This window comes from Rhinolophus sinicus, linkage group LG06 (assembly GCF_036562045.2).
Source record: "Rhinolophus sinicus isolate RSC01 linkage group LG06, ASM3656204v1, whole genome shotgun sequence".
Taxonomy (NCBI): Eukaryota; Metazoa; Chordata; class Mammalia; order Chiroptera; family Rhinolophidae; genus Rhinolophus; species Rhinolophus sinicus.
The window spans coordinates 107,944,941-108,017,029 of record NC_133756.1 but is presented as its reverse complement, the minus strand read 5'-3'; the positions used below and the strand labels follow the sequence as shown (position 1 = coordinate 108,017,029).

Below are 72,089 nucleotides of genomic sequence, written 5' to 3'. Positions count from 1 at the left end.
TAGATATATATATATATATATCTACACACACACATATATATATCTTCAGTGAAATAAATGTGTTAAAATCCTTGGTTCAATTTCCTCATTTTTTAATTGAAATTTTACTGAGATAATTATAGATTCACATAGTTGTAAGAAATAATATATGAGGTGTGACTGAAAAATACAGTGAATGTTTAAATTTAAAAAAATATTACCCACTGTTGGTGGGAATGCAGACTGGTGCAGCCGTTATGGAAGGCAGTGTGGAAGGTCCTCAAAAAATTACGAATAGAATTACCATATGACCCAGCAATCCCTCTCCTGGGTATCTACCCAAAAAATCTGAAAACATTTATCCATAAAGACACGTGTGCTCGAATGTTCATTGCAGCTTTGTTTACGGTGGCCAAGACATGGAAACAACCAAAATGTCCTTCAATAGATGACTGGATAAAGAAGTTGTGGTATATATGCACAATGGAATACTATTCAGCAGTAAGAAAAGATGATATAGGAACATTTGTGACAACATGGATGGATCTTGAGAGTATAATGCTAAGCGAAATAAGTCAGACAGAAAAAGCAGAGAACAATATGATTTCACTGATCTGTGGTATATAAACCAAAAACAACAAAAGAACAAGACAAAAAATATTACAGTAAAAGACACATTGCCATTAACACCCCTCACTTCAAACACACTTATCCCATCATTATTGACACTTTCTGAAGCAGTTCTGAAAGTCCTCTTTTGTGAATGTCTTTACTTCATCCTCCATCATGACGACACTCTGTGTCACACATGACTTCTGGTACGGGAATTTCTGTCAAATAAAAAGATTATAGTGTGTCCTCATCCACCTTATTCACCAGATATGGCACTGTGCAACTTCTGGCTCTTCCCTAAAGTCAAAATGACCATGAAAGGTAAACGTTTTGAATTGATTCAGGACATCCAGGCAGCCACGACAGTGCAACTAAAGACACGCACAAAAGAGGACTTCCAGAACTTCTTCAGAAAGTGGCAAGACCATGGTATAAGAATGTTCAAAGTGAGGGGGAATATTTTGAGGGGGATTAATTTTATTGTAATAATTTTTTAAAATTTAAACATTCATCATATTTTGTGATCACACCACATATAGTGTGATCTCATAAAATTTGCTATTTCTAGCAATGCTAATAGCTTGCAAAACTGTAGTATAATATCAGAACCAGCATACTGACATTTATATAGTTCACCAATCCTGTTCACATTTCCACAGTTTATTTGTGTGTGTGTGTGTGTGTGTGTGTGTGTGTGTTAAATTCTCTATAATTTCATCATGTGTGTAGGTTTTTGTTGGCACCACCCCAGTTAAGATACTGAGCGGTTCCAATACCACAAGGATCCGCCTGTTGTCTTTTTATAATCACTCCTACCTCCCCCACTTCTACCTCACCCGTGTCCATCCCTAACCCCTGGCAACCACTAATCTATCCTCCATTTCTAAAATTGTGTCACTTCAAAAAGTTACATAATTGACATCATACAGTATGTAAACTTCTGTGATTAGATATTTTTACTCAATTTCCTGAAGATTTATCCAAGTTGTGTGTTTCAATAGTTTATTCCTTTTTATTGCTGAATAGTTTTCCATGGTACGGCTATACCAGAGATTAATTAAACACTTGCATAAAAGACATTCAGGTTGATTCCAGTTTGGGGCTATTACAAATAAGGCTGCTACAAACATTCATGTACATAGGGACACTGATAGTGGGATTCCACTGTATTCCTTACCCACCAACCCAGAAACACCAGGTGGCCTAGTCTGGTGAAAAACCTTCCACCTCCTCAGGCAGCATCAGCAGGGTTTCTACCATTTATGCATGCACTACATGTTATAGGGTGTTTTATTTTAACTGTCTATTGTAGCAAAGACATTTTTGTCACATGTATTGCTTTGTTTCCTCTATACTTTTGCCTATACCCTTTGCAAAAATTAGCTTGCAATAGATTGTAGGTCTAAAAATAAAAGCTAAAACTCTAAGTAAACATAGAAGAACATCCTTTTAAACTTGGGTTATGTAAACATTTCTTAAGGCACAAAAAAGGAAACATAAAAGAAAAAAATAATAAATTGACCTTCAACTAAATTTAAAACTTTTGCTCTTCCAAAAACACTAAAAATAATGTGGAAAGGCAAGCCATATGTAAGAAAAAAATACTTGCAATCCACAAAAGTGATAAAAGACTTGTGTTCAGAATATTTAAAGCATTTTACAACTCCAAAGTCAGAATGCAAACAACATAATTAAAAATTAGGCCAAATCAGGACAGGCAAATGGAACAGGGAAAAGGAACCCAGTTACAACAATGGTCCTACACAGGAAGTCTCTTTTACCCCCTGGGACAAGACTATCCTCTCCTGCTTAGAGAAAACTCCATCTTGGAAGGGGTGGGTGATCACTGGGACTTGGGTTTTGCTCCAACAGCTCCACTGATGTATCCGAGTGGTATAATCCATTTTCTCCCCTATTCATCTATCTCATGGGCTAACGTTCTCTGCACCAACCCCCTAACTCAGAGGGGGGTGGGAAGTATGGAGAGGGTTCCTCCTGAACATGTTCCCTTTTCTGTACCACTTCTATTTTCTATTCTTCCAACATTTCCCTTCAGCAGCAGCATCCCCTTGTGCTATGAGAGATGAGTGACCTATGAGGGCAGGGAGGCTGGCTACACAATGGGTCCCAGCTCTGGGGGTCAGGCAGCAATGGGGGCTTGTTCTCTCAGGCAAAAATCAGGTGCTGGCACAGTGTTCAACAATTACTGCTTGCACAACTGGATATTCACATGCAAAAGAATAAAGTTGGACCTCTTTCCTCACATCATAGTTAAAAATTAACTTAAAAGGAGGTCATAGACCTAAATATTGTATTGCCTGGGTTAGGCAATGCCTTCTTAGATATAATATTAACCACACAAGAGACAAACAAAATAATCAATAAATCACATGTCATCAACATAAAAAAGTTTTTATCCTCCAAAGGATGCCATTGAGAAAGTGAACAGACAACCCATAGAATGGGAGCAAAGATTTACAGAACATGTATCTGATCTGACAAGGGGTTTCTATACAGAGTTATATAAAAAAGTCTTTCATAATTTAATAATAAAAAGACAAAGGACCCGATTTACAATGGACAAATGATCTGAATAGATATTTCTTCAAGAAAAGTACACAAATGGCCAATAAACATATGAAAAGATACTCAACTTCCTTAGAAATCAGTTAAATGAAAATCAAAACTATAATAAGTTAACACTTCACATCCACTAGGATAGCTACAAAATAAAAAAGACAGACAATAATGAGCATTGGTGAGGTTTGGAGAGATTGGAAGCTTCACACATTGCCAGTGGGAATGTAAAATGGTACCGCCATGTTGGAGAAGGATTTGTCAGGACCTCAAACAGTTAAACATAAAGTTCCTGTTGGAGCTAAAAATTCCACTCCTAGGTTCATGTCCAAGAGAATTGAAAACATATGTCCACAAAAACCTGCACATAAATGTTGACCGAAATAAGTGAGTCACAAAAGACCATTATATTGTATGATTCCATTTTATGTAAAATGTCCACAACAGGCAAATCTATAGAGGTAAAAAATAGATGAATGCTTGCCAGGGGGTGGGGGTGGGGTAGCAACTGGAGTGACTGCTAATGGTTATGGGGTTTCTTTCGGGGTAATGACAGCGTTCTAAAATGATTGTAGTCATCATGAGACAACTTTGTAAATATAGTGAAAATTTTAACTACGCTTTTTAAAAATATCTGCTGCAACTTTATACTCTCACAGCTATTCCTCGTGTTGATTAAGGCCCTTAGAAATTCTTACTTGGATCATTATATCAGCATCCTAACTTGTTGTTCCACATCAAGGGCTGTTTTTTCAATCCATCTTTCATACTACAGCCAGAAGCAGCTTTCTAAAATCTAGATCTGATGGTCACTCCTGCTTAAAACTGATGGCAACTGTAACTGCTTATAACATCACACATCCTTACCGTGGTTTCAACCCATGTTTTACTCCCAGCTTGATAGCTTCTACACTACAGTAGTTTCCTTTTCCACAGGGGATACGTTCCAAGACCCTCAATGGATGCCTGAAACTGCAGGTAATAACAAACCTTACAAATGTTATGTTTTTTCCTATACATACATACCCATGACAAAGTTTAATTTATCACTTAGGCACAGTAAGAGACCCACCACAATAACTAATAATAAAATAGAACAATTATAACAATACACTGTAATACAATTTATGTGAATGTGGTCTCTCTCAAAATATCTTGTTGTGCTGTACTCACCCTTCTTGTGATGAAGATGATACAAATACCTACATGAGGAGATGACAAGTAAAATGATGTAGACATAGTGACATAGTGTTAGGCGACAACTGACCTTCTGAAAACTTGTCAGAAAGGGGACCATCTAGGCATGCCATCACTATCATCATGTCATGTGTTCCACCAAAAAAATTAATGCCATTTCCATCTTAAATAAGCACTTACCACGCACTATGCCCATAACTTCTGCAGTTTGAGGTGTGACAGCCAATCTAGCATGGATTTCTTTTTCCTTCACAATTTCACAGGTAGAAGATTCATTCTTATTGTCGATCTTAGCATCCTCAGCATAGGATTTTTTCTTTTTTAAAGTTGAGAACCTTCACCTTTTTGCTTAAAGAAAGTACTTTATGGCTTCTCTTTGGCATATCTGAATTGCCGGCATCACTACTCTTGCACTTTGGGGCCATTATTAAGTAAAATAACGGTTACTTGAAAACAAGCAACAGTCAATCTGTTAACCAAGATGGCTACTAAATGACTAACAGGTGGGGAGCTTTTACTGTGATACTCCATGGAGACGCTTGAAAAGGAGATGATTCACGTCCCGGCCAGGCAGAGCAGGATGTCGCGAGATTTCATCACACTACTCAGAACAGTGCACAATTTAAAACTTGTTTGTTTCTGGAATTTTCCACTTAATATTTTTGGACCATGATAGTCCAGGAGTAGCTAAATCCCTGGAAAGGGAAACTGCACCAAGTGGGGACTACTGTACTTACATAGGAATCAGCTTGTCACAACTGCCAATTAACTCTTCCCTCACCTTTCACTTCATTTTCATAATTCTTTGTCTCTGTGAGATGTCCTACCCTTTTCTTCTATCTTGAAAGATATACTTATCCTTCAAAGGGCTCCTTGCCATATACTTGAGAAGGTTTCTCCAACTCCCAAATACAACAAGCCACTCTTGTATTATTGCTTCCGTAGCTAGTGGATCACATAAGACATAGCTTTAATGACCTATTTTTTGTCTCTCCCACTAGCCAAAAGCCCTGTAGAAGTAGAATCTGCATTTTATACACGTTGACATCTCCACTCTCTGATACACTGGAGACTCAATACAGACTGAATGAGTGATTGAATAATTAAAGCCAGGTTTAGTATTTTGTCCAATATACCACAATTCTCTCCTATTCCAGGATAGACACAGAACTGGAATATTACCGAGCCATAAAAACGAGGAAATCTTACCCTTTGTGACAACATGATGAACCTTGAGTGTATTATGCTAAGTGAAATAAGTCAGCTAGAGAAAGACAAATACCATATGTAATGCAGGGTTTCAGCTCCGCTCTTGGTTGGTGGACACAGAATATGGTGAGGCCAAAAATGAACACCAACGGAGCCATGGATAGGAGGTTCATACCACTACATTCTCGCTGGCAGCTGCGTTGGAGATACAGGAAGTAGGATCCACACGATCCGCCATCTGCCATTTGCTTCTCTGCCAACCAACCAACCCCCTAGAGTAGCCATGGCAGTAATACCAGTGGCTAATGGCTAACTGGTAACAGCTGATGGCCATCTAATAACCAAGCCAGCACCTTTCCACGTGAGGCCGAGAGCCTGGAAACTGCTCTCTGGGACTCTGTCCCCACACCATATGATTTCACTCATATATGGAATCTAAACAAACAAACACACAAAAAGCCCCATTAAATTCATAGAAAAAGAGATCAGATTTGTGGTTACCAGACCTGGGGTAGGGAGGGAAGGGGAAATTGAAGGAAGGTGGTCATAAGATACAAACTTCTAGTTATAAGATAAATAAGTACTAGGGATGTAACATATAACATGACGGGAGCATATGTTAAGACACACCAGATGAGCCTCCTCCAACACTTGTAGTGCTTGATTTTCTCCTAGGATGAAAGTGTTGGGTCAAATCTCTTTAAATCTAGATATATGGTTGCTACAGAACAGATCTTTTGCACACAGGGGAATTTTGCCTTGTAATAATTTGAATTTTAATTAATATCAGAATAATAACAGTTAACATTTCTTTAATTCAAGATTCCAGAGACCCTTCTAAATGCTTCAAATTGATTATCTCATTTAATGCATTTAATAATTCAATGGTTAGGAATTTAATTCTTACAGTTTCATCAGAAAGTGTTTAATCATGGGCAACTTCTGGAGGCTTCCCTTAACAATAAATATAACACACCACACACACACACACACACACATACACCACAAAGTAAAAAGTCAAAACCCCATCCCATCGTCTAACCCAATCCCCAAGAATGACTGTACAATATTGACAGATGTTAAAAACTCTGATTCAAGGTCAGTTAAGGAAAATTGAAAAGCGTTAATGAAATGTCCCTTTTATGGGAGCTTAACATTCTTCTGAAGGAACAAAACAAATGAAAGGGGTAGTGAGATGGTGTGTAACCTTAAAACAACAAGGAAATCATACAAGAAAATACTTTATAATAGCATGTTAAAATTATAATCAATAGTCCAATAGACTTTGATATTTTTTTATATTCTACCCATCGAATATATTAAACACCCTGGTCCCCTTTTTTATTGAAAAACAGAAGACAATTTTTCTGGGAGAAAAAGTCATATACGTATTTATTCTAGTTTACACAAAGTTAAGGTGTAAACTTCAGTGATATTTTGGGAAGTATTTTAGTATTTTTTTGCCATGGATTTAAAACAAAGTAAGATAATTATCTTAATAGTCAAATTTGTCATGACACTTTTGGTAAAATAGATGCACTATAACACTAACTATAAAAAACAAAGAATTGGGGGCTGGCCCGGAGGCTCAGGTGGTTCATGCTCCTAACTCCGAAGGCTGCCAGTTCGAATCCCACATGGGCCAGTGGGCTCTCAACCACAAGGGTGCCAGTTCAATTGCTGGAGTCCCACAAGGGATGGTGGGCTCTGCCCCCTGTAACTAAGATTGAACATGGCACCTTGAGCTGAGCTGCCACTGAGCTACCAGATGGCTCAGTTTGTTGGAGCGCGTCTTCTCAACCACAAGATTGCCGCAAGGGATGGTGGGCCGTGCCCTCTGCAACTAGCAACGGCAACTGGACCTGGAGCTGAGCTGCGCCCTCCACAACTAAGACTGAAAGGACAACAACTTGAAGATGAATGGCAGCCTCCAGAACTAAGATTGAAAGGACAACTTGACTTGGAAAAAAAAGTCCTGGAAATACACACTGTTCCCCAATAAAGTCCTGTACCCCTTCCCCAATAAAATCTTTAAAAACAAAAAAAACCAAAAACCAAACAAACAAACAAAAAAACCCAAAGAATTGACTTACTTGTATTAATTTTAGTAATATTATGAGCAAGCAGGTTTTGCTAAAAGCCGGCAGGTTTCATCTTTTAAGTACACAAAATAATTCTTAGGAAACCCTGTTTTCTCTTAAACTTCTTTTTTTATTTACTACCATAGCACTTCTCCCAACTATTAAAGAGCAAACTGATTTTCCCCAAGGGTATTGCAGAAAAAGAAGAGAGAAGAGACTAAAATCTGAATTTAATGTGATCGCCAATTGAAAGTGATATTGCAGTAATCTGACATCGTGTTTTTGGTGTCTTCAAAGCTTTCTCTTCTCCTCATGTATTTACCACCCACTTCCCCAAACACACGCACTGGAAATCCTCTGCAGGGGATCTGCAATTTTATGAGTATATGCAGGAGAGATGATCATAAATTGCTGTGCTCTTTGGATATTTTCAGTCATCACTGACGAGAATGGAAATTGGTACAAGCGTTCCAAAAGTAATTTTCAGATTGCTTTAACATTTTGCATAATTGTTGATTCAATAATTTCATTACTAAGAATTTATTCTAAAGAATTGATCATTGATGTGCATACAAATTTATCTTTGTGGCACTAGTTAAAAGCAAACTATTGGCAATATCTTAAATGTCCAGCATTTGTGGTTTGGTTAAAATAAACCCATAGTATATAGCCATACAACAGAATTTCTATTCCCCCTCAAAATTTATGCTATATAAAAATATTTAATGAATTAGAAAGGTGTTCATTATCAATTATTAAGAGAAAAAAATTAGGTCCCAAAACACCATGTTCAAAACAAATCCATTTAGTCAGAGAAAAATCTGGTCTTTTGGATAGTGGAATCATAATTTTTACATTCGTGTTACTTATTTTTTTATAATATATGTGTTTAATATTTATTATAAGAGGAAACATGTTATAAAGACACTGCAGCTCTTTTGTACCATAAAAATTCTTTTGACTCCCATTGATACAAGTTTGCTAATATTTCAACAGCTGGTTACCAGCTGACCAATAAAGAAATTTAATAATATACATAACTGGGTTATTTAAATTATATGGTTTACATTCATATTTATAATTATTTTATTGTATTTATATATTATTTTTATATTTGTATTGTTGCACATATAAAAATAATTTGATACTCTGAATGTTAATTATAATTCCCGTGAGATTCAGATAGAGAAGAAAAGATGAAATATAAATTGAAATGGTTCTTCTGGGGATCATGGAGAAAATAACAAACATCTGTGCTTACTATGTGCAAGGCATGTTTTTCTACAAGTAGAGCAATCAGAACTGTGCCTGGCACAGACTAAAAGCTATGTAAACATCTGATATTGCTACTCTTGCCCATTTATTTCTGGGATACTATTTAGTTATTATCAGCATAAAGCACCAAGTCTTCCATTAACAATGTCTTCACATATTTCCTTACTAGTAGACTACTTGAAGTAAAGCCTCCAGTGTCTATAAAATACTACCATTTAAGTTGGAGCTATAATATTACTGTAAGTAAACATTATGCTCAAGAACATGTACCTTGAGAACCATGTTTACAGATATACTGGATACAAGTCTAACGGCACTATTAATGGCTGTGTGAATGTATTAGTCACGAGAGTCTAAGTCACAAGTGACAGAAAATCAACTCAATATACCCTGAACAGATGAACAAAGAACCCAAAGAAGAGTTTATTGCCTCATATAACTAGGAAGTTAAAGGTTAAATCAAGATTCATACACGGCTGGACCAAGAGACTCAAATGGAGTTTTTATTTCTCCCTGCTCTCCTTTCTCTCATTTATTGATTCTTCACCTCTCTGTGTTTTGGTATGTGCTCACCTAACTGCCACATGTCACATGGAGTAAGAAAATGATGGCCATTTCCTGTGACTCTCTTTCTGAAAGCTTTTTTTGGGGGGAGGGGTACGGGGGTGGGGGTGGCAAAGGAGAGAGAGCTCTGAACGTTTCAGTTAGATCCCAAGCACAATCCTAGATCTGTTATTTTAGCCAGGAGGAATGAGGTCCTCTGATTAGCCCACTGTGGCCAGAAGAGCCGATACAGTGTTTAGAAATCCTGCCAGAATCACATGATGTATTTGGACACTATTTTCTCTTATCCTGTTTTCTTATCCATGAAATGTGAAATCACCCCCTAATAGGGTGGTAGTGATGATGAAATGCCATTATATATGGAAAAGATCTGATATAGGACCTGGTTAAAAAATAATTATTAACATGTATTATAATAACAAAATAAAAATGAAGAATGTTATATAGTACAAACAGAAAAAAAACCTCTTTTCTTGATCCATAATTATCTTTTGCCTGTCTTGTTAACCCATCCCATTCCCCACCCACCCGACCATTTTCCCCAAGGAAGTAGCAAACTTAAAGAGCAGGGATCCATGACTTTTATTTTGCGTGTTTCCATGACAACAGCTATCACAGAGAAAGGAAACAAAATAACATATGCCCTATGCATTTTGGTAGAAAACCCTGACATGTGATCTATTTAATGCACCAAACACAGCAATTTGCTCAGAGCTGTCACTTGATAGCTGTTTGATTAAGAAGTTCAGTGAATATAAATTGATTGATGCTACACATTTGGCATAAGGTAACTTCTTACATGTTCAATTCAAGACAAAACTGAAAACATTGAATTGTATTACAAGTAATGGCAACTCTTTGATATGTCACATTTGGAACCTTTCATAAGATTTCTTTAAGCTCTTTTGGAAGAAAATTTTGTTCTAATAGAAAGTATAATCTGGGTCAGCTGGAATACTAAACTTTAGAATCTTATGTCTACCATTACATTTTCAGTGAGTACGTTGTACTTAGGAATTGCCAAGGCCTCTGAATGGGTATTAATATCAATAAAATTAATATTACTTTTGAAAATCAATCAAATTGAACAAAATAATTTGATTTGTTGAAATAAAAAATTCCAGACTCATCAATGCAGTGAAATAGTGTGTACACACTTCCCAGAGGCATTTTTCCCTCATCTTTGAGAGTTACTTAGACTTAGTCCATCAGTGCTTCTGTCCTTTTATGGAATTTCTCAGGCTATTTTCTCTTCCAATATTGGGATATTATCTGGTGTGTGGAGAGCCCAGAAATCCAAGGATATTTTCATACAGTAACAGCACAGATGTGGCTGAATTTAAACACATGCACTCTGCTAGTTCCAAATCTGAGAACAAGTTGAGAATTCAGAAGTGATGACAAACTGGGAACATGACAGTAGTGGTAAAAGATACCTGCTAAGATTCCTTTCTAGGGAATCACACCAGGACTATACTACATAATGCGGCTAAAATAATGCATTGGGAGAAACAAAAAAACTAATACTGATTTTTCCCTACGGCGTTACTTTTTTCTTGTCTCATCTTTCTTAGTTATTTGCACACCATACATTTCACCCACTTAAAATATACCTACACCATTCAATGGATTTTAGTATAGTCACAGTTGAGCAAGAATCACCACAATTAATTTTAGAACATTTTCTTCACCCTCCCCCCCAAAAGAAAACTCATACCTTTTAGCTGTCACCTCCAATTCCCTCAAGCATGGGCACTAACTAATCTACTTTCTGTCTCAATGGATTTTCCTTGGTCCCATTATTGACACCTCCAAAAATATGTACCATCTTCACCTGATAGTTTTGTTTGCATTACTTTAATTTTATAATTAAACAGACAGCATAATATCATCATAACCACATTTCCTAATTACTTGCTATGTTGTAGGCGCTATGTTAAATGTTTTATGGTATTATCTCATGACAACACCACTTCTCACAGTAGTTAAGAGAAATGCTTAGCAGTGGATGGCACGTGGTAAACTCTGTCATCATTTCCTGGGCTAAGTATTGTGCTCTGCACTCAGAATATGGCCCCCTCCAGATATCTAAGAGGAGACCGGCTAGCATAATGGTTAGAAGCATGGAAATTTGAATTAGGTTGCCTGGGTTTGAATCCTTGCTTTACTGTTGTCAGTTGCATGAGCTTTGGCAAGTTGCTCAATATATCTGTACCACAATTTCCTTACTTATAAAATGAGAAGATGAGTACTCTCATGTAGGGTTGTGGGGATTAAATTCGATAATAAAAGTAAATTTCCTTATCAATGACTGTCCCATAGTAGGTGTTCTAGAAATAACAGTTGATCTATCACTAGAATGCAGAATGTGAGTGTTTGATGATGGACTCAATCAAGAGCTACGCAAGTGTGGAAAGTGATTGGAATTACCCACAGATATTGAAAGGCTACAACAAGGCTGTGCTATTATGCTGATTGCTGATCCTTGAAGAATGGGTAGAATTTCCAGCCCCTCCCCTCCCACAAAAAAAGGAAAATAATATTACAAACAGCAAGAAGAGCTAGCTGAACAAACCAGTCTAGTGTGGCTAGATCCCAGTGTTGGGATGGTAGAAGGAGAATGGTAGGAACATATATTCTATTTCCTTAAACCTGATTGGAGCTGCAGTCTCTGCATTTAGAAACAAATTATGTTTTCAGAAGCTATCTCTTGGTTTGGGCATTTGACTTCTCTCTTGAAATGTGGTGAATTGATTACATGTTTGAGTCCCCTACCTGATGATAACACTTTAAGACCTAAGACGGACTTAGTCATTTGTGTCTCCACAACAGTGCCTAGCCAAGTGTTGAGAATTATTCAACACATATTTGATGAAAGAGAAAAAGGATGAATGAATCAATAAATACTCATTTTGAAGACTGTATAAATAACAATGAAAGTAGAAGACACTCACCATACATATCTTACCATACATATCTTAGACACCACATTTCAGTGGATGTTTAGAAAGAAAAACAGCGGATTAGAGATTTTATCACAATGAAAGTTATGCTCCAGGTGCTCTGATGTTTTTAAGTACTACTAGCAGTTGAAGCTCAGTCAAAAATGAAATCTCTTAATTGGGAGATAATCCTTGGAAACACTGGTAGAGTGGTAGAGAAGTAAGACTGGGAAGGAAAGGAAACGGAAAAGATTGTGCTAATGAGCAGGTTACCACTGTGTGAAACTTTGCCTCAGTCCCACTGGGGACCTCTGAAAGAGTGCCTAGAGCAAGCCTCTGATTTATTCTGCCTGAAGGGTGAAGAAACTGGAGTATTTATCTACCAATTTTTGTCAGTCGTAAATGAGATTGCTCCTGAAGCTGTAAACTCTGTAGCACTCTGATCTTTCCAGCAGACAAGACGAATAGGCTCCATGTATCCAGAGAAAGCTTTTAGGCAGAGCTGCAGGGGGTTGCAATAGGAAGCCATGTGCTGAGAGGATACAGACATTTCCTCTGCTATTGTCTAGTCCACACCTTGGAGTAGTTCATTCTGTGCTGCTTTCACTGATATTTTTAAGGAAGTGACTGGTCATAATTCAGAAAGAGAGAGAGAACGTGGAGGTTTGGTGAGACAAGCTACAGTCTCCACTGTGGTACTTAATCTTGAGACCGTAATTGATGTTCATTTCCCTCTCTTACCATTTCTATTCCCTTAACCAACCTGCTTCTCATCTAGGTTCATTGCATGGTGCAATAATTCAGACTTTATCCTTGAGCGTATGTCTCAAGTTACTTATCCTTGTAACCCAATTACTTATCTTCATAGATGTTGCTGCAATTGCCTCTCACCAGGCATGGAAGCATCCAGAGACACCCCACTGAGTCCCATGATTTTCAGACATACTCCTTCCTCCCTGCTCCATTATTTAGCAGCAGTTCTATGTCCTCTTGGTAATCAGGATGAATTACCCTTGCCTACAGAGTAAACTGCCTTCTCTAACTCCTGGCCTGTGGGTATGAAGAGCCAAAAATAATCAGGCAGCAGCTGAGGCTATAGATTTAGTGGAACACTTACTGTGTCCCCTGGTAGAAGTACCAAAACCTCTAACTCTGTAGATTCTGAAGTTCTAAAAAGGGGAAACTCACTTTCTCCTTTGGATTATTCCAAGTGATTGTGGGAGGCTTCACTCCTACTTCCACCTTTGGAAGCTAGTTATCCAGACACAATGCTAAATATACTCATATCATTTAATGTTAGTACCCCATCTTAAACCTTAACCAGGTAGGGTGTCATTCCCAGTGAAACACAGGAATATATTTACAATCTCAAACCTGGTCTGCAGAGAACAGACACCACTGAGCTTCTCTTGGTGCTATTGTCCTTCTTTTGGGGACACTACTTATTGCTTCAGTGAAGAGAGTATATTCCGGGCTCTCCTGGGGTACACAATTAGCTGGTAGTTTCTCTGGCATCACAAAATAACACATTCTAACATGCCCACCTCTCCAAGACTTTGGAGCTCTTCTTTAATACTTTGCCAAGGCAGTTCTGGCATCACTGAATCATTTATTTTAAGCCAACATTGTTTCCTGGCTTCAAATAGCTATTCCAGTAGGACATGGGGATTAGCTCCAGGTGTACTTGCCAGAATGCTATAAATTAACTCATGAAAGAGCATTCTCATAGAAATAGATTATGTATTACTTGGTCTTACATTCTGTCCTCTCTGATCTAGCATCTCAAGGCCAATTCCTCAGAATCTTCTCAGTCCCACTAGTACTTACTAGTCAGGTTCTATAGTTAATTTGATTGGCGATCTATTTCATCTGCAACAAAGGTCATACCTTTCTGCTTTCATACTGAGACTTGATCCTAGTTATTTGTCCAGCAGCAATGAGGGGATATGGGAGCAGAACTAAGGGACAGCATCACCTTATAAACATCCTACTAAGGTAGGACTATTATGAGGCAATTGGCTATTTTCCCACTGGAAAGGGTAAGGGCATCTTTTTCTGGGCCAGAGTTTCAAAAAACTCTCTGGGTTCAAGACTCTTAAGAGCATCTACCCTAATATCTCCTCCTATATTGCAGTATGCGACTCCTTTCCTATCTGGGTCCTGATTTTAGTGGAAGAGATTTCTAGCTCTGTGAATGTGGTCCACTTTACAACTCTGCTTCTCCTAAAATCAAATCTGAGGCCTCATTTTCGGCACGGTCTATCCTGCAGCTAAAGGAGGACCATTTTCACCGTTGCTTGCAGGTCTTCAAGCTTTCACATCAAATCCTGAGTTGAATGTTGGCTGCCCCAAGTCTGTACATGTTTTTTCTCCCCTACAGAATTCCTATGGAGGTTAACTAACTCTACAATCCCGTGTCTTTCAAACATAACAGCAATAGAATTTTCCATCTATATTCTATCCCAATCCACCTGATATGAGTCTTAGTAATTATGATGTTACATCTTGCCAGGGATTAGCCCCACCACTGATGCAAGGGGGTCCCTGCTACCACCTGGGTGGTGAATGATTCATTTCAAGAAGCTGGTATTGAGGAATTGCTTCCTAGGCCACCTTTGTCCCAGCTAACTTAGGCTGGGCTTGAGTTCCCTCATAAGTCCCTGAAACAAGGATTGGAGTGAAAATAGTTATCTTGAGAAAGTGAACCCAGGAAGCACCAATGGAGGAGTGGTGAAGTGAGGAAAGAAGGAGAGGAAGCCAATAAAGGATGAGTCGCATGGAAGGTTTCCCCTGTGGGAACGAGGGGCTTCATCCCACTGGGAAGTTCTGAGACACTGCACAGCACATGCCTGAGAACTCTCCTTCCTGAGAGAGACAAAGAACCCAAGGTATTTATCCACCAATTCCTGTTATCCTTGGTTGAGGGCTGCTCCTGGAGACATTATCTCCCTGGCACTTCTGGCCTGCTTGTCTCACAGGTCAAGTGCTCCAGAAGCCAGAGAATGCCCTCTAGGAAAATGTCATGAACACTTATAACAGGAATCTGTGTGGTTGGTACTTATGGAAACAGTGAATTCCAAAATAAGATGGGGAGGACACACCAAAACATCTGTTACAAAAGATAAAGCTCCTGTGAGTGTATTATGACTATCAATGGAAAATAATGCCATTAAAAAGAAGCAGCTCCCTGCAGCACTTCAGTACTACAGCCATCATGTAAAACAAGATACCACCATGCATATTTTAGTTGTTGTTATTTTATATGTTGGTTGCTCTGGCACCTTTTTTGATCAGAATATATGAGGATATATTTCTCTGCTTAACCAAAAATATTTGTATACACTCATTACTTTCTTGGCCTAAATGCCAATATGACCAGCAGATCTAGATAGAATAGACTCATCTCAGTTTTAAAAGTGCCCAGCAGTTCCTTTAAATAAATGCATATTTCCCATCTCCTGTTTGAAATAAAATTTTAGAAATGGGTCTTGAGAATCACGGATACATAGTAAAAAAAAAGCTCACAATACTAAGAAACTTAAAGCACTTTCAGAAATAAGGAAGCAGCATCTGTTAATGTTTTATTTTTCACTTGTGAAAATACATATACATATATATATATATATATATATAATATATATTACATGTACAGACGAGTCCCATAGCTTGAGTCAGAGAAGCCTAACAAAAAGGCACATACAGGGGGCAGATCTTTTCATACAGTTTTCAGTTAAACCAACATTCAGGGGTTGGAAAGTGACAATAAAAGCAACATCAGCACAGGAAGCCTGGGTATATGACTCTGAAGAGCTAAATCAGAGATAATTCTTAGGTTTGTTGAGAATTGTGGTCATCTCTGGAGAAAATACTGTTTCTACTTAAGAGGTCTGTCAGAGCAGCAGAGAATGTATTGAAATCTAGACAAAGATACCCGGGGCAAAGCGAAAGCCAATGCTTAACTTGACAGCCAGTTTGCTCTTCTCCCCTTTCTCTGTAGGACCGAGGCCTTGGCTGATTCAAAGAAGAAAATAACAAGAACCACTCTGGCCCTGCAGAACTGTGGTCAGCTACAAGATGGAAAATTGTAACAGACTAAATATTTTAAAAGCTTGTAAACACTGTGCTGATGCTGAGAAAAAAAAAAAAAAAACATAAAAAAGAATATTTGCTATTTCTCTCTCTTACAGGAAAGATACAAGCATAAATCTTTGGCTTGCCCTATCACGTGTGTCCCTATCATGACACTTACACAACATGGTAAAAAATTGAGGCACAATTCATGAGAAGATGAAATTATTACTAAGATTTGGCGCAACTGGAGCAACTGACACCCTTGGGCGATGTGAGATGGGGCTTTACGATATCCGGCTCAATGGACTCCATCAGCTCACACTCGTTTGCAAGTATATGTTTCACCAGGCATCTGGAGGCTTCATCGATGTTTATATTTTCCTAAGGAGTAAAAAAAAAAGACAAAATAGCTTTTTAATTCAGTATTCTAAAATAATGCTGGAGCAGGGACCTCTTTGTGACAGAAGGGCGTATTTTTGCAATTCCTTTAAGTATCCTTTCCTATATCCTATCCATGAATCTTCTTTCTACTCCCCTCACTCCCATTTATTAATTCAAAGAACTTTACTTTTCGGTTCTTCATGAAGGTGAAAATATTTATTTTGTTTTGCCACATAAGAGGAATAATGTTTTATGGGCTCACATAGTAGGCTGAGTTTAAGTTAGAGGGCAAGTTTCTTATTTTCCCATACTATTACACTATAACATAATCTTGTAGAGGATACATAAGTCTTCGATTTAACTGAGGTTTGTAATTGCCCTGTGCACATACTACTTTTCTAACCTAGATATGAAACAATAATGAGATAGCTCTTAAGAGTGGTCATTAGGAGTTTCCAAGTATTTCTGGGTCTCTGCCTTCAGGCCAGATGGTAGGAGTGTGCTCTTCCGACCTCTTTGAAGTTAGGCATGAACATATTACTTTCATTGGACAATGAAATGTGAGAAAGGATGTGCCTCACTTTTGTATAGAAGTAATAAGAACCCATGCTTAATCCACCATGTTCTTTTGTCCCTGCTTTGGCAGTCATGGCAGCACAGAGAAGGAAATTCTCTTGGCCTAGGTCTATAAATGAGGTTCAAGAACAGCCAAGTATCCCATGATGGTACATGTAGCATGAGTGAGAATTATAACTTGGTTGTTTTAAGCCACTGAGATTTGGGGTTGTTCATTACTGTGATGTTACCTGGACAATCCAGATACATACACTCTTTAAAGGAAAATATGAAGTCAGAAATATGAGTCTAGCTTCAAGAATAAGATAAACTTAAATTTGGGGAAAATATGGAGCAAACACTTGAATCTAAAATACATTGTTCTGTTACTATAGATTAAATTACCTTTCATCTGATAGTCAGAAAACTGAAAAATACAAAATATTTACTACCAGTGTACTAAACAGAAAAAATTTGATCTCCAGTAAAGTCAAATACGACTGTTTTTATTACGATTTGTAGAACTTCTCTGATGTGCCTCCTCCTAGTCAATGTAAAGAGATATGGACTTCTTTATTAAATTGTTTTACTACAAAACCTTGTTGTCCAATCTGAAGTGTAACTATTTATCCCTAATTTTTGTACGTATGTCAAAGTTGTTGATATATTTTAAGATCAAAGCATGAAGTCATATTACATGGTAAACGTAAGAGATAATGATGGTTCCTAAATGGTATCTATGACTAATGCCTAATTACATTAGATGTAAATATTCATATCCTTCAAGTCCAGCCCTGAGTTCACCTGCTCTGAAAGCATATGGTTGGAACTTTTCAAGTTCTAGACAATAGCTTGGTCATTTTCTTCCATTTACAGAGCCTTAATAAAAATGCTTCTGGGGTTAACAAAGCTAAAACAAGATGAAGTTCTGGTTGCTTTTGTGCTTGTTTGTGATGTTATTGTTATTGGTTTTTATAGGAGAGCAGAATTCATGTCGCTGAGTCTCCCTTTGGTTATCTGTACAATCATCTCGATGATCATACTTATCTAATAAAAAATTGCTTCTCTTCACCAGGTATAGTCATCATTGGTGCTTTTACCATGTGAACAGTGCTGGGCACTTTCTATACATAATTTTGTTTAATCCCAGGATTCGTTTTTGTTCTTACTGATTTTGTGGTTATTGTTGGGGTACAGTAGGAATGGCCAGGCTATCTTCAGCTCAAGTATCTCCCTGATGCCGTGAAAACTAGTCCATAGAGAAGAGCTTGGCTCTGCCCTCTTCTCTGCTGTGCAGGTTACTATGCCTGCAGGTCACTGCCCATGGTTGGCATGCTCTGTCACTCCTCCTCCTCCTGGTGTCATGCCCAGGTTTCACACTTGAACTCCCTGTTTTTAGGCAGTAATCTGACCTAGGCAGGGACACACTCAGCTCAACGCTCTGCTCTTGAGTCCAGCCACTTGTTTATGTGAATAATTGGAAGCCAGGTCCAGGTCCTCTAATGTCTCATATTCAAGGAAAATGGGGATGGCTGGCCTCAGTTAGCCTCCCACGCCGTGGCCTACTGGGCCAGCACAGCTCACTAAATAAGCTCTACATTTGGGTGGTTATGAGGTGCTTGCCCAACAATTACTAAACCAATACTTTGGTTCCCATTTGGATATTGCTTGTGTGTTGGGGAAGGGAGCAACAAAATCCCACCCCAAATGCCAAACATAGGCTTTCGTCATATTTGTTTGCAAAGAAGAAAACTGATGTTTAGAGAGATTAAGAGATTTCCCCAAGATCATGCAGTAGGTGGGTTGGCGGGCCAGAAGTCATACCCAGGCGTTTTCACATCAAAGCCTCACTCTTACTAAGCTATCTTTCTTTTCAAGGTTGTTTTGAAGATCAAGTGCAATAACAAAAGTTTTTACCACAGCATTAGGCCCAGTAGATACTAAATAAATCTTAGTTCCTTTCTCCTTTATACATTCAAAGAAAAACATGTTTCTATGACAGGAAAATCTAGTTTTAAGCATCAGAGTAACTGAACAATGTAAGTTAGATTTGGCAGTAGTATTTTTTTAAATCTCCACTCACATATAAACATGCCAGCTAAACAGGGTTTTCTTTCATTAACATGCAAATTGGCAAAATCTACTAATGCGGTAAGGAAAATGCTAGTATGGACAAATCAATGAAAATTCATCATCATTATGAGAAACACAACAAAAATCTAAGCCCAATTAGTGCCAGCCTAGCCAGATCATTTTCGCAAAAGATAAGGCTGGTGAAATTGTTTGTGAGGTTGAAAACACAGAGTAAAGGTTAGCTGGTGTCAGGACTAGGATATAGGACCATGTCTAGTCCCATTGGAGCCAAGGAGGGGCAGTGCCTGCTTTTAAATTGCATGTAGGAACAAAGTGGCAGCTCACGGTGACTGAGCCACATTCATTCATTCAATCAGTATTATTTAGAGTCCCACTAAGTACTAGGCATACAAAGATAAAGACAATAAAATAAGTACTATTCTTGAATGAGCTTACATACTGGTAAGGTTTACGTAAACAGCAAGAGCATAATAAGGTTGGAAAGGGCATCTTGAGTCGGATCATTGTAGAGGCTTGAATGCTAAGTTGGCCAAGTAGCGTCACGGAGGTTGTTTTGCATGTGAAGTGTCAATAAACACAATACAACTCCATTAGTAGACAAAACTATACAGACCCTCAGTACTCTGTTTTATCAATCAATCTATCAGTAAGTATTCAGTAAATACCTATCATGTGTACCACGGTGCGGATTACCATGGCATACCTATTTCAGATTAGAATTTCAAGAGGAAGTCGGGAAGAAGAGCAAACACTGTATTATTTACCACCTACAAACTACAAAAAGGCATGGTGTGTAGTGTTTAGAGCACAGGCTTAAAGCCAAACTCTGGTCTCAGCTCCCCCGCTTTCTGCTTGTGTGACCTTGGAAGAATTACTTTAACCATTCCCTGCCTCAGTTTCCTCATCTGTAAGAAGGGAAATAAGACATTTACTTTATAGAGGATTGTAAGTTAATACATGTTAATATTTAGATCATGTGAAATACGAGACAAATACTTAGACAAGGGCATAGAGTACACATTCAATAAACGTTAGCTATATATTCCTCTCATTTAGTCATCAGGAAAACACAATAATATGTCTATTCTATTCTTTCATTTTGCAGCTGAGGACACTGAGATTGATAAGGGTAAGTGGCTGGCTCAAAGACACACAGTAGTAAGTGGTAGGGCCAACTGTGAGCCCAGTGAGAACAGTAAACACTAATATTTACCATATGCCTACTACAAAAACCAAGGAGTATTGAGAGCACAGGCTTTGAACTAGACCCTATCTCAGCTCTCTTGAGGAAATATTCTCCAAATAAAATAAAGGAACAGCATGGCTGGGTACATGTTTCCAGCATAAACAGGGTAGGAACATGCAGTCAGGGCCTCACGCAAAGTTGCTCTGTATTGCTGGTCCTTTCTATACACGACTAACGTCACAGCCAAGGATAGACTATGAGAAGGAAGAGCAATACAGAGCGAACTTCCCAATCCTCTTCTGTCCAATGTCAGTATGGATCATCAAACTGCCTGACAGACTACAGGCTCAGACCCTTTGGGCAATTATATTGCAATATAATTGACTGAGTTACTTGGCATCCAAGTAGACACAGCCAACCTCACATTTTCTAGGTGACTGTGAAGAAACAGAGCCTCTGGCGTAAATACAAAATGCTACCTGGGCATTTTTATTTGCATGTATTCTAGAGAGTGGTAACAACACATCCAGGAGTGTCTTTTGCTATCAGGGCAATTTATATATTCCATGACTTCCAAAACACGTATTCTTAGACTGAATCCGACTGTGATTTATTTACGTATTTGCAACATGACACGATGGTCTATTGTGCTGCCTGCTTTAGGTTGATATGTGCTCATCTTTGTGACTCTGCTCAGAATCTTTTCATTTATATCAATAAGTATGACTGAGACACAAGCTAATAAAGCATCTTAGTAAAAACAAATAATGGTAACTACCAGAAACATTATTGCGTATTTACGCTGGGCATATAGCAGGTTCTTAATTTATGAACTGACATTTACATTCAACCCCCACAAACAGCTGTGAAAGAGCTAATAGCCGTATTTTAAAGGTAAGGAAAGTTTAACCTTTAACAATATTAGGTAACTTACACAGAGCAGAACCAGATCTCGGTCTGTTTGTCATTCCAACCAAAACTGGCCTAACTCCACTTTCTATCCTGCTCCCATATGTTATCTTACAGTGTCTTCCAGAATTAAAACAGATATTGAAATACATTATATTTATAAATTAGTAGTTCTCAATCATGGCTACATATTTAAATCACTTAGAGAGTTAAAAAACAAATGTTACTAGGTCCTTCCTCCCAAACATTGACATAATTGGTCTGGGACAGGCCCAGCATGGGTGTTTTACAAAAGATTCTCCACTTCTTTAAAATGTGCACCCAGGGTGAGACATAGTCATATAATTAAGAATATCTTTAAAGCCACTCCTTTTTATTTCAATAGTGAACTTTCTGGAAATATCATTTAATACAGTGATTTTAAGCTGCACTGATTCTGATCTTCCTATAGAAGAAGGCATATAAATCTAACTATCTGAGGTCTTGGGTACTTGTCAGTATTTTAATTAGCTTTTCAGAACATCTGCCTGGTGGCAAATTATTTAATCTCTGACCCCCAGTGCCAGAGAGCAAAAATATTCTAGCAGAAAGCCTTCACATCTGCCTAGTTAGAAGCTGGCAAAGAATTCATCCTCCCCTAATCTTTCCAAATATATCAACCTCAAGCAAAACACCAAGTGTACCAGAAGCTCCAAGGTTAGGGCACTAAATTCCTCAGCCCTGTGAAATTTTAATTAGAGCAGATGGCCCACTGGATAAAAACACCACTGTAAGAAGTCTTACACAGAATAGGGGTTTTTAAATCCTTTCTCTGAGATTCAGCACTGGTTTATTAAGCATATAAGTGCCAAACATTTTGCTAGCTTTCATTTACTTTAGTTCTTATCTAATATGGGGTGTGCACAGTGGGCGCCTGTATTTTTGTCTGCTCAGTACTTCTTTCATCCCTCATCCTGAATATCGCTCCCTATTTCCTTTGGATAACTGCCTCCTTCCACTACAATCATGAGCTCCTATGGAGGCTCCACCAAACTGAGCCCTATATCTTAGACATTGTTCTCAGAAAGCGGCATTTCATGTAGTCTTTACAATAACACTGAGGTAGAAGGTACCGCCCTCATTTTACAGATGAGGAAAGTGAGGTGCAGAGAGGTTAAATGACATAGGCAAGGTCTCAATAAGGGGTAGAATCTGGCTTCCAGCTCCAATCCTCAAAGCTTTTTTATATTCTTTCTCTTCTCCTTGCTGACTTCTCAGAGTCTATGACCAGCAATTTGTTAGTGCCCATGGTTTGCCTAAACTCAAAGCCCACGGTTTTACGTTTGCCACACTCTCCATGAAAGAAATATGTGAGTGGAGAGTGTGATCCAGACAAACTAGGTCCTAAGGATGCCCCATTGCCTGAAAGTCCCCAGACTTCAGTCTATCTAACGGGCACTGGGAAGGACAGACTGAGCCATATTGTCACAGATTTCAACACAGGACAGAGTTCACATTGTCAATGGAGACATAGGGAAAGAAGAGGAACATTCAGATACAATCAGCCCCAAAGATTGTGTCCTTCAGACAATCCCTCTCCCACCCCCACTATCGCCCTACCTTAGCTCCTGTCCTTTATGCACTAGACGTCAAAGTCCATTTCAAACTCACTTCCTCCCCTCCCACTTCCTTTTCTATGGTCCCAGGGCCTCAGACCTTATAGCTCTCTTCCCTTGTCTCCCGCCCATCAGCAGTCTCTGCAAACCCACTTCAGCCAGGAAATGTCCTGTGCCCAGGCTGACAGAGAACCACCCAATATTAAAGAGGGAGGGACATTAGATAGCACTAATTCAACCTGCTATCTTTGACACGTTAGGAAATTAAGGCAACAGAGAAGGAAAGTGACTTGCCTGGCATCACACAGCTTACCTCTTTGCTCTTGCTGCTCACACACCTCTTTATTTTTAGAAAAAATATCTCTCCTAAGCAGCCTTCTCTCAGCACTACGAAATGTATCTTCAGTGTTCCCTGGCCCTTTCTACATACCTGGAACTTACCAATGACTCACAGCTGCCTATTGTCAGTGCCCTTAATGACATGGATTTTATCATATTATATTTGGGTTCCTGGCTTCCAGCACAATGCCTGGCATGTAAAAGATCTCTAGATACTATTACCAAAATAAGCTGATACCCGTTGATAATTTATTACATTTTCAGGACCATTTAATTACTTTACCTGTATTAACTAAGTGAAACCTCATGAAAACTCAGGTGAGGAAACTGAGGTATAGATAGGTTAAACAACTGTCCCAGGGTCACACAGCCAGTGAGTCAAACTTCCGGCACCTGGTTCTCCAGCCCACGCTCAGTCACTACTTATGTGACTCCTGAAAGTTCCAACACTGGTAAATGGCAAAGCCGGACTCTAGCCCAGAGCCCCTGCACTTACCAACTGTGACATACTCCTCTGTAAGGGTCTGCTGAAGGAATGAAGACTCAAGTGCCCTAACTGGAGGGCCAGTGCTTTGTTTTTGAATCTTGAAAATGATGAACAAGACGTTCACAATGTGTTTTGTTTGGCCCACAGCTGTTTATTTATTTATGCTTAATTTTAACTGTCTAAATGGCACATATACACTCTAGTTTTCCACCTACCGTACTCATTTTTGTTAAGTTGCTGGCTCCTGGAGCAATTCGAGTTCACCATCCCTGCCCCTTTCCCCATACCAGGCCTGACAACACTCATACTAGGCAGACACAGTTTCCAAGGTCTTTTTGCAAAGTTTACCATTCCGGTAACATTGCCAAAGCCAGTATGTAATGTACGACTGACCACTAATGACCAGAAAGAATCAAAACGTTCATAGATTTTACCTCTCTTAACATTTAGTTTTTAATATAGAGCTTTTTAAGTTCCTTCATTGAGTCTTATACTTAAACAGTACTAGAGCCCCCAATAATAGGTCTTGGTAAGAGAAGAATAAACATAAGCGTAAAAACTATCATTTAGCCCAAACTTAATAAACCCCATTAATGAAAACATAGCAGCCTTCAGTTAAGATACTTTCACTTTCATCAGTTTAAGAATATAAATGGGCCACCAGACACAAAACATTAATAGTAGTAATTGTTAATATTTATCGAACACTTACTCAGATACTATGCCATGTATGCTTCTTATATAACCTCATTCAACCCTTCATACACCCTGGGAGGTGAATATACCACTAACTGATTTTACAGACAGGTAGGATAAGCTACTTAGCCACATTGTTTGTTGGACTTACTCAATTCAATTTAAAGTCATATTTACTGTGTGCTAACTATGAGCAGAAATTGTCTGCTTTATAATTCATTTCTATCATGATTCAATGCTTTCATTCTGACACTTCCATGTGCCAAGTCTGAGAACTGAGACTGCAACATTTTTGTCTTCCGAAGTAGCAGAATGTAATGGAAAGAGGATCAGCTATGGACGCAAGTTTTCGAACTTGGTTTTGCCACTTACTTGAGGCCAATGGCAAGTCCAAATCCTGAGCCTCCCCTGAGTAACCTGTAAATTGAAGCTAATGATAACCACATTTCATAGGATTCTTGTTAGAACTTTAGAATTAGATGAAGCCCCTAGACATTACATATATGTCCTCAGATAAATACAAGCTCCCTTCTAGTGTCTGCTTCTCTTCATCTTCACCCTTCAGGTCATGCCTCAGTGATCCCCTCTTGTAAGTAGTTGACTCTGACTTCCCCAGGCTGGGACCGGCACCCTTAAATTCTGGCACCTATCAGTGGTCAATATGTAATGGCTTGTTTTGTTCTCCTGTATCTTCCACTGCACTGGGAATTCCAGGGAGCTTCACTGCTATATTTTAGCGTCTAGTTTAGAGCCGGCAGACAATAGGTACTAGGAAGATACTGGGTAAATGGACGAATGAACAAATGAATGAATAAATGAATAAACAAATGAACAAGGCCCTTAAAAGAGCAACAAGTTGAGGTTTCAGCCTGAAAATAATTTTAGATGGGAGATTACTACAGGGAATGATAAAGAAAACATATTCACAACAGAATTTACTCAAGTCAAACTGCCTGTTCTTGTTTTCTAGTTATGATTCTTTTAGGTGAAATGGAAGGAAGGCTGACTGAACCATTTAACAAAAATTGAACTGAACTACTAAAGACTTTGCAGTGGAGCAGACCTACACTGCAGTACTCATTTTTCTCTTCTCAAAATAATTTTTTAGACCCTGATGTTCCAAAAAAAACCCAAAAACTGTTTCAGGTAACTTCTGCTATTTAACAACCAGATGAATTTAGGCAAAATGCTCACCTTTCTTGGGACTCACCTAATAATATAAAGATAATAGCACCTACATGATAGAATTATGAGGATTAGAAACATTATATTTGCAGATAAATAGAATTTGGGTAACATGATATAATTTTATGACAATATACTATATACAATTATTTTAATATCATCTCCTCTTGAGAACTTTTATGAAACTGAATGGTCAATTCTAGCTTAACAATTTCTTTGCAGGACTCTAATTTATCTGGGTTTTTTTCATATACAACACTTTTGTCCATCACTTAACTAACTCTTTAGTACAGAGTTGGAAACCCTTGCTTTTCCAGATAACGTAAATGAAACTCTTTCTGCCACCATTGTTAGAATAATGTTGTTTGAATGAAAACATACAGGCACAAGAACGATGTGTAAAAGTAGAGGTGCTGATAAAACTAAAGAAATCCATATTTTAATCACCTTTTTGTATTTGGAATCTCATGATCCTACCTAACTGCCAGAACTCTGGCCCCCACCCTAGACCCTCCCGTCTCCCTCTCCCTACCAAATCCCTGATGTCCAACTCCTAACTTCTACAGTTAGATAACAAGTCATTCTTAGCCTAGCAACCTCTCTGAGGCAGCACTTACCATGTGCTATATAATTTTCTTCTTCCTGATGTGGAATAATACTATCCTTTTCTTCATTCTACAGACTTGTAATAGCTATCATGAAGTTCCTAAATGAAATAACTTATTATTCAGCAAATAACCATTGAGCACTTTCCGTGGACTAGGTACTATTCATCAAAGTCTTTATACTCTTTTCTTTAATATGCGATGGAGTCAACACTTAGGTGATGATCTTATTAGTAGTCCAGGCCTCTTCCGCCTCTGCTTCACCCTAGGTCAGGACCTGTGTGATCTTCTCTGATCATATGCTTCCATTTTCTTCCCAGGGCAATTGTCTTACATATTCCTTCCAGACTGTCTCCTGACTACTCTAATTAATGTTTAGTTATAGTCTTACCTCATTCCCAACTCCCTCTTCAAAAAAACTTTGTTGGCTCATACAGCCTACGCAGAATCAGTCCAGACCACCAAACTCAGGGCCAACCAATAAGGCCAGAACTTCACTCTCCTGTCTCATCTCCACTGGCTCCCCTTACCTGGCTGGGTTCCAACTAAACTAAACCACAGGCCACTCTGTTCATGCGCTTTGCTTGGGTTATTCTTATTCCACCCCTATCTGCAGATCCCCTGCCCATCCAGAGCAAACATATCTCATTTGGAAGTATGCAGCTGCTGACATCTAGCTGATTCACAAGGATTTCATTTTATTCTCCTTTGGATTTTTAAATGAAATTCAGGTACATTTCCCAGTTTCAGAATCTTCTGGTCATCTAGAATTTTTATTATTTGTATATTTGTTTAAGAGGAAAGTTCTGATCACTGCACTGTACACCTGAAGCTGAAGCTGAACAATAATGAATATATATATATATATATATATATATAATTATAAGAAGCGGAGTACAGCATTAGGAATAGAGACAGTGGAAACGTAATGGCTATGTGCGATGTCAGAGGTATAGTGGATGGGGGGCGGGTTCACACAGTGTGAGGGATATAAATGATAAATGTCTAACTATTACATTGTTTTGTGCACCTGAAACTAATTTTAAAAAAAAAAAAAGAAAAAAAAAAAAAGAGGAAAGGTCTAGCAGAAGGACTCAGAACTATCTTAGCTCTACCAATCACTAGCTATTTTACCTCAGGGACTTCACCATAACCTCTCTCCAAGCCTCAGTTACTTTACCTATAATCTGTGATTTAAAAAAAAAAAAATGCCCACTTCAGAAAGTTGTTGAGGATGGGTATAAAATGAGATGAGATATGTGAAATAACTCAGCAATAGTGTAGACATACAATAAGGCCTGAAAATAAAATATTGACACTTGGGAAATGATACAATATTGCATTAATATTATTAAGTTACATATAAGAATGTTTGGAGGGACAAACATAATTCTTTGTTAGAGTAAGATATCTCAAAGTGGGTTCTGAAGTTTCATAAGGTTGCACAGGGGAAAAGAGCATCTTATGGTTAAATAATTTTATGAAATGTTAAGTTAAAAATAATTCAAAAATGTTTCTTTATAACAGGAGTCCTTAGAGCCCTAGAAAGTAACAGAATGTAGCATGTGACTGAACTTCTTGCATTAAATGGAGAAAAGTTTTAGCATCGTGGGTGGGAGGACATTACGGGAACCAAAGCAACATGGCAGAACTTGGAGCAGAGGGTAAAGATCCACAACAGTATTGAGAATTGAGAAAAGGCTGATTCAGGTTGGGATGGGAGAGTTGGAGAGAAGCAAGCAATCCCCCTTTCCCTCTCTCCTCTCCAAGCACAAAATGAGTTTTATAAACTTCTCTGATCACAGAACTCTTATCTCGCTCTCTGTCTCACAGGGTCAGGGTCCCTCTTTGCACAATTTGGCAACTACTGATCAGGAGTAGTTGTGGTACATATAGGGGAGGCTGTAGATGGCAGAGGTAAGGTGGGGGATAGATACATTTATTAACTGATTTTGTATTACACTTGTGTTTTTTTTACCCTTACCTAGGTAGTGTTACCCCCAATTTTGCCTTTCTCTATTTTTCTGAGCCTAGCCCAAAATAAAGTTCATGTGTTTCTTTCAATATGACTTTAACAGAGTAGAGTGAGACAATGCTCATAACAAAGTTGGAAACAATGGGCCTGACTGGTTATGACAGAGTCCTGCCATTATCCACTCTGGTGAGTCTTCCCGGATCAATGCCCCACCTCGAACCTGAGCTAATTTGGATTGGATAACTCTCAGGTGCTTCCATAGCAGTCTCCTATAGTAGCTGTGATCATGCAAAACTGCAATAACTTTTGGAAATTTACCTTCTCACTAGACAGTAAACTTCTCGAGAGCAGAAGTGGCACTTTTATATACTTGGAGTGTCACCAGCTTCTTACACAGAGCCTGTTGGCATGTACGTGCTCAAGTAATTTATGAATGAACTGGCCTGTAAAAGGGAAAGAAACATGAACTAATTCCAATTAAAAATCATTAAAAAAAATAGTGTGAGCTGCTGTATGTTAAAATTTATCATACTGAAGTTTTATTTTCTTTTTTAAATTCAGGGCAGCTTTAGAGAATTAATAGACATGGGTCTTAGCCCAGATGTTGCTACAAACTAGCTTAGTCACTATAAACAGATCAAGTTTTCTCTCTGCATCAGTTTCATCAGCTGTGAAAGGAAAAAATTTATACTCTTTTTCCAAATAGGATTGAAGGTGACTTTTGAGACTATGTCCAGCCCTTGACTAATATAGTTAAACTTGGAGTGGGAGTCCTAAGAATAATGTTCCCTTAATGGGAGAAATTTCTCAAATTGAGTTTAAGTACAGGACGTTTATTTAGGCAATCATTTACCAGAGCAAGTGTACTCTATCAACATGGTTAGCTCCAAGCTTTTTGTTGCAAATATCAGAAACTTACTGAATACCCTAGGTCATTTGGAGGGTAGCTCCTAGGAGTGATGGAATGGCTGAAAGATTCAGGCCTTTCCAAGAACCTTAGGAAATGAAATTAGACTCTGAAACCCCATCAGGTCATCTTCATTTTCTCTGTCTGCCCAGCAGCTTTTTGAATATAAGAGGGAGATAGCTGCCATCAGCGTCTGGGCTTACATCCTTATAGCTTTTCCACCCAAGTGAAAAGGTTTCCTACCCAGAAATTCGGTTGGAGAAATCCTGGGTAAGGACTCTGATGAGTTTGGCTTCTTCAGCCACATGTTCACACTTAAGACGAGAGCAATTCTGAGTCCAGGAGAGACTAGTACCAGGAGGGGCTCCACTTAGGTCACGTGGCCACTACTGGCCAATCACTATGACTTGACGGATAGAGTACGTAGGAGATGGTAACTTCCATTTGGACAACCTGCAGGGGGAGCTGAAAGGGAATGGCTGAGGGGAGGGGCACAAAACTGGCCATGGAGGAATCAATGCAAAATCAGGAATTAGCTGTATTTAGCTGTATTTATTATATTGCTTTAAGGACATCTGCAATCGTCTACACAGATGTAGACATAAGTATTTACATTTTAGACAGACATAAGCAATGTATGATTTTAAAAACGGAAAAATAGTTTTTCATAAAGTTGTGCACTATCAAATAGATACATATCTAGTAGCCTCTGATAACTTTAACATATGCAGAATAAATGGACAATTGAGGTTTTAATATTGGACATGCAAAAAAAAGTAAAATAAAGTTGAAATACAAATGATATGAAACAAAGTATCTCTTCAGAAAGGCATAAAGTAGTTGTCTAATAAATTTTTCTGGCGGAAAACAAAGGAATAAAAGAGGCTTCTTGGAGCTTAACATTTAACCTCAGTTCTGATTTTCTGGTGTTTTTACAGAATTCCATCTGATTTAACGGATTCAAAAGGATACTAACTTTGCCAGATAAAGGACATTTCTGCTTCAAATATGAACTTTAAAAATATAAACTTTGTTCCTGAGAGCCAGTTAAGATGTATTACATGCTTTCTTGTATTATTAAATATTATTTAGAAGACAACTTAGCTTTTCTTGCTTACCCTGGGTACCTTTTCACTTTTTCTCTCTTTTTCTTTCTGTTGGTACTTTGCATATATAGCTATAGGTCTATAGCTAATAAGTCAATTCGATGGGTTGACACTTTAAGAATAGGATGGAGTTCTTCTTAATATACACATATTCCTGACTAGAAGGAAACAGACTAAAATGTTAACAGTGAAATCAATTGGTGGTTTGATTACAGATAATTTTAATCTTCTATTTTATAATTCTGATTATTTTCTAAGTTATTCATAAGTCATATGTACTATGTTAATATTCACATTCAAAGGTGTGGAACAAAGAAAATAAGAGTGATTAATTTTGAACCATGAATAGTTTAGGAAGTCCTAATATCTTTATATGATCTCTCAAGCTCATTCAACAGGAAGGAAACAACATATGTATAAATATTTAATGAACTGTAGAATAGAAATATAGTATAAGAATGAATGGAAAATTATGTAGGTTTTTCTCACAGATGGAAAACAGATGAGTAACCCAACAAAGAAGAGGAAAGAGATCTAAGAGAATACAGTTTGACTACAAGAACAGCTCAGGTAAGATCAGGTTTAAAAATAACATATACAAAGACAGAAGGAGAAGGAGAAGGGAAGTGAACTCAGAACTGATTCAAGGGTGGTCTGAGTTCATCCAAATAGGATCAGGAAGTTCAAACTAAGTACGAGGACATGCCCCCAGAAAATACTACAGGCAGAAAAAGAGAGTATTGGGGTTTATTCAGAGCAAAAGTATTATCACAGAGGGGCAGACTAATGCTTGAAAAATATGTTGCAAGGTTAGCAGATGTCACAGACAACACAGAGTTAACACAACAAACTAATTCCATTTTCTCCTGTAATAAAGATTGCAGATCGAGCAAACAGAAGACTACCTTTCATATCTTATCTTCAGTATTATGCCCCTCATGCCATCCTGTGGACAGGGTGGCTATGGGTTGGCTCCAAGTAAAATGAGTAAATTTAATTGGCTCAAATGGTGCCTAAGGGCTACTATTTAATTACATCAAAGAAGAAGAATATTTCTAAGGTGGTGGCACAGAGCTCAAACTTCTGATGGGAACTAACCTCATTTTTATCAGACGTTTGGATAAAGTCAAACTACCTATGCTCTCTACTATCTGCCCTCTGTGTGGCCTTATTTTCTCATCTAAATGTGGGACTGCACAGGGTTCAGTCCTTGATCCTCTTATCTTTAGCCTGAAATTTTCTCCTGAACTCCAAAATGACAACCAACTACCTACTTGACATCTCATCTGCTCTTAGTTGTCTTCCAGATTTTAACATAACAGTACTCCCCCATTTATCCATGGTTTTGCTTTTCACAGTTCACTGACCTGCAGTACGCCATTGTCCAAAAACATTAAATGGAAAAATTCCAGAAATAAACAATTTATAAGTTCTAATTTTTGTGCCGTTCTGACCAGGACATGATTCATCTCTTTGTCTAGTGCACCCAGGGTATATATGTTACCTGCCTGTTGTTAGTCACTTAGTAACTGTCTTGGTTATCAGGTGACTGCCATGGTATCATAGTGCTTATGTTCAAGTAACCCGTATAGTAGTCTAACACTACATTGCAATGCCTACATCATTCACCTCACTTCAACTCACCACGTAGGCTCTGTATATTTCATATCATCACAAGAAGGGTAAGTACAGTACAATAAGATATATGAGAGAGACAACATTCACATAATTTTTATTTTAATATATTGTTATAATTGTTCTATTAGTTATTCTCGTCGATCTCTTACTGTGCTCAATTTATAAATTAAACTATCATAGGTATGTACGTATAGAAAAAATGGTATACAAAGGGTGCCAAAAAAATGTATACACATTTTAAGAAAGGAAAAAACTGTATTAAAATTGTAATACTCAATATATACTGATAACAAAAGATGACTACAAGTCACGTTTGACTCCTGCAATTACAAGAGGTGCTCAAAGTGGTTTCCATCAGCGTCCAGACGAACATTGTTTGGTAGACGTCTGTGGCGAGCGTGTAAACTGTTCCAGCACCATAGCAGAAGAAGCAGGACTTGTTGCGAGGCCTTGTAGATCTTCCCTTGTGCACATCACACATAGTACCATGAGTCTTAAACTTATCACAAATGTGTGCAATTGCTAGGCATGTTGGAGATTCTGTTGCATGCTCACGCATCCATTGTCATTGTACTTCCACAGCGTTCTCAAATTTCAAATATTACTTCAAAATAGTCTGGCGCTCCTTGAACGATGACCATGCTTCTGCCATTTTCTTTGTCCTGCCTGTCGCATGGTGACACCAGCGTTCATTTGATTAACGCCATCTTTTGAGTGAACGTCATACTACACATTGCTACCGTAATTCAATTCAACTTTGAAAAGTAATACATAGATAATAGCTCTTAAAATGTGTATACGTTTTTTGGCACCCCCGATATATAGGGTTCGGTACAATCTGCAGCTTCAAGTACCCAATGGGGGTCTTGAAATGCATCCCCTACAAATAGCGGGGGACTACTGTATACAAAACTCAGTCTTGGATATATCTCCCCACTGACTACTTCACATCTCAGGACCCCTATCTCAGAAAACATCAACTCTAATGTTCCAGTTGCTCAAGCCAAAAACTGTGGAGCCATCCCCAAATCCCATCTTTCTCTCATTATCTTCATTCAAATTGTCAGGAAATCTCTCTGCTTTATGTTCAAAAATACGTGTAGAGTTTGACTACTTCTCACAATTTCTCTTTCTTAGATACTGCAATAGAGTCCTAGCTGATCTCCTTCCAACCTTCCCAGTACAATCCAGGCTCAACAAAATGACAAGCATAACTGTTTACATCAAATTGTGTGACATCTCTGATCAAACCCAATGTCTTTCCATCTCACACAGGGCAAAACCTACAGTTGTTACAATGCTCTAAGGGCTCAACATGACCCCATCACCTCTCTGACCTCATCTTTATCTTTCTATTAAAACACAGCTGTCACTTCCTGCCACAGTGCCTCTGCACATGCTACATCCTCTTCCTGGGCCATTCCCCTCCCAGGAATCTATAGGGCTCAATATTGTCCCTCCTGCAACCTTTAATTAAAAATAACTAAATAATAAAAACCTTCACAGTGAAACCTTCCTTGGTGACCTCTCTAAAATTGCTTTCCTCTCTTTGACCTGCTCCCTACATCCCACCCATATATGGCACATAAGCTCTAGACTCCTTCCCTGATTTAATTTTCAACTTAGCACTTCTACTCCACTGACAAACTATATATTGCACATATTTACTTTGTTTTTTACCTGTCTCATCCACTGCAACACAAGCTCCAAGAAGCAGGGATTCTATCTGTTTTGTCCACTGGATAGCCCTGGTGCCTAAAAGAGTACCTATCACATAGAGGAGAGCAGCTCAATGATTATTTGAAGTATAAAATAAGTAGTTAGACCATAAGATGATTTTGAAGTACTATCCAAATATAATTTTCCCGTGTTTCCATGCAATGGTAGAAGACAATGACATGCTAATTTGGGGGTAAAGGACAGGTTTCTATTACTATGGTAACACTAGACCTCTTTAGACTTTGATAATTTGACTTTTCTCCTCATGTCTTCCCTTCTTTACAAAAATCTGGAAAAGAAAAACTTAAGCTTATAACCAGATAAACAAATGGGTTATTATTCTCTTTCCAAGGAACTCTTCCTTTTCAAAGAGACTCATCCAGGGAGAACTGCCCTGATGAGCCTCTTGAGACAGCATCAAAAATTGGGATTCATACACAGTGTTTCAGAAACATATCATATGGATAACACTAGGCACTCGATTGCTGACACCCTCTCTTTCATTTTAGGAACCCTGTGGAACATAAACACTAAACGACTTGCCTTATGGTGCTCAAAGATTGTGCCTATACTAGAAAATGCAAAGTGACCAAGAGTTATACAAGTTCTCAACAGAGAACTTCCTTCCTGTGAGGCAACTTTTGACAGGCAAAATTATTCTGCAAAGATGACTCCACTTCATTTAGTTCAAAGAAATGGATTTACAGCTCTTAATTTTTCTGTCATTGGCTTTTCTATAATATTCCTAAAACAATCTAATCTCTTCAGAACATCCTCGGACACATCAGGCTAACCTAGTTTTTACACCATGCCCCAACATGTTAGGTCAGCAAACAGGCTGCTGAGGAGCTGCTGCGGCGGCAACTTCTCACTTATGTCTAATGAGATATTGATTTTTCCCCCAATCCCTGCAGGCTTTCCCAAGGAATCAATACCTCACTAGTCAGGGAAGCAGACGGAGATGAAACAGAAGACCTTGGGAGAGAGGAGGGCTGTCACCCGCAAATCTAAGGGTACTTCAAAGATGGCAAACAAGACACATCAGAGAAGGTAAAGGACCACAAAACAGGGAAAAACAAAATCAATACTGAAAAATATGAAGTAATACAGGGAGGGAGAAGTGAAACATATCTTAGTAACAAAACCCCTACTGAAACTAGGAAGCAACCCTTTCCAGAAGCTTCTGACAGAGACAGAGCCTTTGCCTATATTTTCCTTTCCTTTCCTTTTCTTTTAAATAGTAGAAGCTGAGATAGAAAGCACCAAGTCGATCCAGAGTCAATCAGATCTGAGTTTAAATCCTACTACTGACACTCACTAGTTGTGACTTTGGATAAGTTAATTATATCCTGCTGGACTTTAGTTTCCACATTATAAAATGATGAAAAACTAACCCTACTTTTAAAAGAAACTGTAATGAATTAAATTATGTAATGACTAACCTGTAGTCTAACATAGATAATCAGTAAAATATCAAAGGACATGGGCACCGTCCAGTTAGACATAGAGGGAATACGTTTATTTCCTTTTCTTACCAAAACTCTAAAAATGTGATTCCAAAGAAACAAAACATTTAAAATAGAATCTCAAGAATTAATAAGAAAATGTGATTCAGCATTCAAGAGATTTCAACACATTTTCAGAAATCTGAAAGTAATGGAGAACAGTAGTAGACTTACTAGGGTGTATACAGCATGACCTGAAGGGTATGTGAAGGGAGATATGGACAATTAGAGAGCTCAGTAATTCCCACAGAATCCAAGACCCATATGTTGAGAGTGACTGAAACCAGGGGACTGACTGAAGGTTAGAATGGGGAATGTCAACTGTACCCTTTCCCATTCTTCCATGTAAAATACCAGCAGCTAGGCCTCTATTCCCCTAGTCAAATACTGGTTCATCCTCTGAATAAACCATAGAAAAGAGACTTGAGACTCAAGACAAACCAAGTAATTTTCCCATGTAAGTGATGTTGAACTGAAAAATGTGTCAACTAAGCCTGATGATATGGCAACTGGACTACTACTTCCCTGCCACCTCACAGAACTCTGCCACCTTTACCACTGGCAGGAGAGAAGAGTTCCATGGAGACAAGACCTCCAACAGCTGATATCTGAGAGTCCCCAGTGACTGCCAACCTAAAGTGAAATCCACTCGTCAACAGTCAACACAGTCACTAACCAACAAGCCTACAGATACACACAGAACTTGGTGTCTGTTTTTGATGGTCTTATTCTTAAAAATGAATGTTCTGCCAAGGATCATCAGATGTTGAAGAGGAACAATCGACATAAAGTAGAATTTTTTAAAAAAGGACTGTAGAAATAACTCTAATGAAATTATCTAATGTAAGAAACAGAAAAAAAACTACTTTACAAAACTAATTAGTACTTCACAAATACAAGAAGTGATTACATTCTTAATGAAGAACAGGATGTTATCAAAAAGAACAATCAGAGAATAGGAAAAAGCTCTTCAAAATTAAAACTATGATTGCTGAAATGAGCAATTACAATAAAAGAGTGGAAAGTAAGATAAAGAAATATAGAAATTGAAATAAAAATGACAAGGTGCTGAAAATATGAGGGGGAAAAAAGCATAGTAGGTTCACAGATTCAATGCAGGAGGTTACCCCAAACCCGGACTTCCATAAAGAAAGAACCAAGTAAATAAAGGGGAGAAATCTATCAAAGAAATAATATCTTTCAGAACATACGTTGAAAGAGCTCCCAGAGGGCCCGGAACATTAAATGAACAAAGGTTCACATAGAACACAGCACTGTGGACTTTCAGTTACTAGGAATAAAGAGACAATCAAACATCAGGGAAGCTGCCTCCAGTTCAGGTAGAGGTAAGAGCTTCTCCTCCAAGTGCGCTCGCAGCAATCATAGAGGCCAACCGTTTTTATGGAACTTCATACTGTATTATAATTATTCATTTACTTGGGTTTTCTTCCAGGAGATGGGGCACTTCTTAATGGGAAGAAACTGTGCCCTTTATCATCAGTGCTCCAGTGCTTAGCGAAGTGACAGCCTGAATACATAGTAGTTATTTAAGGAATATTTCAGGGTTTAATGAATGAGTGAATGAATGAATGAATGAATAATGGGTAACACAATGTATCTTAACCCGGGAGCATATCAAAATCACCAAAAAATGTTTTCCAAAAGCACATTCTCAGGCCCTCCAGACGTCTCTGAGAGCAGGGACGAGGCATCTGCCATCTTAACAAGCTCCTCAGGTATTCCTGATGTCCAACTCTGTTCAGGAATCAGTCACTGGATAGAGCTCTGGAGTAGATCCAAAGTCTAGGCCCGGTTTCCCCAATGAAAGTCAGGAAAAAGACTCTCTGGATCTCTGTTTCATTATTAGTAAAAAAGACAAATATGATAGCCATTTTGTGTGTGTGTGTGTGTGTGTGGCTCAAATGACAGTAGCTGAAGCAAATGAGATACGTGTAAAACAAGACTCTGAGCATTTCAGTGAGGAGAAAACTGCTGAATTCCAGTTCTGGCGTGTGAAGGAGGAAGAAGTTGGAGAAGATCCACAGGCTAATGGTAGATTCTTGCAGGATTTTATGTGGTATTACCATGCAAAGAATTTCGCCGTTCCCGGTCTAGGGCCCAAGGCATTAAGAGGACAGTTTCCCTCACATTAATCCTTCTTCTGCAATTCCCCCTGTACACTGTGTGGCCCTACACTTTCCCTGCTGTGCAAAGTGTCTCGAGAGCTTTCTGGATGAAAGGAGTTATATAATATGGAATCCTCCTAGGATATACAGCAGTAAATTAATGTTTCTGCTTGTATCCAGTTCCCTAAGAACGGAAATCCCCCACAAAGGGCAGGGAAAAGACTAATACAATAAGAGAAACTTTGAAAAGAGTTCCTGAGAAGCAGTGCAAAAAAAAATTCTGTTCCATTCAATAAACACTAAACAAGTAATCACCCTCCTGTGTCAGCCACCGTGCTGCTACGTGACCAGGATTTCCCAGCGCAGAGCAGGGGCCAGGCCCATAAAGAAAGACGTGTAACACAATGTGGTAAGAGACAGGAGAGACTACCTGAGGCTCAGTAACAGATGATACTTCAGCCAAGTCATAGAAAGAGTGTGACACAGGTGAATAACTGAAAGAAGCATGTCCCTGGCAGGGGGAATACAGAGATGTGAACAGGGAACTTGACGTTTAATGTCACTGGAGGATAAATGGAAGGATGGAGTAGCCAGAAATAGGCCAGGCAAGGCAGAAAAGAGCCTCCATTTGGGGTTATCTATGATCAGGAACAAGGGGTTTCTGAAGGATGAGTGACTGTGTATAGGGGTGCATGGCTTGGACGTCTGGGTGGATGTGACATCTCCCAGTCAGATGATCTGATTTGCAGAAAGGCTGATGACTTCAGTTTCAGACATGTTAGGTTGGAAGAGCTGTGTGGGTGATGTCCAGATAGAGATCCAGAGGGATATGGAAGTCTGAAGTTTGGGAAAAAAGTCATGGCTGGAGATAGAGATCCAGGAGGAAAGCTGACTCCAGAAGCAGAATCTGATTGTATTTAATCATTCCATGGATTTGGGAACAGAAGACATGGTCTACCAGTCAAGACAAGGTGCCACATTCAGTCGTAGTCTGCACTCAACTGCACCCAGGCAATGTTTTTATTCCCAAAGGCATCGGGACTCTCCCTGCTTTTGCTATCTCCCGTCACCTACACTTTCCCACCCAGATCATCTCAGCTTCAGATTAAGCTCAAGATAGGACAGAGTCTCAGGTGCATCCTTCCTCCTTGAAATTTGGAGAGACATGCACATGGGCCTTTTCCTTAAAACACTTTTACAGAAATAATTATAATGGGGAGCTAGGAGAGAATGACATATGCAACACATTCCCTCCTGCACACACAGAGCTATGGTTAGATCCACTGAGGGCCCATTTCTATTTCCCTACAAAGTCTTAGTCACAGTTGGATTACAGATTACCTAGTAATTAAAAGCATAGACCTAGAAAGGCTCTGGAGAACTAACTAACTAAAGATAAAACTTTAATGTTATTATTAATTTTTTACTGATTATTAAACAGATGAGTAACTTCAATTTGAGATTCTTGGACTTAAGCTACACTCAACTTCAAGAAACAATTCCATTTTTCATGTAAGACATTAAGAATTTGTCAGAACGATGATTCAAATAGTTGTACTACAGGCTAGTGGTCACTCTATGAAATGATCATGACTATTAAACATTTCCATTAAATGATACCTCCTAACTTTGCTGATTTTAGATTTCACATTGGGCCTTTCCTTTTATGTCCTGAAGCATATAACCAGCTCTAATCAGATCAGCTAAAATACAGGGTTAAATGTCCTGTGACCAATTAAGCCAGTGGAGGCACAGACTACAACCTCATCTAAATTCTTTGGTGATAGGTGCCTAAAACCTGGAATACCTACTTCCCCTAGGGAATTTTAAGAATAAAACATTTTAAGGATAAGAACTGGCCTCTGATAGCATGATCTGAACTCAGAGAGGGCTTAATACATATTGTTCACGGCACAGATCTGGACATTCAATACAAATTGTGTTGAATCGATGAATGCACTGTGACTGCCTAGAATTTTTTCATAGTCTGACATTTAAAAAATGGGAATAATCAGAGATGGTTCACTACTCAACTTAAAAATAAACGGATTTTAAAAAATGATGTTCTATATTCCATCCATTACAAAATGAATTAGAATAACTATCTACCCATACCCAAGTGTAATTATCTGTGCATTTCCAGTTTGTATATATACATTGTTTCTAAGTGCATATTTTCTAGAAGCCTATAAAAAGAAATGGTGTGTGATAGTGCTCTTCAAGTAGCTTCCAGAAAACTAGCCACTTCTTAACTGCTATATATTTCAGCTTGCAGAGCAATTAAAAATAATAATAAAAGCTCGGTAAACTCAAGAAAACGTTCCCTCGACACAAGACTTCTAGGCCAGCATTCCCTAAACGTGTTCCACTATTTTGTTAAGTGTTCTGTGACCAAAAACATTTAGGAACTGCTGTGTGGTGTAGTCCCCTTGTGGAGGAGATAGTGAAAAAGACATTCTGCTTATGATATGCCATCACTTTAGAAATCCACCCTGACAAAGGACATATCTTGATTTAGAAATGTCATCATATGAAGGGCCAAAATGTGTATGCTTGAATCAAAGAAATAAGATAGTAAGCATATAGCTTTAGGGAAGTCACCTAAGTCTGAACTTTTTTTTTTCTTCAAAATAGTCATAATATTAAAGCCTACTTTATAGGATCGTGTTAAGGATTGAATGAGTTCATATGCGTACAAATATCTGCACAAAGTTAACATACAGCAAACAGCAAGAAACATAGCCATTGTTATTACTGGAAATTGAGAACACCCATTAAAACATCAAAGTCCTGAGAAGTTCTGCAGCAAGGGAAGTGGTTGTTTAAGTCGTTTTTCTCAAATGTATTTGACCATGTATATTAATCCGGCTTCTCAGTTGTAAGATACAGAAGCTGATGACGAAATAGTTTATTCAAGAATGTTGAGTAGCTTCAGTTGTCAAGAGAAACAGGCTCAAAACTAAGCATCCAGAAACTCAAACCTCTCCTAGAACAGGCCTGATGAGGACACTCTGAAGCCACCACTGAGCACGACTAGGTCCTGTAATCTGAGTCTCTTTGAGGAACTCACTAGAATGCAACTGCTCCTGGGACCAGCAGTGATCTGTTTCTGGGTCAAGCACAGGAGTCTGCGACCTCTGCTGTCTATAAGGGTGGGGGTCTGTTCAGCCACGACCCTCCCCAGAAAACATGGATTCAGCATTATACCTTCTTCTTCTAGCAGCTCACTTCTGAATCAGAATGATTGGTGAACGCTAAGCTATGCGCCTGTGCCCTCGCTGCAAAGAAAGCAAAAGAAGAAAGTTGTATGGGTGCTTCCTGGGGAGGTGAGCCTCCCATGACTGAAAGTTCCCCAAAGATAGCAAATGTGTCTAATCGTTGCTGGAAAACCAAAACACACGACACATATCCACTACGCTGTGAAACGCCTACTCCTCTGCCTAAAAATCTAGCAACTTCCTACAGAGAACACTATCGGATATATTCCTTCTCTCTGCAGGACACACATCAACATTTTTCTTTTTAGCTTCACAGAAGAGCTACAATTGAGTGCAGTTTAATGTAAGAAAGCTTTCCTAGGGCACCCATTGATCGTAGAACATTCTAAGAAGAGGGTGGGCCTAAACAGTCACTTTAAGTAGGACAGAAACAGCCAAGGATATCTGCCAGGAGTGGGGTGCTGCAGTTATTTCTGTGACTTTGGTTCCTGTCATGACTAGTGGATAGATAACACTTGCTCCATCTACACTGGCATTTTCCTGTGTCCTGTTTCGGAACACAGCACACACAAATCATTGTACCATAAAAGCACGATGGAACCGCTTGGAAAGGGCTGAGATAGAAACAGACCCTTATGCTGATGTAGCTTTCATGTGCTTCAGAGCCAGATACAGATGGTGACACCCAGACCAGTGGATGGGCTGTGGGAACAGATAATAGGGATGGTGATAATGCTGCTGCTGCTGCTGCTGATGATGATGATGATGATGGTGTGTGTGTGTGTGTGTGTGTGTGTGTGTGTGTGTGTGATCAGACATAACACATCTAGGAACCCCACATACATTATGTCACTTCTTGCTCACAACAACCCTAGAAGGTGGGTGGGTGGCTACGGTCAGAGAGTAAATCTAAAAGGAGGAACTGGTAGAGATTCAAACAACGGTCACCAACATGCACCAGGCAAATGAGTCTGCAGGTAGCAAGTCCGTCAGTCACTGAAATGGGCCCAGAGGACAGGACTCCCAACTTTGAGGATGCCCTAACAAGATCAGGCCAGTGCCGTCATTCTAAAGAGCTAAATCTACCGAAGCATATTCTAAAGACCGGGCTTAGGCCAAGGAATGAATAAAATATTCATTCATAGAGCTCAGGTGTGATGCGGGCAGGGTGATGTATTGGAATTCCTGAATTATAGGGTGACCATGAAAATTTAAGTTACAAACCAGGAATGGGGGTGTTGTTAATAATTATGCTAAGGCAGTAGGCATACGCTAGGAATGATCCAGGAAAATGGGATATATGATTACCTCAGTGACACAGTACCTGGCCTTGTGACTCCACAGGTGAGCGGAAGTAAAGGTGGCTGAGAAAGGGAAAGAATGCAGTGGTTGAAAAACCAAAGCAAACCTGACTTAAAAGAGGCTGTATTTATTTTATTTGCTTTGGTTTTAATATTCAAAGAGATGATGTGAAAAATCCTAGATGCTAGCTTACATTTCATTTTTTTCTCTTAATCCACAGCCAGAGGCTGCCATGACTATCCCAGCAACATCAAGAAGTACGAAAACCTACATGGTACATTAATCCAAAAGACTGAAGAGCAAAAGCGTAAATTTGCCTGAGCGGTACAGTCAGCCACAAGATGGAGGCGGGTCTCAATAACTAACTCCTCTAATACCTGGCTAGCTTCAGCTTCAGAGATGGCCAAGAGGATCGTGATCCCACAGGATTTCTGCCTTTGGCTCATCAGAAATTTAGAAGGTGGGGAGGGGGGCAGGAAATCAGATGTTTATCACTGGGTTGATTATGACGTCACTCAAGAAGACTCTAATTGTTAGTAGATTCACTTTCTAAGAGAAAGATCTCTATGGGAAAACTTCCCTGATCCCAAATGTAATCAAAGAATGAATGGGTACCTGTCTCCAAATGCTGCCATCTTAGCTTCAGGGTGACAGTTAGATTCGGGCCTCTGTTTTGTAAATGTGGTAACACTATCCTCAGAAAGTAAGCAGAGCTTTATCAGATGCTTTAAAAAAGACTGAATAGTTGACTCTCCAGCTTGTCAATGCTGCAGTATTATTCCTGAGCTTCTAGGCCTTGACTTTGAATACTAACCTAGCACCAGGAAGCCATTTTCATTATTAAGACATTCAGAAGAGGAATTTCAATAGCAATATAATTGGAGGGAAGAGAGATGTTGAATGTGGGTTCTGCCTCTTACAATGAGGCCTTGTACCCGCTTGGTTATATTAATAGTTGAGTGCATTTTAGGCTTGTGAAATTCCTTCCACCCTTTCTCTGTACAAAGCTTCTCATCAAAGTTTACATTTGCAGAGATTTACAGGATTAGAAACCCAGTATGTAAGTATGGTGGGTCAGCCAGGCCTTAAGTTAATGAACATCACACCCATAAGCATAGTTTGACACCGCAATGGTGGAGCAAGGAAAAAGTCAGAGTGAGCTTTTTCCCCACAAATTCATAAACTTCTTCCTTTCTTTTTGTTTTCTTGCTAGCACGTATTCAGTATACATTTTATTTATGTTTTGTTGTTATTGTTATACATGAAGTCAGGATTCTTTCTGTTTTGTAAATACCTCTATTCCCAGTGACTGGTACATAACAGGTGTTCAATAATATTTGTTGAATGAATAAATGATGGAAGATTCCTCTTTCCATACAAATATGAGTCATTCAATCTAGTTTGCTCTTCAAATATAAAGTAATCAACTGAGAAATGTAGTTCTCAAAAATCCTAGTCTTTTACCCTGGTGCCTGGAGGCTTCCAGGCTGGAGAGTGACTCAAAAGAAATGAATTTGAATGAAGATGCAGGAGCTATGGGGTGAAATGAAATTTGAGTGTGGGGCTAAGCAATAGGAGAATAGGGGAATTCACCCACACTTGGAAATTTTTTAAAAAGCCAGACTAACATTCAAGAATCAGACTACAAAAAATATAATGTTTCTTAAATTGTGTGTAACGTAACCATACCTGTGAATTTTGCTCTACCTGCCTCTCTTTACAATAAGTTCTTCAAACAAACAAACCAAAAAAGTTCAGTGACAGCCAGAAAGTAGAAAATGATACTGTGTCCTGAATCAAAGGAAGAATCCCTAAGAAATGAGGCCCGAATCAGGAAGACAATTAACTGAGCTGTAATAACTTCTAAACATAAGACCAGCTTAGCGACAGCACAGAGAGAACGTAGGCATTAAGACTCTCCATGAAATGGCAGAAAGAAAAGAAAACAAAACAAAGTCCCAACTATGACAGAAAAAATGGCACCACCACCCTCTTTTCCCTGTCATCTCTCAATCCAAGCAGTTGCTTAATCCTGCTGGTGTTGACACTTTAGCAATAGTCTCAAATCAGGTTTTTCTTTCATATCCCTAAAGCCATTACCTTAGTTCAAAGACTTGTCATTTTCCCATAGGAATGCAATACTTACCATGTCACTGTCTCCAGGTTTACTGCTTCCAAGCTATCTTTCCCTAGTCCCCAGGGCAAATCCGACCATTCCACTTTCCAACCTAAAACCAGTCAGAGGCTCCTCCCCAGCCTATTAGAATGATGCCCATTCAAGTTATATTTTCAAATCATTCCCTAATGATGTGCACAAATGTTCACAAAAAGGACTAACGTAAATTCAATAAGTACACAGACAATGCCTGCCTTATTCACAGCTGAACCTCAAACAACTAACACAATTCCTATATTCCACAAGTATTTAATATGTGTTCCATTAATACATAAAGGTGTAAAAATCATGATATAAAACTATGCAGAATGCAATTCTAAGAATGTAAAACACACACACACACACACACACACACACACATATTTATATGCATAGAGAAAATACCAGAAAATATAGCAAAACATTTATTTTTATTTTATTTTTGTGTTTTTTTAATTTTCAAAATTTACCATGAATTATTTTTTTTTCTCTCTGATACTGAGCTACAACAACATAAACAAAATCAAAAGGGAGTAGAGTAAAAACCATGCATCTAACCAATCAGATAGCAGCGTGGGACATAATGGGAAGTATAACACCCTCACCATACGACATCAGATTCTTCATCGACCCGACCTGACGCTGCCCTCACTTCCTGCTACTCCTTGCCACCCAGGTGAGTAATGCCAAACCACACTATGTTCCTCACATTTCTACTTGCCATCTCCTCTCTCCACCCACTATTCTAGTGTTCCCAATGGGATAGTCTGTGTTCTTGCCATCTTTTCATTTTCAGGGCAAAGCACAATTCCTGGTACAGAAGAACATATTAAATGCTGATGGAGTAAATTAATTAATACATGAATAAGGCAGAAACACTGAGCATGAGGCCCATTTCTTTCAGTTACTCTAAAATCATACTTACCTAATAGGGTAGTTGTGAGGACTGCATGAGGAAATGCATGGAGATAACATGTGCCTGACACATAATAAGCACTCAATAAATGAGCACAGTTATTAACTATTATCAACATGACCATGTATCAGTTACTTTGCTCCCTTAGCCACAATCATCATAAATGGTGGATAATAATTCCTGTCCTGCACACGTACTCATCCATTTGAGATGAGAAAGAGCTTACAGCAGTTTGGGAATTATAAATCACTAGACAAACGCATATTATTATCATTATGATGATGAAAATGATTACATGCCATTTTCTTTGTGATCTTGTCTATAATAAGTTTATCCTGTAAGGTCACATTACCTTTGCTGATGTTTCAAACCATCCTACGAAACCATGCTCCTTGCAGAATTGGTCCATCTTGAGGCCATTGTTCATGAGCATATCCTTCCCCTGGTCACATTTGTTGGCCAACAAAACCACTGAAACTGGTTTGCCATTAGGGAGACTTAACTTTGAGTCCAAATCATTTTTCCACTTTGTTACTGCTTCAAACGTGGCTGGCCTGGTGACATCGAAGACAATAAATGCACCCATGGCTTCTCGGTAGTAGACCCTTGTCATGTTTCCAAATCTTTCTTGACCTATCACCAAAAACACATAGAAATCAAAAACTTATTACAATAGCAAACCAAATCATATATTGTAACCTTATGAGGCCTCCATTATGAGCAGATCACTCAGTCAAGTGCTTCATTGCTCATATTTAAAGAATGAGCTAAATATGCACCCATGCAGTTTCGTTCTTGATCTTTGAGTCCAGAGGGGATTCGTTCATTTAACAGGTATTTATTGAAGCTTCTGTGTATCATAAAATGTTCTAGGACTCTGCTAATACAGTATCCTACAAGCCACACATGGCTACTTACATTTAAATTCCTTAAAGCTAATTAAAATTTAAAATTCACTTCCTCAGTCACATTAAGTAGCTACATTTCAAGTGTTCAATAACCACATGTGGCTAGCGCTATAATATTACATAACTCCAATATTGAAAATTTCCATTATCGCAGAATGTTCTGTGGGACAACAGTGTTCTCAATACATGAGATTAAAATATGAAAATCCCTACTGTCATGTCATGGAGCTTACATTTTAGTGGAACCATAGATTATAAATGATAAGCACAATAAATAACTACATGATGCAGTATGTTAAAAAGGTAGCCACAGTGAACTCCAATTAACGGTAACAGTCAAACAGACACAGCTAGCATTTGTTGTATGCTCACTCATCATCAGAAATGTGATTTACCTAAATGATCATGAAGGTACAATCATTATCCCCATTTTAAAGTAAGAAAATTTAGACTTAGTGAGGTTAAGTAACTTGCTCAAATTATACAGATTAATAAGCTTGGGAAGTCAGAATTCAAATCAGAGTTTTTTGAATCCACAGTTGAAAGCAATTTACCAACATTGAACATTCTCAACTACGAAACCATAGTCTTGTACTAGCTCTTCTCCAGGTTTATGTACCAGAAGTGTCCCATTCAACTCAATTAAACAGATAATAGATACTTATGTGTCAACGCCAGTCTCTGGGTGACATGCTAGGAATACAACAGTGAACTAGATGACCTGTATCCTTAAATAGTCTACAATCTATTGGATGAGGAAAGCCTTCTGCTACAGAAAGAGTGGGAGGAGGAGAAGAGAAAAAGGGGGAGGAAGGAAATAAACAAGAAAGGGGGTTGGTCTTATTTAGATCAATCCACTAGAATTAGTTTTGCTCTGATCTAAATTTTCTAACTGAATATTGGCAAACTTCTTAAACACCCTAAGTTGAGCTTTCCTCATCTGTAAAATGGCAGTAACAATATTGACCACAAAGAGTTGTCCTGAGAATGAAATGAATTAACATGTGTAAAGCACCCAGCAGAATACCTTAAAACTACCTGGTACTTGAGTTTTTCCTCCCTTTCTCCAGCATGTTAAAAATTATGAAAGACAATATGATATAGGCAGTGAAATCATAATTCCAGACCAGACTTTATAATAAAAAATTACAGGTAATTCAGCTGATTAACAAAAATGAACAAAACCCTATTGCTTGTCACTCTGGTGTACTAGTAATTGCTGAAGACAAGGGCTGAGCCTGGGTTTCTATTTTCTGAATCAAAAGTCTCCAGAAGTGTATGACCAGACAAGGGACTTTTATTCTAACTTGGGCATTTATCTTCAGAGTCTTATAAAGTTAAACAAATTAAAACAAAGTTAAGTATGTATTCAATAAGCCAGCTTATCTTCAAAAGAATAAACGGCTAAAACTGGCATGGCTCTAAGAACATATAGGTCAATATACCTCTAAGAACAATTTACACTTAACTTTGAGCACGAGGTTCTGTGATAAGTTTTAATTGAAGTTTCCAAACTCTTTTGTAGGCTGTTATGTGCATATGAGCATCAGCAATGCAGATTGTGAGAGAGAAATGATCCATAACCATAAGCACTTAGTGGAAACGCATGAAGGTCAAGGGTTCCTGTCCTAGTATGTGAGTGAGCTTCTAATATGTGAGTGAGCCTGTGTACTCAAGTACGTATCACTGGAAAGAACATTTTGTCAGGACCAGCACATGATGATCCTAAAATATTTCTTATATGGGTTATACCACGGAGGCATTTTTATTTTTCATTCTCACAGTTGTCCGGTCAATAAAAGAAAGGGGTATAATACTCTTCATATGACAAAAGCCACAGGTAAGCTTTCCTTTTCTCAAATGAGTTTTAAATGTATTTTCTTTCTTCCTTTTGTATTTTGGGTTTGTTTGTTTGTTTGTTTCTGAATCAAACAGTGATCTCCTTTGATACCACTCACGGTGGCCATGACATTTCAGGAAGATGGGGGGGAGGAGGGAGGAAAGCCCTCTGTGATGATTCAGGCCTCTGAAGGCCTCTAGGCTTTGGAAGGATGTCTTATGATCTCTTTTAGGGAACTAATCAGATGAAGGGCAAAGTCATGGGTTATTCAATAATCTACTTGTCCAGAGGCTTTCATAGCAGAGTAAAGCTGTCCTCAAGAAGAAAGATTTTACGTTTTGACTATATGGCAAAGGGTCATTTTCAAGACTATGCAAAACAGCAATATATAGGTTTAGCACCTTCATAAGAATTCAAAAAAGAAAATGTGTGTGTGTGTGTGTGTGTGTGTGTGTGTGTGCACGTGCGTGTGCATGTGCGTGTATGTGTTTGAGTTTGTGAGGGTATGTGTGTCAGATGATAAACAAGATGAAAAAAAGTATGTTTCTAGAAAGAAAAGACCTTTGTTTATTGAGGTCACTGGGCCGGCAGACTTGAACAGTTTGTATTTTTGGCGTTCTAGCAAGAGGCCACATTCAGACCAGGGCACTTCTAGTATTCACATTTTATCATTCCTATCCTGTCAGCTGACAGCACTCCCTGCTGTTTTTTATTAAAAGATGAGAACCATGTGACTTTTAGTGAGTGCTTACATGTGGGCAAAGTAGAGACCTGATGAATTTATCATAGGTAATTTACTTTAAAAAAAAAAGAAAGAAAGCCATGATTCAAAAATCATCCTTGAGGTTAAATCACTCATTCAACAGACACGTAGTGTATGGCAAATATGGTCTAGGCTCTGTGTTTTGTGCTGCAAATACATAGTTTTTGATCTCGAGGCACTTCTAAACTAAGAAGCGTCAGTGGACACACGCACTGAAAATGATCCAATCCTCCATGTAGGTCCCTGCTTCTCTCAGTCTCTAAACACCTACTCCATAGCAATGTGGATGTGGCTGATGATGCATCTTTCAGCTTGGAGGGAGAGTAAATAACAAAGCAATCAGCTGAATCTCAACACGTACAAGGGCTGTAATAACAATCTGGAATACCTTACTGCAGAAACCACTAACTTAAAGGGTCAGAAGATACAGGTCTTAATTTTAATCACTGGTCACCAGTGAAGCCTTAGACACATATATTTCTTTCCCTGAGACTCAGTTTTCTTATCTGTAAAATGAAGTGGTTCTGACTGATCTCTATGGTGCCTTCCTGCTTTCACGCCTTCTAGCTAGCCCTGTGATATCTCCATTAAATCAACCCTTGTCTCTGTCTCACCTGCCTGAAATGATCGATTTGTGTCACGGACTCGGCTGAAAATACACACAAGCCATACTGTGCATTTAATGATATTTTCATTTGGTAATTAGTACTATATAGATGCTCTCAGTGCAGAAAACCAAGCAGTGAATCTTCTGGCATCAAAACAAGAGGAAATATGTCAGGTGTTTGATTAACCAACTAGCTCTGTGACCTCGTATTAGTCACTTTACCATATAGAACCTCAGTTCCCTCACTGGTAAAATAAGGAAACTGGATTGCATGGCCTAAACTAAATTCATTATTGCCTCTGGCAACCCCCTGTAATGAACAACACACCCCCATCCCAGATGTAGGCTTCTATATCCTCACCTCTTACTCCCCTCATGTATCTCAGTCTGGTTCATAGCACCATCATCCTCATCTGATGGGTATTTATCCAAAGGAAATGAAATCACTGCTGGGAAGAGATCCACACAGAAGAGATCCCAGAGTGGTACCTTCGAGTCACCTTCCAACTCCTTTCTCACCCCCATACCCAAAGGGTCTCCAATGTCCTCCCAACACTTCTATTTCAGAAGTGGCTCTTCACCTGCCCCCTCCTCTCCATCAGCATTGCCAGCACTCCAGTTCAGGCCCTCACTGCTTCTCACCTAGACCTCTGACAGCTCCCTAACTGGGGCTCTCAGCATCTCAGTTCCCAGAACTCCTCCCACTTTCCCTTAAAGTAAATACCAGGGGTGCCAAAAAAAATGCATACAGGTAGACACTTTGGTCAACATAGTTCAAGCAGTAGATCGTCATAATCAGAAGTGTCTGGATGCTGATAGTAACCACTTTGAGCACCTCTTGTAATTGCAGTAGTCAAAAGTGACTTGTGTTCATCTTCTGTTATGCACACATATTGAGTATTACAATTTTAATACAGTTTTCCTTTCTTAAGATGTGTATACCTTTTTTTGGCACTCTCTGTATAAATATAAATACAGGTATTCAGACAAGTGCCATTCTCTAGCATAGGAAATCATCTGATGGTATTTATCTAAAGGAAATGAAATCACTACCTGGAAGAGATATCTGCTCACCCACAGTCATTGCAATATTATTGACAATGGTATTACTGGGCCATAAAAAAGGAGGAAATCTTGCCTTTTATGAAAACATGGGCCAATGCTATGAGAGCATTATGCTATAAAAATAAGTCGGGAAGAGAAAAACATATACTGTAATGATTTCTTATATGTGGAATCTAAGAAAGCCGAACACATAGAAAGAAAGAGTACAATGGTGGTTGCCAGGGGCTGAGGATGGGGGAATGGGGAGATGTTAGTCAAAGGGTATAAACTTTCAGTTCTAAGATGAATAAGTTCCAGGCATCTAATGTACAGCATGGTGACTGTAGTTATGTTTTAATGTTGCAAATCCGAGGCCTATTTCTTCACCTTTTGGATATAGTAAGAGCTCAAGATATTATGGCAGAAATAAACTGAAATTAAGATTCCTTCTTCCTCTAACATACAACATTGCAATGTATTCATGAACTAGTGCTTCATATGAATGCATTTATTCTATATTGTACTTTCATTTCCAGTAAATAATCAATACATGTTCAATGATGGAGAAAAGTAACATTATTCTAACAGGTTTATGTGCCCATCTGTTGCAACAAGTTTCAGACTGGAATGTCACTTTTTTCACAATCATTCTCATCTTTTTAAGAAATAATCCCTTGGAATCAATTTACTCTATTCCATAGATAGATAGATAGATAGATAGATAGATAGATAAATATGTATGGGGTCATGGCACAAGCAGTAGAGCCAAAAGTGTCACCAAGATATGGTCTTTATTTCCAGAGAGTAATAGTATGAAAAGCAGAACATAAAACCAAAAGTTAAGTATAGACCTTGCACAAGGATCTGGAGAAAAAAATAAAACTATCCAATTTACAGGATGATCCAAGGGCCACTAAACTAACAATGGCTTAAACTGGCTTTGAAGGCTCTGGAAAACCCACTAGGATCTGAGTCAGGCTGACATCTTGGTGAGAGAGGTTTTCTCCAGCTTTTCAGAGCTCATCTGATCCTCGGCAATGGTTCTGAAACTTTTTCATACTCTTTCTTCACTTCTTTGCTCCACCAAATCATTGTCAGAAAAGTGTCAATCAATCACCATTCTTCCAAGTCACCTCGGTGTATATCCCGAAATTAACCTTGTATAATCTTCCCATTCAAAATTACTCACCTCACCCTAGCCAGAAGCAAGTTTCCGTAGCTCCCATGTCTGATGCTGTATTGTGTACAGTAAGCATTCAATAAAGTCTCCTTGCTAAGTGAAGGAATAACGCATAATTCTTTACCCATTCCCAGTGGATACTGTCAGGCTTAACGAGTCTCTAAGAGCCATCCTCTGTCATGTCTCTTGTATTCATCGCTTTCTTTCTGCCATCATTGATGTCACCCTAGTTAGGATTGTCTCATCTCATCTCATCCATTCATTTAACAAAAAATGTTGAATGTCTATTGTTTTCCAAGCACTGTTCTAGCAATTAGGAAAATAAAATTGAAAATCCTTGCCCCCATGAACATTACATTCTAGTGAAAAAAGATAAACAGTAAATAAAAAAGTAAGCAAGATACATATAATATTACAGTATCTGGTGAAAAGTGCTATGGAGAAAAATAAAATAAAGCAGGAAAAGAGAAAAGGGTTTGTGAGTGGAGAGGACAAAGTTAAGCAGCATGGATAGTGATGACCCACTGAGAAGCTGTCATTTGAGTAAAAACCAAGTAGAGGTAAAGGAGCAAGCCATACGGATATTTAGGAGATGGGAGTTTTAGCCAGAGGGAACAGCAAGTACAAAAATGCTGAGGCACAAAAGTGTCTGCGAAATGCTTGGAGAACAGCAAGGAGACTGTTGGCTGGAGAGGACTGAGCGAGGGGAAGAGGGTGTGAGATGAGGCAGGCAGCTCACACAGGGTCCAGACTGTACACAGTTTGGGGCCATTGTACAGATGCTGCCTTTTATTCTGGGTGAGAGGAAAGCACTGAAGGATTGTGAACAAATGAGGAACATGAACTGACAGAAGTAAATGGTTAATTCTGGCTGCTGCACTAAGGAATGACTTATAGGAGTCAAAGTTGGAATTGGGGAGATAAGAATCCCGGCAAGAGATAATGGTTTGGACCAAAGTGGTAGTAGTGATGGTGGGAAATATTGATTGTTCTGTAGATATATTTGGAGATGAGGTGATAGATGGGATGTAAATCATGATGTGATTGAAGCAAGACTCCCAAACTTTTGCCCTGATTTATTGAAAGTATGGAGTTGACTTTACCTGAGATGGAGAAGACTTTTGGAGGTGACGGTTTTGTAGATCAGAATTTTGACATGCTAAGTTTCAGATGTCTGTTAGGCAGATAGGTTCAATAGGAAGCTGTATATATGAGGTTGAATTTCCAGGGGTGATAAGGGCTGAGATTTAACTTGTACTTTAAATTCTGTACACCTCTGCCAGTTACACCTTTCAAAGTCCTGTTTTCACCCTATCATTTCCCTAATTAAACACTTTCAGGGATTCACCACTGTCTACAGCAGATGCCAAAAACTGAAGTTTGTGCTGCTAACACGTTATGTCACCCACATGAGATTTAAAGCAATTTAAACTATTTCCCAAGAATTATAAATTGGAAGATCTCTAATCAAACAGATATTAGACTATCTTGAAAACTCAGAATGTTCAGAAATACAGAGTCTACATCATATGAATAATGTTTAGAAATTAGTTCATTTGAACTGACCAGTACCAAACATCCAATTTTAAAGGGGAGAAAAAAAAAAGAAAATTTGCTCAGATGCTATTCCTTTCACATTGTTATATAACACAAAAACACTCACTGCCTCAAATTTGTGTATTTATATCAATTTTATTAAAAATAAGTCTAACAAAATATATACAATTCAATGCAATTTACATATTTTTTAAATTATTGCTATTGATCCATTTTTCTTATTATAAGGCTCTAATAAATGATTACCTAGAATTCTATGTTTTTATTTTTTGCATTAAAACACTCTTTAACACATGTGGCCTTGTTCCAATACATCCATCTAGCTGTACGTGGAGTTGTGTAGAGAAACAAAACGGGAGCCAGGATGATGGGGAAGCATTATTCCCATTTCCTAGGGAAACAGGGAACAGTAGCTTCAGTGGCCCAGTATTGGGAACAGATTTTTCAGAAGCTTCTGAAAGATGGACAAGTGTTTGCCAGGTAGAGAAAGAGTTCATTTATTTTATCCTCTTGGCTCCTATGGGATTTTCAAAGTGCACACCTTGATCTATAAGTTAAAAGCTAGTCTTCAGACCGAGGTCACGGTCCTGCCCAAAACTATGCCTTGCTAGGCTCTGCTAAATTCTGCTTCTTGCTTTCATTCATACTCACTCCATGGCACCCCCACGCCCACTAGAACATACCTTCTCCCATATTCTCTACCTAACTAAATTGTAGCTATTCTTCAACGTACCAAACCCTTCCTTTTGGAGTCTTTTCTGACTACTTGGCCCCACATTTAATTCTTTCCTCCTCTATACTCACACAGCACTATCACTTGCTTGCCTTGCCTTGTACTGATTTTTATGAGCTGCAAACCTCTGCAGCCTGCATCCCCAATTACACTGCAACTCCTTGAGCCCACGTGGAATTACTCAATTACTGTCCCTGTATGTCTCCATAACACACACACTCGGAGAGACTCTTAGTCTACGCTCACAATGGACTTGCGAAATAGAATGGAACTAGTAATACAAATACTCTTTACCTAATGAAATAACAGTTAATATTGATTTATTACTTATGAGAGGGAATGCCAGCAGGGAGAGGAGTGAACTGAATAAAGCAAGGTCTCTGAGCCAACTCATTTACTTTTCATGCCTACTAAACTCCTGCTCATTCTTAAGATCCACTCTCTGTACCCAATTCAGAACCACCCAGGTTCTTTGTGCAGTTTCTTTAGTTCCACCATAAGTAACGGCTCTCATTTCATCTTACCACTGGCCATCATCTCTTATAAGTAAATCTCACCTCTATTCAATAAGGGAAAGCTGGATGCAGAGTATTGAATCAAGCTCAAGTGTGTAAGAAAAAAAGATGACATAAAAAGTTAACAATTGTTTCTAAGGTGTTCATAAACAATAGCATCAGAGAAAGGAAGGATGGATATAGGAATCTATATTTTAAGTTAAATTTCAAAAATATTCTCATTACATTCTGAATTTATGTTTAGATTTAAAGCTGTGTGTGTGTGTGTGTGTGTGTGTGTGTGTGTGTGTGTGTGAGAGAGTATGAGTATCGCAGTATCCCAGAATATTTTTGTCACATTGATTTTGACTGGAGTCCAATGCTCACATTAAATGAAATAACTCCCTTGGATAGAGAAACAAAATCATATACTGAAGTAATGTCCAATATTGGATGGATGGAGAGAATGAAACCAAGTGATAGAAGAGATAGACAATTAGCATCTTGTGTTTTTAAATAAACGAATTGCAACCTAAACAAATACCTAACCAACAACCTAAAAATACCTCCACTGAAATGTAAGCACAGATCTATTAAATAAAAAGCTATTCTTGATGCATGCCAAACTATTCTGGGGTGCCTCTATGAACTCACAGGTGTACAATTTAAAATTTCAAGGAAAACACAGTGGTGCTCGAGATCAATCAGAAACCTCAGGAACTACTAGCTCGAGGTAGTTCGCAATTTTAACAGTAGATCGAGTTCCATTCCTTTTGATGTGATCATATTTTTTTCAAACAGGGGTTTTCGCAGTTTGTGTAATACAAAGCAAGAGTCATGTGAAAATCAATGTGAAACAGGAAATGAAGGGTGGTAGCATCTAGAATATTGCTTTCTTTAAATTTAAAAAAACACATATATCACGCTACCCCATATAAGACTTCATTTTTATTCCAATACTGTCCAGCATCATATTTTTAATACTCAAACTAGAGACTTGTGTCCTTCAGTCACTGTTGCTTTCCTGCCTAAAAATAGTATATTAAGTTGGTTGTTATTAAGCCAAACAAACTACATGTTTGTAGCCGTGATACGTACAAATTTTACAGCTCATTCAATTCTTAGTTCTATCTAAAAGTGTAAAGGTTCAAAAAATAATAAATTATTCCTTTAAAATAAATAATGTGCATTTTCTAATTGCAACTTAAACAATCTATGACACATGAAAACTATTGCATTGTCATATCACCCATTAGGAAATAGAATAAGCTGATTAGAAAATAGGATTTGAAACTACACAAATCTGTTGATATCCCAGCACTATCCCTTACTACCCATGTGACTTTGAAAAGTTTTACATGTGTTTTTTCCCTTGTGCGTATGTTTTCTAGTCTGTCTATGCACAGTTCTCGTGTCTCTATGATGAGGTTAGTAACAGTGCCTACCAGACAAGCTCACTGTGCACAATAAATGATGCATGAAAATGCACAACACACCATGCCTGCCACTCAATAAATGGTGGCTATTAATAACATTTTATTGTAGGAGAGAACAGTCCTCCCAACAAGTAATTTAAATTAATTTGTTCTAAACGTCATCCTATAGATTAGACTGAAATTTGTTTAAATCCCTCACATTATAGATAATTTCTTTGTCTAACTCGTTAAGCTGGGGAACTATTGTAGGTAGATTCAGAAGCTGAAACTGAGCTTCTCCATCACACAAGAAGCTAAGTTTTCAATCATTCATCTTGAGAGAGCAGATTTACGCAAGGCTGATGAGGAAGAAAAGTTAAATAATGTTTCAGGATAACACTACCAGACTATACAAAAAGTAGAGACTCACAGCAAAAAGTAATAATTCTGATTTCCCTCGGACATTTGAAACAATTGACTACTCTCTTCTTAAACTCTCTTCCCTTTGCTTTCAAACCTGCCCTTGCTCAGTTCTCCTCCTGCATGGTGTTTTCTCCTTCTCTTCTTTGCTGACTCCACAGTTATTTCATTAAATTATGTAACAAACAACTTGTGGCAAGGTCTGCTAAAAATCATGAAGGCTATTTGGGGAAGTACCAAATAATTGCTAAAGGGATAGTGCTAGAAGGGGATAAAGAAAAGTTGCATGGGATTCAAGGGATGAAGACGTTTGCACGGGAATGAGAGAATCAGGGAAGTCTCTGCAGAGGAACTGCCCTTCCTAAACAGGACGTAGGATTTGGATGTGTGGAAATAAAGGGCAGGGCATGTGAACCAGCAAGAAGAGCAACAGCAAAGGCAGCGGCGAGAAACCTGGGGTATGAACACGGAATAACAGGAGTTCAAATGGCCAAATTCTAAGCCTCATAATGGAGAGTGGGGGACATTCTATTAGGAACGTTATTTGAAGCCAGACTCTGGATGACTCTGGGTGTCCACGATGCCACACCATGATCTTCTCTTTTTCATTACATGACCTCCCATAGGGCTGGGTGCCTGCTAAATTCAATTATCTTTGTGTGCAGGTGCTTAAGACAACACCAAAACATCTGGTGTTAAAAAATAGCTTTCAGTTATTTAAATCTCATTATTAATAAACCAAAGAAGCTTGATTCTGGTTCCAGTTCTACCATTAACTAGGTCTATGGGCCTGCGAAACTAATGTGACCCTCCATTCAAAGCACAGCTTCTTTATCTGTAAAATTAATGATTTGGATTGATAGGCCCTCAAGGTTTTAACTTTGTGACAAAGACCTTTCAGGAAGTAATAAGCTCATCTACTGTACAAAAATTATATCCCAAAATTATAAAGATACAGTTTGATCATTTGACCTCCAAATGAATGACATTTCACTCCAAATTATGAAACTTTGTTAAATGAAGTACAGTTTTTAAGAATTGGTCTTTAAGGTCACTCTCCAGTTTTTTTGATGAAAAACTAAAATAGAATGCCTCCTTAAGAAAAGTGATTACCATATTTATTGATTCCAAAATGTATGCATTTGTATATGTTAATGTTCATAAAATTATCAAGTCTTTCAAGCATGAACAAAATTAAGTATATTAATTTTGTTTTGTTGAACGAAGTTTTACATTAATGATATGTCTTGGAATAAAAGCAATGATGAAATAGTTGACTGAAAAACTTTTTATTGAACAAATAAGCATCAATTAAGCACCAACTACTATGCTAGAACTCAGGTTACAGTTTGGTGGGAAAAGACATTCCAATGCAGTAGTAGAGGACTTCTAATCTGGGGTAAGCAGAGTGGCAAACTGGAGACTATCTAACTGGAGAATGACACCTGCAGAGATGTCTCACCACTGTGGATTACAAACTGATGGGGGGTAAAGCTTGAGGAAGGCATGGGTATTAGGAAGCTGCTACAATAGTTCAGATGAGTTGTGAAGAAGACATGGCTAGGAGGAATAAGAGCTAATTTCCAAGGTAGAAAAGATAGGATTTGATTAATACCTGAGTGTGGGAAACTAAAGGTATTAGTGGGCAATGGTGGAAGTTAAAACCTAAATTATTTTCAAAGAGTAATTTAAGATCATATAACTTCTTAACCAAATTCCCAAACAGCTGAAAAAAATTAGTGGAATTCAATAATTTGGAACCCCAAGCTCCAGCCACAGACATGACCTTGTCAAGTTGAGGAAGACTACTCTAGTACAGCAACCTAGAACCTGAGAATCTTCCCTTGATGAAATAAACCTTCTTTCTACCCCAGCAGAGGTAGGGCCACCATATCCCCCTGAGAATGTCCATCTCGGAATCAAAGAGAGTGAAAGAAATAAAAGGGGTTCTCAATGGTTTGAAGGCTTTGCAGGATTCCCCAAAGTTAATCATCAGAAGAGAAGAAAGGTAGGTTTATACCACAGCATAACTACTTCCAATTTTCTTTTTTTTTTTTTCAGGTGAGCAATGACTCTAATGGCAACTCAGTGACTGCTTAACACCAAACCACTTTTATTGAGCAACTACTGTGTAACACATACCATGTTCTACTTACACTTGGCCCAGTTTCCTCACCTATAGAACTGGAAATAGCAAGACCTGATTGCCAGAATTACTGTGGTGTTTAAACTGCAAAGATTGCTATGACAAATTGATAAACATAAGGAATTATCACTCATAACTTTCAGTTTAGCATATATGTTCTTTCCTAATTTGCTGCTTCTGTTTCACCACCTCCCTCCACACACTCTGTAATCTCTAGCTAATGCCAGATTACCCACAATCCTCACTGTGTTTCCTCACCTCCATGCCATAACTAGGGTAGGTCACCTTTTTAAACTTTCCTTTCATACCTGACACTTCCCGTTCAGAGCGCTTATCAAAACAGTTATTAAATAATTATCTTCATGATTATCTTTTAATATCTTTATGTCCTACTGTGTTTCCCAAAAAATAAGACCTAGCCGGACAATCAGCTCTAATGTGTCTTTTGGAGCAAAAATTAATATAAGACCGGGTATTATATTATATTATATTATATTATATTATATTATATTATATTACATTATATTATAGACCCGATCTCATATTATAGAAAATATTATATTATATTATAGTAAAATAAGACCAGGTCTTACAATAATTTTTGCTCCAAAAGATGCATTAGAGCTGACTGTCTGGCTAGGTCTCATTTTCAGGGAAACATGGTATTAGACTATCAGATTCCATTAGAGCAAAGATTGATCCACTTCATTCTCCCTTTTAAGTCCCTCTGCTTATCAAGCAATCAAATAAATTTTCCCAGGCAAGATATACCTCTCAAATCCTCAAGTTTTAAAACTACTTTAATATAATGCAGTAAAACAAAAAAATTATTTAAGTACCACTTTGACCCTCAATGAGAGTAACTGTGTTCCTGACAACAAGACCACAATGAGACAGATCCTGGGTTTCCTTTTGACATGGCCAGGCCTCAAGGACTCCAGTCACTTGTTACTGGCTAAGACCCCACAATCTCCTCTCTCAATAGCTTTATGACTTAGAATTTGTCTTTCGAGTTATCAGCTCTCCTATCACCTCATCCCCACCATGTTAATTCTTCTCATCATGACATATATAATCTATAGGCAATTGGGAGCCACCAAATTATATCCTGGGAAGATAAACTTGACCTTGGTACACAAAGCAACTAGAGGAAGAGGAGACCAGAACTAGTCAGATGGCTATGACAGCAGAACAGTTAAGTAATAATAGTGCTGTCCCTGGTCTAGGCAATTGAGTGGCAGGAGAGGCATAATTACTATCTGACTAGGAGATGGATGGTGTGTGAGGATCAAAGAAGAAGGAGAAAAGATGGCAGAGGTTTCAAGTCTAAGTGATTGGAGAAAAGATAGCATAGTTAACACAAACAAGAAAGTCCAGTGTGTGGGGAAGATGTCTAGCTTAAACTTACAAATAGCATCCTTTACTATTTTTATCATTAAGAGGATTGATTGTGGATATATTCTGTTTGTGTTCCTTTGTTGCTGTTATTTCCTTTCGTACTTTCCAATTTTGCTACACTGAGCATATGTTACTTTATTAATAGAAAAAAAAAACACCCAGCAATCCTGTTTTTTTATGCAACTTTGCTATGACATAGTGATGTTGCAAGAGAAGTGAGATCATAAAGGAGACGCCCAGCAAGAAGACAGAACAGTAAGTCTGAAGCGCGTGAGAAGTCCAGGCTATATGCACAGTTTTGGAGTTATCAGCATAGAGTTTAAAGCCATAGGAATGCATGAGATCCTCAAGAGAAGGAGACAGTTAAAGAGGGCCAGAGGAGGAACTTCTGTCTCAAGTTGTGTAGCCCGGAGCTCACTCACAGGGAGTAACTTGTGCGAAGTAGGAGCACAGGGAATAGCACACTAGCTAGAGGCTTTGTCCAGCCAGCTCACGTTTAATCTCAGAGACTGGATGACGATGGTGTAGAGAGAACCCCCTCTGTACCACCAGAGATTTCTGAAGTTACCTATGTAACTTTACTCAGTGTTATAGTGATTTGCTTTCATACCGTCAGGCCCACTACACTGTGAACTTCTTGAAGTCAGGAACCAAGTCTTGTTCACTTCTTTATTCTTCCTTGTTTTCCCCTCACCTAGCACCGGGCCTAACACATACCAGGCATTTATTATACACATTTGCTGAAGAAACAACTGAACGCATAAGTGCTTCTCCTCCCCACGCCCTCCTCTCCAATGACAGCGTTTCTTGGTCACTCTGCTATGTGCTCTCCTATCAGAACTAGTCCTCTAAAACCTAGATGAGAGGACATGTCCCACATGCTTAATGCACATGTGTCTGTGACAGATGGAGGTTTTAATGGTTATCCTGAAAGAAGCCCGGAGGTGCTTTCCCAACACATCCCTCACCGCACTTTGAAAGTTCACAGTTTTGCTCAGTGTATATATTATTTACCTCTAAGCACATAGTATGTTAGTCCACATAATACTTAGAAAATCTATAATTATCCAGGCAAGAACCAAGGCAATATACTGCTCAACTGTCCAGAAAATGACTGCAATTTAATGTGCTTTTTCGTTTCTTTTGCTTGACATAGTGGTTGCCAGATTTAGCTCTTCCTACTTTTCTAGATCTATTTCATTGATATTTAAGATTCTTCTTCTAAAACTCCTTGGAGAATTACAGTATTTTGAAATAGATACTGAAGAGATGGTCAAGTCCAAACACTTCCCTTGGTTGAATTTCACAATGTGGAAGCACTTCATCACCTCTAAAACAACACACCACTGTGGCCCAGAGGAATCTCACAGCCACCAGTGTGGGGAGTCCGTGTTCCCAGGCTCCTGATGCTACACTCAGGCTGCCTCCCCCTTTCACTCTGCCTGTTGGATGGTTAATGTCCTCCAGTGCTTCTGTGTCACACGGCTTAGGCTGGGAAATTTAGTATAGATGTGCCCTGCAGAGAAATATTTTCTTATAAGTTGGATATTGTTTTAAATATTTAGAAGCATTGATTATTTAGTAGAGACTAGCAGTGAAACTTTTACATGGTGAAGAAGCACTCTCTAAATTACCTGCCAACTTTATTTTCTACCATATTTGTTAAATCTAGAATTGGGTTTTCTGACAGACAACAGACTTGGTCATCTCTCTCTTATACATATCTATATTTATACCTATATATCTGTATCTATAGGTATATTATCTATCTATCTATCTATCTATCTATCTATCTATCTATCTATCTATCATCTATCTATATATGTTGGAGTTAAATAGACCTGCTACTCCTGTTCTCCTCTGCCACTTGTTAGCTCTTGTGACCTTGGGCAAGTCCTTTACCTCTCCGATTCCTGATCTTTTCTAATATAAAATAGGTTTAACACCACCTGCTCTCTCTAGACCCTCAATGATGCTGGGAAAATCAAGCAGGAAAATGTATGTGAAACCAGTTTAAAACAAGAGTCATAGCTAACATTTATTCAGCATTTAATACCTGTCAGGAACAGCTTTACATGAATTAATTCATTTCATTCTTTTAACAATTCTAACATGCAGATTCTGTTATTGTCCCCCATTTATAGACAGGAAACCAAGACATAAAAGTTAAGTAACTTGCCCAAGTTGCTTGGAATAAGAAGTTTGAATAAGCTACCACATACTACCTGGGCACAGTGAGACTATATTAAAACTGATAGAGATGGGAAGCGATAAACAGTACAAATATGTGATATCACAGGAAAATCAAACAATCATCATTTTATAGATGGGACAACTGAAGTCCAGCAAGGCTTCATGGCTTGCCCAATGTTAGGTATTATATGTTTATAATATCTATAATTTAGAATATATTTAGAATATATCCAAAGCATTCCATTTCTAAATTGTAGGAAGCAGAGCAAAGCTATTAGGAACCTGGGTGCTGGATTCAATGGCCATGTTTTAAATTCCAGCACTACCACTTAAACAGCTATTTTACTGGGAAATTAAAAATTAAATGTGTGGACAATTGTAAGAATACATACTTAAGAAATGTTAGCTACTATTACTCTGACTGTCCCAATTCCTGCAGTGAGGTCCCAAAGAACATCAAGAGTTCTAGAGAAAATTGTATAATTCTCTTTGAAAGTGCTAATGGAGTAATGCTAGTATCAGAATTTAGAGAGGAGTAGAAAAAAAAGAGTCTCAAGTACGAATTTTTTGTTTACTTCTTTTCTAATAAATCTATAAAAAGAATCAAACCTACAACCAAGAATCAAATTTTCAAAAATACATGTTCATTCCATTTCCTTTCACTGTCTGCACAGTGGTATTGAATAATATCCAAAAACCCGTTAGAAATAGGAAGGAAAATGTAAGGATAACCCATCTACTGAAGAAGAAATGCATTTAAAGGGGAAGAGGGCATAACCCTTATAGGCCATCTGTACACCAGGCATTCATACTGTAGCCATAAAGTATATGGCTTTGATTCCAAACCAGGTAGATCTAGGTCAACTCCAGCTTTTCCACTTAGCTGGGTGGCCTTGGGCAAAGTGACTCAATTTTTCTCATCCTATCAAGAGCTTTTGAACCCAGAGCCAGCCCAGTTGCTCCTCTAGGGTGGAACCACTGGGACTCGAGGTGATGACTGTTCCTTGTGGGATTCATCACATTGGTTTCAAGGCCAAGTTCACAGTGCTGAAATGCACTTTCTGGAGTCTTTCAAGATCAGACTGCCAGTCTAAGTGGCTATGAGATATATATCATGGGAATTTGTTGGACAAATGGATCTCTACTTGGCACTGAACCAAATGAACATCAAGACTCTCAGCAAAGATTTCATTTATAGCAGGTGGATCTGGTATCCTGTCTGGACAGGGCAGATCTCTATCTGTATCCCCATCCCTCTCACAGCGAGGCCCACTAGCCTTCACTACTTGTTCTTTCCAGATGTATACCAGAGTTGAGCGCAAAGGAGAAAGAGAGGCATTCCTATGTTTGAAGAGACAGGCCGAGATTTGAAGGTACTATAAAGCACGCTTAGCTGACTGGAGTCTGGGTGGGCAGCTAAGGCTGGCTCTCATATGAACTCACTTTTCACGGGTCTACCTATATAGCCTGAAACATGTCAGTACTATGCTCCAGACATCCTTTCCACAAACACTTAGCCTCCCCCAACCAGCTCTGCCTGCTGCCCACCTTCTAGCTCAGCCAAAGGGCCTTTGGGCTGGAGGCTGCCAAAGATAGGTTATCACAGAACATCAGAGGTCTGGGACGAAGAAGCTGCCCTACTGAGATGCTGCACAACACCATAGCTGGAGAACTGACTTTCCAGGGCTCCTCAGATTTCTTATCTACACAAGCTTCTGTGGCTACAGTCTCTACAGCATCCTTAGTCCAGAATCATGGCTCAGGAGGCATTTCTAAGCTTGGGAGTTAAATTGCTCATGACAGTGTTATAACATGGATAAAGCTGAAAAATGGTGCTTGGTATTTTAGAACAGATTATATATGCAATATGGAAATCATCATTTATTAGGATTTAATCAGCACATTTATAGCATGTCCTTCTTGCCTAGCATTTATACATGCTCAAAAAAAAAAGTGGTAGCTAGTGTACAACAATAATCCTTGCTGCTCTGCTAAATGGTAGGGACTATCGCCTTTAGCTAGCATTTATTGGTTGCTCAACTCTCATTTGTTGGGAGAAAGCAGTCCATCTATTTACAGATAAGGTAACTGAGACCAGGTTAGGAAGTTTGCCTAAAATCACCCATGACATATGGACTAAAACAGGGACTCAGACGGAGGCAGTGTGACTCTGGAATTCAGGCTCTTAATCAGGCTTTCATTCTTCTCTGTTAGGTGAGGACACCGAGATTCATGGACATTATATAACATGTATGAGGTCACATCCTGACTTGCATTTGACACAAAAGTCTAAATTACAGCTGCAGCCCCTTTCAAACAGTAAGCTAATGCTAGACCTGAGTTCGGGAGACTTCTAACTCATCCAAAAGAGTTTGCAGACCCTGAAATGCAGCAACAAAGTACACAGATGCATAGTGGATTTTCTAGAGGGAAAGCCCAATCACGTTATGGCTGATGACATTTTCTGGTCTGTGATAACCCCTGTGCTACTAGAGCTGCTGAAGATGACTCTCTATGCATGAATCTGGCCACATGCCAAGAATGTTATCATATGATCTGGCAGCTGATGAATAAAGAGGCACTGGAGTCCCCAGAACCAGAAATGCCCTTTCAAAAATTTTCCACATTTCTTCTTGCTTCAAGCCATGATAAAGTGTTTCCAGTCAAACGCACCAGCTAAAAAGAACCTATTCTCTGAAAGAGAACCAGCTAGTTTGGGTTCAGCACTTAAAAAGGTTCTTGGAGCCACAGACCATGAAACAGTCAGAGGTGAAGGGGCTCATCCCAGAATCCCAGCAGGACGATTTCTGAGCTGTCTTTGTCTAACCCCTCTCCACTTCCCAGGGATGCACTGAGCTGAAGGGACTTGTCTGAAGCCACTAAGCAGGTTAGTGAGTGGCAGAGCCAAGATCTGTAATGAGGGATCGGGCATGCCCAGGTTGCAACCAGCCTCAATCCAGGGACTCACTCACGCAGACACTTTGCATCCTCACATTTGACGGGGCCTAGCTTCTGGTACAAAGTCTCAGAATCTAATTCTGACGTCAAACACCGTAAAGAAGCTTCTCCTTTTCCAGGTCTCTCAATGAGAACTTTAGCGCCACATCAAAAATGTTATGGTTAATGTCATAATCCTTTACACAAAACTGGCCTTAAAATAGATACACAAACTCCTTTTGATAGACGACAGAGAGGCAGAGGGAGAAAGATAAAGAGAAATAGCACTTTGCTCCCATATGCACACGGAAAGGTCTTTGGCTTCCTCAAAACAGAACCTCAAACTCGCTTGACTGAGGGCTGAAAAGGGGGTGGAGAAAGTTGGAAGAAAGTAAGCGATTGAAGATAGGAATTGGTAAACTCCTTTAACCCAGGAACTCTCCCGGTTCCCGCTGTGAACCCGTCTACCGGGTTCCCCTCGGTCGGCGGAGGCACGGAAGGGCGGGCACGACACTCAGGGTCGCGTCACCAGCAGGATGGTCCGCGCCCGGAAAATGAGCTGGAGGCCGAAAACTGAATGCAACTCCAGATGGGTCTCCCTCTGAGTCCCCGGGAAGGCCCATGCTGTGTAGAGATCCCAGGGAAGGGAGTTAAAGCAACAGCCCCAAGCGCTGGAAGTTTCAGCGAGGGAGAGAAACTTTTGTTTTGTTTTGTTTTCTTTGAAACCAAGTTTCCAATGCACCAGGAAAAGTCTCATTCGGCGCAGCGCCGGGGAACACCAAGCTCTCCCATTTGGCCGCAACCCTCCGCTCCAGGACTGGAGACCGGCTGCGAGGCGCTCCCGCGGCCCCTCCCGAGGTGCTCACCTGCAATGTCCCAGAGCTGCAGGCGCACCACTGTCTCTGGGTCCCAGTGGAGCACCTTGAGCGCGAAGTCCACGCCGATGGTGGCCCGGTAGTGCGAGGAGAAGTTCTGGTGCACGTAGCGCTTAATGATGCTGGTCTTGCCCACGCCCAGGTCGCCGATCACCAGCAGTTTGTACAGGTGCTCCTTGTTAGGCATCTGCATCCTGATTGCCAGCCCGTCGTGCTGCGCGGTGCCTGCCTGGCCGGGAAGCGCAGCCGAGGCCTGGGAGGGAAAGAGGCTCGGGGAGCACGAGTGAAGGCGCCGGGGAGAGAAGGCGGCGGGGCGGGAGCCGAGGGGCGGGACTCCACCCCGCCGCCTGGAGAAACGCCCAGACGGGCGAGCAGGGGTTAATCCTCCTCCCTACCCCGCACGGTGCGGCCTGAAAGCGGAGCGCAGATAGGAACCACTCCTGGGGACTGGGAAGTAGGCGGCTCGCGTGTGAATGCCTGTTGCACAGATTCTGCATACTGTGCTTTACAGCTTCCAAAGAGCTTTTCTCGCCTGTAATACTGGCCATAAAGCTGTAAGGGGTTGTGTTTTTATTTTCCATGCTTGAGCGCGAGAGTACTGAGTGTCAAAAAATTTATGTGAATTGCAAGAGATGACGTTGACAAGCCTAGCTGAAGGCTGGGTTCCCGAGGTCAGGGAACATGCCACCGTCCCACACGCAGAACTTGGAAGAGAGGCAGCTTATAACACAATTTCAGGAGGGAGGACATGCAGGTGTAGTTCCAGCATGCCCTGGTTTTTGATGCCAGTGACTCTGGGCAAGTCATTTGAGCTGCCCCAGCCTCCTTTCTTCCTCAGGGACCTGGTAGTGGTAATCCAGACCTATCAGCATCGTTGGAGTGTGAATACTGAGCAATTTCATACTTAGTCAACTGTTAATAGTCTAACAAGGAGGATAATTGGGCTGAAACTGCTGAGGGCATCCTTGGTTTTTAGCCTCCTTGTATCTTAAAAGCTCTGAGCTGCAGCATTGAGGTTAAACAACTGGTCAGATTATTTTAAGTGATGATAATAGCAGCCTTGCTATTATCCATGACTTGCTATGTGCCAGTTTTTGTACATATGTCACTTAATCATCTCTGCAGTCTCAAAAACAGAAATCATTATTCTTCACATTTTACAAATGAGGAAATCAAGGCCTACGCATTGTAAGTAATGTACTCAGGGTCAAACAGGTAGTGAGGAAAAAGCCAAATTCAACTCTAAATCTTTTGGTGCCAAAGAGTTTTGTTTTATGTTTTTTCATTCATTCTTTTAACCAATATATATTTGTACTTGGGGTGATAAAGAAATAAGTCAAAGATTCCTGATCTCAAAAACTTTAACCTTGTTATGGGTGGAGAGAGACAAGACAAACAAAAATAAGTAAGTATAATCTCTAATATATTAGTTGGTGATAAAGTACAGAAGGGATAAGACAAGTTGGAATGGGGTTGGCTTTTAGATGAGGTGACTCAGGAAGGCCTCACTGAGAAGGTAACAATTTGGTAAAAACCTGAATTTGGTGAGGAAGTGGCATGAGGATCTAGGGCATGAGCGTTCTATACCAACATGAGTCATTTTGTGCCTGAATGTGCTGGGGAATGAGCAACGTCCACGTTATCTCATTTCATCTTTCCAATTGTCTTATGAAGTGGAGTATTTTGTTTAATCTATAGATGAGGAACAGAAAGAAAGCAGCTTTCCCAAGGCCACACAAGTGTTGGAACTCGGTTTAAATCCAGGCCCATGTAAAACTAAGAATGGAAGGTTTGGTGCACCCACTGTCTTTCTGACTTCCTCCGACATTTAGCCTGCACAAGCCACCAACAAGCAGAAGAGTTCCTGAGATGCCTGACCTGGACAAATCACATAACCACTTTGAGCCTCAGTTTCCACATCAACAAAATGAGAGTAATATCTGCCTTATAGAGTTGTTGAGAAGACTAGAGATAATATATATAATAAAGTGTGGAGCCTATGTAGGTCTGAATAAATGGCAGCTATTAATATCAAATAAGGGAACAGCTTTTTATACCATGTTCTCTGATATAAACACTGTGGACAGGCATTATATCTTATCAGCTTTCTGTTCCCTTGGAGGGTTACTCAGAAGCATTGCTCATAATAGGCACTAAGTGATGGTGTTTAGAGTTGCACTGGCTTGTATTTATTGAGTACTTAAATAGGTAGACATCATCCTTTGATTGCTACTCACACAGGGACACACCAGGCAGATTATATCTAACAAGTGAGCCAACCTTTCCACACGCTTAAAGTATTGACCAACACTGTGGCTTGGCTTTGCAGGGAGGGGAATTCAGGAACCTGAGGTGCTTAAGCCATTATAAGAGCCTGCAAAATGAGGGATGATGAGAAAATAAGACCCTTGCCAGATAGAAAATCCTGGTTCTGGAGAGCTGAGAGACAAGTCTGGTCTGGGCAAAGAGATAATGGTGGTAGAAACAAGGTGGGGGTGGCAGGACGTTTGAGACATAATGTGAGCCAACCTCCGATGTTATACCTGACCCAACTTCTTCACAGGCCCCAGCCTGTTTTCCCAGCAGGTCCAGGCTGAGTCATCCTCGGCCTCACCTGGTCTCCTCTTCTGATCAGCAGAACATTGGAGCATCAGATGTTAGATTAATTGTGTGAGATCAACCTGCCAAGATCCAGGTTTTCTGGGACCTCACGATTATAAAAGGTGGGAGGAGGACTCTTTAAGCAAAAAATACAACCTTAAGGAATGGGTCCTGAAGCTTCAGCTCATTGCCTCTGTCAGGGACAGCAGGCAACCACGGCAAGCATGCTCCCTGGCTAGGCAGGATGTATGTGCAGTTTGTTTCCAGAGTCATTCCTTTAGGTCTCATGACAATTACTCACAGTAGGAAGAAATTATTTTTGGTTTGTGTTTTTAAAATCTTTTAGACTTCAGTGGCTTGATGAACACCCCAGGTTAGTAGTTCAGTGAAATCTTTGTAAAGGTCACTCAAGGTTTCTGAACCTGAAAATCCTCTGAGTAAAATGTGGGAGTTGGGTTGCAAGATCTCTGGGGAGTACTTTCAACTAAAATTGCAGAATTCTGGCTCTTCTAGACATCTTCTGGAAGGAGTGACACCTCAGCCCATTCTATCCACCCTCACTGTGGCACCATTACCTAAGTGGTGGTGTTTTCTATCCTGAACTCCATCTATTCCTCCACCCCCAGCCCCCCAGCAGGAGATTTTGGAGAAAGGCCGTGAAAGTGCCATTTCAAAACACACATGCCATAGTTCTCCTCTGTTTTCGTGGCTCCATTCGCTTCTCAGCTGCTGTACATTTTCCCACAAGAGAAGGGCTCCGCAAGCACAATTTTTTGGAGGGCAAACCTTTCTGTGCTCCCTTGTGTTGCTTTGAACTTCTTTCATTCTCTCAGAACTAGGCTGCAGACAGGAAGCCAGGCAGCTGGGGACAAAATACAAACTCCATTCAGGCTAGAGCTGTTTAGATGAAAAGGCATTTGCAAACAGGTAGAGTATCTTTCCTCCTTTTCTCTCTCTGCCCCAGATTATAAGGCTTCATAAGAACCCATCTGTCCCAACCTGTGAATACATCTGCTTCAGACTCCTTGGGCTTATCCAAGAGGATGCCTGGCTTTATCCTGACAAGCCAGCTCTCCCTCCTTCCAGAGACAATGGCTGGGGTTGTGCCATGAGGCTCCTCCACACGGCAGCCATGTCACACCATGGAAGCCTGTTTTCTACAGTAACTCTCAGAGCATCTGTGGTGATGTTCGGACAATCTTACTGCCCTCACATTGTTAAACCACAGCACAGCTTCTCCTATAGAACAGGGAGACAGAAGACTCGAGTCTGTAAAAGGTGTGAGACCACAAAGTGCTCCGAATTCAAGTGTGGAACAGTATTCCAGTCTCCATTCCCTTGAGTTCCCTAAGTCGCCATTCCTTTGCTGTCCAATGTGGGTATATATTCTTGTACTTATAAATGACTGGAAATTAAATTAAAATGATTGGAAATTGCTTTGTAAACATAAACGTGAAACCCTCATGTTTCCCTGCCAAGGCTGCTGTATTAGGTCAGTCCCTATGATGTTATCTTATTTGCTTTCACCGGTAAGAGAGCCATAGGGTACAAGTCATTAGCTTATGTGGCTTTCCATTATTGCTCTGAAGAAATACTTAAATGACTGTAAGGGATGACCATAGAATTTATCATACAAACAGGGACTCTTGAGAGTGAAAGAGGGAGCTATTAATAATTACATCAAACCAAGGAACGGGCCAGGGCTATCCTAAAGATTGTTCATTGCTGAAGCAGAGGGTTAGAGTTCTCAAGTGAGATCTACAACTAAGAGTGGCATTTGAAAAATCTTCTAAACCACCATTTTAATAAATAGTTCTGTCAAGTTAAGGCTAAGGCTCTTTTCTCTGTTGTCTTCAAAGAGTTTCCCTTTTATCTACCAGGCTTGTCTGAAACCTGTGCTAACTTGCAATGGGAGTTACAGCCAGTACTGATTCAGGACAACAATAATTGTCTGGAAGTAGGCAACAATTTTTAGAATATTTGGAGAGAGGCCCAGGTAAATCCTGAATGGGAAGTATTTCACATGAACACATTTCAGTCCATGAGAATTTTGATGTTGGATTTTCTTCCCCAGAAAGAAAAGCAGTAATAGGATATTTACTGATTATCATCAGAACCTGATTGCAAGTAAGTTCTTGAACCCACCATTAGTCTGGATCAAGAAAATCAGATTATGCCCTAAACCATTTTCAGCAGATTTATTACCAATTAAAATCATATGCCATAGCTTCACACATCAGACTTGCATTAGACAGACATGGCTGAGTTGGGACTCATTTTCCTCCTAACCCACCAACATGGATGAGTGCAAATGAGCTATGGAATGGCCAAGAGTCAAGCATCTGAGAACATTGGAATAAAATGATTCTTTATGAACTCAGAGTTTCAACTTCTTTAGATTAGGTGCCTACAATGGGCTAAGCCCTATATCTTGGTTAATTAGTTTAACCCTCATAGCCACCCTGTTAGTTGGTACCCCCAATTTATAATGAGGGGAATGGGGCTCAAAGAATTTTGGTAATTTGCCCAAAATGACAGGAGGAAAGTTATAACTCTTAATTCCTAATTCCATGCTTTTCCTACTATGCCACTCTCTTTTAGCATGTGGTAAAATCCAGCTTTGCTTCCACTATTCTACTAGATATTTAGCCTGTAAAGAAAAGGGGTTGATTATGTTTCTATTTTACAAAGTCCTAAGGATATAGGGAAACATCCAATAAAGGAAAAAAAGAAAACTTTATGATTCAAAGATAAAAGAGAATATCGCACATTCACTCAAGAACTCAGGCAAAAAGGTAATGCAAGGAAAAACGGCATGGTGCTCATCTGTGGGAGTGATCTAACCCTAATATGCAGAGAGCATAAACCAAGGAAGTTACCTCTGTTGCTCTCAGAGAAGAAAATAACAATATACTCAGGCTCTCCTGTGAATGAGCCCCTAATCCCTAAAAAGTGGAGACACAGGGACTGGTATGGTTTAGCTCAGAGGCTAGTTCAAGAAAATTACTGACAGACCAACAGGGTATCAGTCAAGAAATATTTAAGGGCAATATTTAAGCACTGTGACAGAATTTTTTTGAGGAACAAGGTCAAGAGTGGGGTCTTGGATTTAGCTACAAGAATGTACAAGATGGGCTGGCCCGGTGGCTCAGGTGGTTGGAGCGCTGTTCTAATGCCGAGGTCACTTGTTTGATTCCCACATGGGCCAGTGAGCTACCCCCTCTCCAGCTAAGACTGTGAACAACAGCTCTCCCTGGAGCTGGGCTGCCATGAGCAGCCAGAGGCCAGCGTGAGCTGCGCAAGGGCTACTGTGTGCTGCTGTGGGTTACCGTGTACTTCCATGAGCAGCCGGTGGCCAGCGAGAACTGCTGTGGGCTGCTGTGAGCAGCCAACCATCAACTGGTGACTGACTGCCTCAGCTAGGGGGTGCACAAGGCTCATAATATCAGCATGGGCCAAGGAGCTGTGTCCTACACAACTAGACTGAGAAACAATGGCTTGAACTGGAGTCAGGCAGGGGAAGGCGGAAGAAGGGGGAAAAAACAGAAAAACAATGTATAAGGCATAAACCTCTACCATCAAAATGTTTGCTTTCTGGTTAAAGCATCAGTCAGCATGTATACATATGGCCCTCTACTTCCCCTGCTACCTCCTTTCAGATCCCTTCACTGGCCGCTTCCCTTCTCTGCTGCCCAACCACTAAAATGTGCTAGTCTCCTTCCTGGGAGACTCTGACTTTCCCTGCTTGAGCTCATCCACTCCTGTGGCAACAGAACAAACTGGGCCACAGAGTCCAGTTTGGAATCAGGCAGACTTATTTGATTTCACTTTTGAGTTTCACCACTAATAAGCTGTAAGACCCTACTAAAGGA

The 72,089-nt window shown here is 39.3% G+C and overlaps 1 protein-coding gene across 1 annotated transcript; it reads right to left on the bottom strand.

Annotated features, from left to right (window-relative positions):
* Positions 1 to 15,998: 15,998 nt before the first annotated feature.
* On the bottom strand, positions 15,999 to 66,148 carry RAB38 (RAB38, member RAS oncogene family). Its single transcript, XM_019739564.2, has 3 exons — positions 65,608 to 66,148; positions 45,459 to 45,739; positions 15,999 to 16,888 (listed from the first exon to the last, which is right to left on the bottom strand). The coding sequence occupies exons 1-3, from the start codon at positions 65,807 to 65,809 to the stop codon at positions 16,736 to 16,738; spliced, it is 636 nt and encodes a 211-aa protein (XP_019595123.1). The 5' UTR covers positions 65,810 to 66,148; the 3' UTR covers positions 15,999 to 16,735.
* Between the last annotated feature and the right edge of the window lie 5,941 nt (positions 66,149 to 72,089).

Excerpts from the sequence above, each read along its gene's own strand:
- RAB38 (XM_019739564.2), bottom strand. The coding sequence starts at position 65,809 with ATGCAGATGCCTAACAAGGAGCACCTGTACAAACTGCTGGTGATCGGC. Across the intron at positions 45,740-65,607 it reads GCAGCTCTGGGACATTGCAG|GTCAAGAAAGATTTGGAAAC; the intron begins GTGAGCACCTCG and ends TTTTGGTGATAG. Across the intron at positions 16,889-45,458 it reads GGTTTGAAACATCAGCAAAG|GAAAATATAAACATCGATGA; the intron begins GTAATGTGACCT and ends TTTACTCCTTAG.